The 68,099-nt window shown below is 60.8% G+C and overlaps 3 protein-coding genes and 1 long non-coding RNA gene across 20 annotated transcripts; 1 reads left to right on the forward strand and 3 right to left on the reverse strand.

Moving 5' to 3' along the window:
- Nucleotides 1-13,959: 13,959 nt before the first annotated feature.
- LOC124098291 (uncharacterized) lies at nt 13,960-16,084 on the reverse strand. The gene is made up of 2 exons (XM_058582269.1): nt 15,671-16,084; nt 13,960-15,554 (listed from the first exon to the last, which is right to left on the reverse strand). Exon 2 carries the CDS (start codon nt 15,316-15,318, stop codon nt 14,131-14,133), a length of 1,188 nt encoding a protein of 395 aa, XP_058438252.1. The 5' UTR covers nt 15,319-15,554; nt 15,671-16,084; the 3' UTR covers nt 13,960-14,130.
- Nucleotides 16,085-16,126: 42 nt separating this feature from the next.
- Nucleotides 16,127-36,428, reverse strand: LOC124098294 (uncharacterized). 2 transcript variants are annotated; one of them, XR_006853538.2, is made up of 4 exons: nt 35,280-36,426; nt 31,772-31,918; nt 30,623-30,755; nt 16,127-16,847 (listed from the first exon to the last, which is right to left on the reverse strand). It is a non-coding gene; the product is annotated as an uncharacterized LOC124098294 (long non-coding RNA). The 2 variants fall into 2 exon arrangements; XR_009227585.1 differs by having other exon boundaries at nt 30,623-31,918; nt 35,280-36,428.
- Nucleotides 32,607-42,417, forward strand: CUNH14orf180 (chromosome unknown C14orf180 homolog). 16 transcript variants are annotated; one of them, XM_046453085.1, is made up of 6 exons: nt 32,729-32,745; nt 35,034-35,134; nt 38,763-38,886; nt 40,506-40,635; nt 40,992-41,027; nt 41,411-42,417. In XM_046453085.1, the coding sequence occupies exons 3-6, from the start codon at nt 38,779-38,781 to the stop codon at nt 41,698-41,700; spliced, it is 564 nt and encodes a 187-aa protein (XP_046309041.1). In that variant the 5' UTR covers nt 32,729-32,745; nt 35,034-35,134; nt 38,763-38,778; the 3' UTR covers nt 41,701-42,417. The 16 variants fall into 16 exon arrangements, with proteins under 16 accessions (XP_046309037.1, XP_046309044.1, XP_046309043.1 ...); XM_058582270.1 differs by having other exon boundaries at nt 32,731-32,745; nt 34,939-35,134; XM_046453081.2 differs by lacking the exon at nt 35,034-35,134 and having other exon boundaries at nt 32,607-32,745.
- Nucleotides 42,418-42,667: 250 nt separating this feature from the next.
- On the reverse strand, nt 42,668-53,350 carry Tmem179 (transmembrane protein 179). Its single transcript, XM_046453079.1, has 4 exons — nt 52,925-53,350; nt 46,085-46,222; nt 45,172-45,250; nt 42,668-44,284 (listed from the first exon to the last, which is right to left on the reverse strand). The coding sequence occupies exons 1-4, from the start codon at nt 53,227-53,229 to the stop codon at nt 44,105-44,107; spliced, it is 702 nt and encodes a 233-aa protein (XP_046309035.1). The 5' UTR covers nt 53,230-53,350; the 3' UTR covers nt 42,668-44,104.
- Between the last annotated feature and the right edge of the window lie 14,749 nt (nt 53,351-68,099).

The raw sequence follows: 68,099 nt of genomic DNA on the forward strand, positions 1-68,099 counted from the left end.
GTATTGCGTTTTCCATCAGGCCCGGGGCCTGGTGGACAGCTTCTGTGAAGGGTGAAGGCCTGGGTGCCATCTGCTGGGAAGAGCCCCACCCCAGCCCACCCTCCACCCTCCACCCCTCCACCCCTCCACCCTGGGCCTCTGTCAAGACCAGCTGCCTGAGTCTGTGTGAGTCTATTTCTGGGATCTTTACTCTTTTCCATTTATAAATTTTATACCTTGTTGAGTTTGATTAATGTTTTTCTAGAATCTTTGCATCTATGTTCTTGAGAGATTGGGGTCTGGTTTTCCGTCTGGGTGGGGATCTGGGCAGTGGGGCCACAGAGTGAGTCCGGGAGGCTCCTCTGCTTAGCTCTCTGGAGAGGGTGTAGGGACGGTACCACTCCTCCCTGAAGAGCTGGGAGCTGGCCAGCGGGACACCTGGCCCGGCAGGTCTTCCAGGGAGTTATCACTAGTGGGTGCCGCTCTTCAATACAGGAACCCCCTTGGCCACCGTCTCCCTTTCCACACTCAGCTACCCAGTCACCTGCAGTTTGAAAACAGTAAATGGAAAATTCCAGAAATAAACAACTTACAAGTTTAAAGTACGTGTCATTCTGAGCACTGTGAAAGCACCCTCACGCCCTCTGAGGACCCCCCCAGGGTGCAAAGCACCCCTTCGTCCCGCAAACCCACACCATAGACGCTGCCTGCCCATTGTGGCGCGGTGGCCAGGACCACCTGGAGTAGGTGCGTCCTCAGAGGGGCCATCACCTGAGCTAGGCCAGATCCCACCCTTCACCTCACTGCACCCCACACTAGCCAACGTCCCATGTCACCACAGGAAGGTGAGCGCAGAACAGCGCGACCCCAGGGAGGAGGCCGCGCACGTGGAGGAAGTACACAGGGGCTCCTTCCTGACCCTTGCCAGGACTGCCAGTGCCCTGGGGCTGGACCCAGTGACTGGACCCTCAGAGCACTTGGCCCACTGGGCCCCCCGGGTGCCCTGGGAAACCCCATGCTGTGCCTGTCCAGCCTGTGCTGTGCCAGGAGGCTGACCCGGCCCTGCCTCCTGCTAGGCCAGGGAGATGCTCTGGCAAGGAGCTGTGGTCACCTTGTCTAGTCCCTGAGCTGTTGCTGTCCCCCACCACCATGCGCTTCTGAAGGGCTACAGCCGCCTCTCCATCTGCTTCTCCCCCTCCCCGTGGCTGACCCTGGGCAGTGACCAGCCCGAGGTTCCATCTCTGCCACAGTTACGGGGTGCCACCTGGTTCTCACCTGGCACTGGTGGATGCTTCTGCGTGGGATGCAATGAGGCCCTGGCCATGGGGGTGGGGGGCGGGGGGCAGCTGAAATGACAGGACAAGGCCCCACCCTTGCCCCTCACTGTGAGCCGATGGCTGGCAGTCAGCTTGGGCACACAGAAAAGAGCAGCGTCCTGGGGTCGGGGACAGTGGAGGCAGCAAGAGCCTGGGCCTCTGAAACTCTAGACCCCGGCAGACGAGCCCAACGTTGGACAAGGAGACTCGGGGCCTGTCCTTGCAGCAGGACCCAGATTCCAGCCAGGCAGTGACCTCTTCCTCTCAAAAGCCCTGTCAAGGTCCCAGAATTGTCCCTCTGGGCTGGAGCCACCTTACCACTGTTGCCAGGGAAATGGACAGTCCTGAGTGAGCCCCAGGTCCTCCCAGGAGCTAGAGGCCACCCTGCAGCTAGGTGCTAGGGTGGGGCAGCACCTGGGAGGAGGGTCTGTGCAGGCTCTGCCAGGCAGCAGGCTCCTGGCACAGCTCTGGAGCTACGTTCTGTGACGCCCTCCAAGCCCTGGCACCTTCCGCCCTGCGGCCCTCCTCTCAGCCTTCTGTCCATGCCTCCTGCGGCTATGCAGGCCCGTGGGCCTGGCAGGGATGCCCCTGCGCGGGTTCCCATGCGGCTGTCATCTAGAGTGAACGGGCTAGGGTCGAGGAAGGCTCACTGGGCCAGCCTCCAAGATGGCGGCCATCACAGGCACCTGCCAGCTGGAGTTGGGCAGGCCAGCTGGGGACTAGCATGCCCACACGTGGCCTCTTCATGGGGTCTGGGCATCTGATAGAAAAAGGCTCCCTACGTAATCCCATTTCTCACATGACGGCTGCTTCGAAGAGCAGGAAGAGGAAGTTCTGCAGCCATGAAGGGCTGCGTCCAGAGCTGGCATGGCCTCTCTTCCACCATATCTTTGGACAAAGCAGTCTCAGGTTTCAAGGGTGGTCAGAAATAGGGTCCCGAGTACAGGGGCAGTGGCCAGCTACACGGCAGAGTGTGGAAGGCCCCTCTAAGTGTGCATGCTTGATTGCCTGTCAATCACACCTCAAAACACTGCTTAAAGTATGCTTTAAACTTAGAATTTGCCACCAGGAGGACGAACACGAGGACGCGGTCTTCTAGAACAGCAGGGAAACAAAAGTAAACAGCTCTCGAGCCAGAGAAGAAGGGAGGAAGCATAAATAACAGATGAGCCGCCAACACTCCTGCTGACAACAAACAGCGTCTAGAGCCCACGGTCCCCAGAAGCTCTCTGCCCAGAGTCCCCTCGAGCAGGGAAGGCAAAGACACCTTGGGCCAACCCAAACAGTGAAAAAAGAGCTGATAGAATCAACACCAGGTAGCTGGAAAGGACTAAGAGGGACCAAGGGTGATTGACATCGAGGAAAGACTGCAGACCCAGGATGACCTTGATCAACTCTTAAGCAGCAGATGCTTCCCCATCCAGATCTGTAAAGGTAAAGCTGTAAGAGATACACAGCAGATCCTGACGGAAACACAGACGCCGCCCCAAGACTCCAGTTACATAAATTCACATTGTTGAACTCTGTCAGGTCTATTTTATTTTTATTTTTAGCTGTAGACAGACACAATACCCTTATTTTATCTATTTATTTTATGTGGTGCTGGGGATCAACCCAGGGCCTTGCACATCTAGGCGAGCGCTCCGCCACTGAGCCCCAGCGCCCGACTCTCTCAATTCTTGACTTTGAACAGTAGGGTGGGTTTGAAGAGTGGGAACCGTGTATGTCCTCCAGCTGCGACTGTGGAGTGTCAGGTTGACCTTGGTGTGGACCCTCGTGGCCCCCCCACTGGGGTCCTTCACTGTCCCAGGCTCCGGCAGGGGCAGCAGAGCAGAGTCAGCCAGTGGCCCTGGAGTGAGGTGGGTGGCGTTGGAGCCCCCCTTTCCTCCCTGGAGCCCAGGTCTCTGGCGGAGACTGGGGTCCCCTGCGTCACCCAGGAGGGGCTGGTGGCCGTTTCCCTGCAGCTTCAGGCCCTGGTGATCAGAGCTCCCACATGCTGTGCAGCTCCAGGGCTTTGCCACCAACCCAGATGCCTGTGTGGAAGCAGCGGGGGCCAAACGCCCCGTCTGCACCCAGCCTGGTTACAGGGTGACTAGACCTGACAGGGAGGTGCCAGACGCCCACCGGGCCCCACACTTCTCCTCCCATATGTCAGCAGAGACATGAGTCATGGCCATGAGAAGACACCAGGTGCTCAGTCCCTACGCCCACCCCAGGGCACACCTCGAACCCACCGTGACCAGGGGCCTGCCTCGGCTCTCACCTGCCGTCTTCTCCAGAGCCCCAACCCAGACAGGAGCGCCGCCTTCCCCTTGCTCTGCCTAGCAGGGCCCCTCCCTCCACCCAGGTCTGCTGGGACCCTCCCTCCACCCAGGTCTGCCTGCACCCCTCCCTCCACCCAGACCTGCTGGGACCTTCCCTCCACCCAGACCTGCTCGGGCCCCTCCACCACACGATGCGCCTGGCACAGACCTAAAGTGACACCCTCCCACTCTGTCCCAGGCCTCAGCCTGCCCCCGCCCAAGCCTCCTGCTTCCCTGACCTGCGACTGAACCAAGGCTCAGTGTGGGGGGCACGAGTCCCCAGCCGCCACCCCTACCAAATGGGGAAACTGAGGCCGGAGAGGCTGAGGGGCTTGGCTGAGATCACAAAGGGAGCTGGAGCCAGCATTCAAAAGGGGTGTCCCTGGGACACCAATACCAAACGGGAGCCGGGGCTTAGAGGCGCAGATCCCTGGGTACCTCACACCAAGCCTGAGAATGCCCACCTGAGTCCTTCCTTCCAGTTTGAAGAAAAGCAAAGCTCCCGCCCTGAGGGGTTGTCTGCATGGTGTGTGCCTGTGCACGCGCATTCGTGGGTCCCTGTTGTAGGCGTCCATGTGGGCTGTGTGTCTGTCTGCCTGTCTGACCTGGGCCTCCAAGCCGAGCTCCGCCCTCCCCTGAGGCGGCCTAAGGGATAGATCCCCCCACTTTGTCCCTGGCTTGGCTGCCGTCCTGGGGGTGAGATCCCTCTCCTGCCCTTTCTCCGTCCCTCCTCGGCCCAGGGGAGAAGAGGGCCAGCAGGGGGGCAGCCCCAGCCGGACGCTGTGCTCGCTGTGCTCGGGTGCCAAGGCCTCTTGGAGGTTGTGGGAGGGAAGGAATCAATTTGAAACCTTAAGTATGGCTTTGGAACCAACTTGGCGCCTCAGTGACAGCCTGCCTTGTTCCAGATGGTTCCGTGCAGCTCGCGGTTGTTAGCATGCTAATTTATTCTGACTCATCCTGTGGCGCTCGCTGGGTGCCAGAGCAGGGCCCGGGGCTGACTCCCAGCTGAGCACGCCCTCCCAGGACTGTCACAGCCGGTGGGGGCTGGCGGGGTGGCCCGGGTGGCACTCCAGCAGCAGAGCTGACGCTCGCAGGGAGCTGTCGCCTGGGACAGAACTGTCACGCAAGGACAGGACACAGGGCTGGGGACATCCGAGCTGTAGAGTCCCTGGCAGATGCCTGTGCAGCATCAACCAGCCTCAGAACAGGAGCCTGTGTGAGCCACCGCTCTCCCCAGGTGTCCCAGGGCTGGTGGGGGCTCAGCACCACGTGGACAGCAGGAGGGGAAGGGGCAGCCAGCCCAGTGGGCACCCTGCCTATATCCCCTGTGTCAGCTCCCCGGGGCACACAGCCACATGGCTTCCCACAGCCAAGGCTGCAGCTCTCCCCAAGACATTTTCTGGCCACCAGAGTGGGCTTACCTCTGCCAGGGGGGCTGGCAGTGCCAGGGAAGGCTGCAGGAAAGCCAGCCTGGAGAGATGGTTGGATACAGGGATCTGAGCGGGCCTCCCCCCAGCAGACCAGGCTGGGCGTCCAGCCCACCCCCAGGACAGTGGGAGGTCTCTGCCCACTGAACAAACTCCTCTTCCCTATCCTGGACTGAGCTGGCAGACCCATCCCGCAGAGGGCAGGACACTGGCCCCTGACCTCAAGACCCCTCCTAGACTGGGATTGCAGTGGCTGCAGCTGGCCGCCAGGAACCCTGGGGAGTGTCTGTGACCTGGCAAGGTTCCCATCCGGTCCCCTCTGGCTGTCCCTCCAGCCTTCAGAACTGGCCTTGGCCTGCGCGCTCTCCCTCACCTCTGCCCCTCACTGCCCCTCACTGCCCCTCCCGTGCCTTGGGGTCCCTGAGCCAGACAGATGGCAACCTGACTGCAGCATCTGCAGCGCCGCGCTCACCTGCAAGGCCTCGCCAGCCCCGTGCAGGCAGCGGCCAAGTGTCGGTCAGCAGGGTGCAGGCCTGGACCGACCCAGAGTGCTCAGCACCTGTCTGCACCTCCAGGGCCACTGACATGAGTCTCTGTCCAGTCCTCGGAAGCCTCCGGGTGGGAGGAGGAAAGCAGGAGGAGGGGTGAAGGGACGGCCACTGTGCTGTGCATCCGCAGCACCTGGACAGAGCCGGCGCTCCCCTCCCCAGGTCAGGGCCTGCCTGGACAGAGCCGGCGCTCCCCTCCCTAGGACGAGGCCAGCTCAGGCCACCACCATGGGTCAGAGAAGGTGGCCTTCCATCCAGCTGGTCAGGAGGGGCTCGGGGTATGCCTATGGCTGGAAGCACCCTCTTTCTCTCCAGGTCCTGGTTGAATATGTTCCACGTGACAGAGAGAAGCTATGTCCCCTGATTCCAAGGACCTACAGGACAAGCCCGTGAAGTGGCAAGGAGACTAATGTGAAGAGTGAGCGTGGAGGGTCAGGTCGGAGAGCAGCCTTGCTGGGCAGCCTTAGCAGGGCCTCGGGGAGAGGCACCATGGGAGCCTCGCCTGCCAAGCTAAGGTGTGTGGGCCAGGGAGCCAGGGGAGGTCCTTGAGAAGTGGCACAAAAGCATCAGGGCATCTCTTGGTAAGATGCATCAGGCAGCCATGGGGGCCTCCTCCAGGAGGGGCTGCCTGTGGTGGGGTCACCTGTTTTGGTCCTGGCCACCTGCCCCCTACCTGTGTGGAGGGATCTCCCATTCGACCAGCTGGGTGAGAAGCGCGTGTGTGTGGGGGGGGGAGCCACGAAATCCCTGCACCAGCAGCAGCACCTCCAAACTGGTCTCCCCATAACTGGACGGTTCCCCTGGTCAGACTGAGAACTGTTCTGCCACCACAGAACTCCTAGGCTCCACGCATTTTCCAAGCCTGGTTCCCAAACTCCCCGTCCATTCTGTGAGCTGCCCGATCCCTTCTCTGCCTGAACAACCCACAGTGGAGTCTGTGGCTCGCAGCGAGGACCCTTGAAAGCTCAGGTCTCTCTTGGTGGCAGGCGTGGAGGGCAGTGGGCTAGGTGAGTTCCCTGCCCAGCAGCGAGCAGGGCATGGAAACCCTGGCACTCGGAGGGAGGCGCCCTGCCCACTGTGGTGCTGGGTGCCTAAATCACCCGGGGATGCCCAGGGAAGAGCCCTGAGGACATGCACCCTGGGGCGCTGACCAGGCAGGAAAGGGCCTGCAGGACGTGGGTGGCAGGGTGGCTGCAGCTGCCAGCAGGGGTCACGTGGGGCCAGAGGACACAGAGACCTACACCAAGCAGGGCGGACCCTGCAGGTTGCCACCTTGGTGCCAGCTCAGGACACTTCACATGTGCTACCCACCCAGTGACCCTAAGAACTGGGGGCATATGGGAGGTCCAGCTCAGGGACCTGGGGGTGAGTGGGGCTCTGCCCTGCGTCAGCTCAGGGTCAGCCTGAGGCCCCTGCCAGGCCTTGCTAATTCCTGAGGGCAAAGGAAAGTGCCTCCCCGGGACCCCCCACCGGCTTGACCCCAGCACTGAGCTGGCCCACGGGGGCCCAGGCCCCTGCCACCACTGCCCAGCGCCTCGGCACTGTCCTGGTGAGTGCACCCCAGCCCCAGCCCCGGCACGGCTTTGATGCGTCTCCAAGAGTGCAACCACAGCGAGCGGCACAGCTGCGCGGTCCAGATGGGGGTCCTCCTGGGAACACCAGGCCCACGGCTCGGCCGGCAGCCGCTTCCCTCCTCATGAGAACCGGAGCCTGAACCCCGGCTTCCGAGCGGCTGTGTGTCCCACCTCTCCTCTAGGGCTCACTGCAGCGCCCCTCCCAGTGCCACAGAGTTGGCGTCTGCCTCACAGTCGCCCAGGCCACGTGCTGTCCCACGGCGCTCAGGCTGCAGGACCAGAGAGCACGACGTGGGGGCTGCCTGCTGAGGTGGGGACGAGCCTACCAAGTCCCCTGGCCTCCCAGTGAGCGCTGGCAACGGGGCTCTCTAGGCGGCCCCCCAGGAAGAGCCCCACTGTGAACGGCACCCTGGCCACCGAGACAGAGGCACTGGCTCAGCTGGCCTTTGAGGGTGGGGGGCGGTGACTCCACCACAGAGGAGCTCACCAGGCCCCCCTTCCTGGGCAGACAACTCTGATGACCAGGGGCGTCACTGGTGCCCAAAAGGTGGGACAGATGGGAATTCTGTGCAAGGGTCCTGTGGGAGAGTCCAGCAGGTGTCCATCGAAGGTAGCATCTTCACCTGGCTTACGTGGGGCACAGGGGTCTGTGACACCTGACATGGGACACAAGTGACCCAGAGGTCCAGGTGGTCCCAGGTGGCCTGAGAGCCACCTGACCCAGGCCCGCTCACCCTCAGGTGGGCAGGAAGGGCCTCCAGAATCTCCCAGGCTGGCTCTGAGCCTGTGGAAGGGAGGGGCTGGCCCAGCTGTCCCCACCACCCCACCTAACCTCCCATGTGGGGTTGGCAACCAGGCCCCCAGCCCCTCAGAGGCCTGAACAGTGCCAAGAGAGACTGTCAAGCCTCAGGGTGACCCCTCCAGGGGCTTGCAGCGTCCCAGGAATTACCAGGCCATGCCCCTGCCGGGAAGGCACTCTCTATCCAGGAGGACAACCCTGGGCTTCCGGACGGAATGAGAATGTCCACTGCTCCAAGTCACCATGAGTACGCAGGGCAAGGGCTGAGTTCCATGCACCCGCTGATTGCCTGGAAGGCGCCCTTACTTAATCATAATGAAAGCAGCCAGCTACCCAGCTCTCCGCTGATAATCACCAGGGTGCCCAGGCAGAGCAGTGCCCCCACCAGCTCCAAGCCTCACTCATCTCTGCGTCTTTGGTTCATGGCAGGCCAGGGGGCAGGTGGATGGTGCCTGCAGCCGCCAGGAGGCCCCAGCTCTGTCCCCTCCCAGGTGCCGGCTGTGCCATCGGTGGCTGGTGACTCAGGGACAGGCTCATCACTTCCCACCCACACCAGGGCCATTCCATGGCCACAGGAACTTGCTGGGAGAATAGGCCAGGGGCAAACGCGGGCACCGGCCAAGCCCCAAATCCTGCCCTGTGGCCCCAAAAGTAAGGGGAGGAGGCAAGGGCCCAGGAGCACAGCTTTCAGGAGGAGCAAGGCTCCAGGCATGTCCAGCCAGACCTCCAGACTGGGCGCCACCCTGACTGGCAACCGGTCACCACGTGCTCAGCTGACCCGCGCAGCTGGGTGCGCGACTCCAGTGCATGCCTGCGGTGAGGCCTGCTCCGGGCTCTGCTGGGAAAGGAGGGAACAGGAAGGAATCGGAGGCAGGTCCTCCCCAGGGCAGAACGTGAGAACTGTGGGTGTCCTGACCAGAGCCACCTGGGGTCCACTCTGCCTTCTGAGGTCACGACCTGCAGCCCCTAATCTTGTTCCTGGCAGCAATGCAGCCTCCTAGGCACAAAGGATTCTCGGCACCCCTTGAAGCCAGAGATGGCCAAGCAGCACGGCGCTGGGCCAATAGGAGATAAGTAGAAGCACTGAGATGGAGCAGCCACCTTGCAACCATGAGGCAAAAGGAGAAGGACGAAACCCACTTTAAGGAGAGTGGAACAGAAGGAGCCGGAACCCCTGGGGCATGATGGAGACCCCACTTCCACCCTGAACTGTGACATCCTCCAGACTTCTTGTTACATAAGACATAGAAAACCATTTTGGTGAATCCATGTTAAATCAGGCCTCACAAAGCACAAAGTTGAATTTATTCCTGATCAATGCACCCAAGAATAACGGATGCTAAAAACAAAACCAAAAAGGTCTCTAGTGCCATTTTAATTGGGCTCATCTGTAAGGGGCAGATCCAGGACCTGGACCTGCGAGCTCCTGGACACGCAGAGGACGGCACCTGCCTGGCCCTGAGGTCAGGCCCAGCTGCCCGCTTGAGGGCAGGAGAGCTGTGTCCCTTCAGGGGGCGTGTCCCATCACCAGGGCTCAGCTCTCTCCTGCCCTCCTGCCCACAGGCACCCCTCCTTGCTGGCCTTCCCGGCTGTCCACTCTTGGGAATCCAGGTGTCCTGGCCAGCACCTGGTCTTCACTGTGCTTCCAATCCTCTTCCACACAAGGACCGGCCAGCAGCTGGGTCCAAGTAGCCCTCTGCTCATCCTCACCAACTGCATGGAGCCCTGCACTTCTGTGGCCCCCAGTGGCTACCCTGGGGAGTGGCCGAGGGGGTGACAGGAGTGAGTGACAAGTGTCAGTAAGGGTCACAGGGCAGGTCAGCTGAGGGAGGGCCAGGCCTGCCTTGAGCGGCCCCCAGGGTGACCTGCGGGCTGTGCTCCCTCCTCTTGCCGTCTGCACTCCCAGCCACCAGCTTCCCCTCTCACCAGGCCTCACCGCCTGCTCCACAGAAAGGTCCAGTCTCTGCTGGTGGCTTCTGTTGGTGACGGGGACAGAGGACAGGGTCCAGCAGGGGGCATCCTCCAAGCTGCTCTGAATGGCTCCTAATGACAGCCAGCTGTCCTCAGAAAAGCGGCCCTGCCCTCCAGGCCCGCGGGGTCTCCCTGTGCCTGTCCCGCCAGTGTGAACAGCAGCAGGGAAGAATCTTCCAGAAGAATCTGCGTGCCAGGGAGTGTCCAGAGCCCAGAGGGGCCGCAGACGTCCCTCCACCTCTGGCTCGCAGGCAGGGCTCCTTAGGACACCGCCACACAGGGTCCTGCCAGCCACAGGCCTGCCTCTGGCTGGGGATGACCTGACACATGCCGAGGGCACTCAGGCCACAAAGCACCACCTGAGCAGGCCCCCCACAGCCCTGCTGGCCACTGCCACTGGCCCTCCATCTGCTATTGCCCAGGCTTGAAATGTACCCCAAGCTGATGAGCTGACAGCCCTGTCACCAGCCAGGCACTCCTGGACAGCAGGGGCCCAGTGGGTGGTGCGGTCAGGGGAGGCAGAGGGCCCGCCCCTCCTGTCGCTCTCTGCTCCCCCCTGAGGTCAGCAGGCTCCCTGGGCACTCGTCCCTGCATGGTGTTCTGCCTCGCCACAGGCCCAGCAACAGGCCGGGCAGCCAGAAGCTCTGAAACCATGAGCCAGCACTGAGCCCCTCAGGGACACGGGGACGAGGACAGAAAGCTGACTGACCCACGACCAAGGTCAGACCTCTGGGCCCCTCCCCTGACGCCAAGGAAACCCTCCCTTCCATTGACAGCTGACCCCGGTTCCACCCTGGTCCCCGGCACGTCAGTCACGCTGCCGGCAGCTGACCCTCCGAGCCACCAACATGGGCTGGAGTGGGACGGCCCGTCTGCACCCTCCCATGCCCATCCGGGGGCTTCGAGGAGGCCACTGGACTTCATCACCGTGTCTAGCTCCCCCAGCGGAGCTGCCCAGGCCTTCCGACTGGCCCTGCTGCCCTCACAGAGTCACCAGGCCTGCCCCTGCCGCTGTCCACAGGATTGACAGCAGGGGCGGGCCAGCCTGACTGCAGGCCCATGCCCAGGGCTGCCTGCTCGGTCCCCTCCAGTGAGCAGGCCCCATGCTGGCACCCAGCAGCCTCAGCAAGTGGAGCCTGTGTGGCCAGCGATGGATCTGACTGTGGGTCACACCCTTGGCCCTACAACTGCTCCTGAGAGGTAGGCCTCTTAAAGGCCGGGCTCTGCAGGGACTCAGCGTCCACCTCCCTGGGCACCAGAGACGCGGGCTTCGCAGGGCCATGCCCTGCAGCTGGAAGGCTCGGTTGGGAGAAGAGGGGACCGCAGGGGCGTCTCCTGGCCCACAATGGACAGAGGGGAAGACTCACCACCACGCCCACCAGCCACGCTTGGCTCCTCTGGGACGGAAGCCGGGGCAATGGGACCCATGTCCTCCCTTCTCACAGGATCCTTGGGACGCCATGTCACACCCCTCAAAAGAGGAGACTCGGGAGCAGCTGGCCGCGGAGCGGCAGGGGTGACCATGGTGGAGAGGCTGGTCTGGCGTGAGCTCCTGTGTTGGAGGCTCACTTCAGAGGTCTGCACTTCAGGGGGATCTGAGGCCCCCTGCGTGGGGAGGAGCCCCAGCCGCAGCGGAACTTCCTGCAGCTCTCCGGGCCAGCAGCCCCTTGCTCTGCGCTGAGCCCTGGCTGGCCTCCCCGCCCACCCTGCCCAGCCCCACTGCAGGCCTGGAGCGAGCAAGCCCCTGGGGCTGCCAAGCCTCGGGAGCAGTCGCCTGCTGGCTGGTGGGAGACCACGGGGACTTCATCTCTCCACTCTCCTGGTCCCTGGGTCTCTCTTAAGTTGGGTCTGAAGGTGCTGAGACTGGAGGCCTGGTGGGGCCTCCCTGCGTGTGGCTGTGACGCCACGTTACGGTTGCAGATCTCGAGGAAGGGGCAGGGGAGCTCCGTGTCCACGGGGCTGCCACCCGGCAGAGCCCGTCCTCCTCTGGATTAAAGAAAGGCACCACTCAGTAGCGTCTGCAGAGTGGGGGCTGCAGGGGCTTCCTTCCACAGCTGGGCTTGGAAACCGAGCCACCCAGTGGTCCCTCAGGGCTCCACGGCCACCTCGACCCGCATGGCATGCGTGAGCTCCTCTCCAGGTCCCTTACCACACCCAGAGCTCTGGGGATGCCACTGGTGGTCCTTACAGGTTGTGTCAGGGGAGGACGACAGGAACAGAGCCTACGCCTTTTCTTCAAAAGTCTTGGATCCTGGATTGGTTGAATCCGCCTGGGCAAAGCCGGCGGCTGCCGAGGGCTGATTGTAACAGCAAACACAGGCCGAGGGTAAGAGGAGCTTCCAAGGCCAACGGCAGAATAAGGTAAGGGAGCTCACTGGTGTGGGCTGACGGATGACCGCCCAGGAAGGGCCCGGGGCCACGTGGCTCTACGCAGGGGACTGGCCCAGCAAGGGAGCCGCAAACATCTCAGATCCCAGGGCCCTGGCATGCGTGTGGCAGAGGAAATCAGTAACCAGTGGCCTCTGAGGACGCACTTTTCAGCTCCAGGGAAGGGCTGCCCGGGAGCTGGACAGGGCGACGAGGGAACCCCAGTTCTTGAGTCTGCCCGTGAGACGTGGGCCGAGCTTGCTGGGACTTTATCTCAACAGACACCTGAGCCAGGGCTTAGGTGTGAGGTGTCCCCACAGCTCGTGTGAGACAATCCAAGAATCGTCCAAGGTGAAATGACTAAATTGTGAGCGCTGAAGCCTGCTCAGTGGACTGATCCGCTGGGAGGTGACCGTAGGGGCAGGCAGGGGGTGGTCTGAGGAGCGTCACTGGGGCGTCCTGCCCACAGAGCTCTGCTTCCTGGTGCCGTGTCCTGAGCAGCTTTCCCCATCACGCCCCTCCGCCGTGATGCTCTGCCCCACCTGGCCCTGAGCTATGCAGCTGACCACGGACTGGACCCCTGAAACCACGCGCCAAAAGAAAGTTTTCCTCCTTCCAATTTGGTTCTTGTCACAACTTTTGGTCACAAGGATGACAAGGTGACTAAAACAACATTCCTCGGCTCTTCAGGAGGCACAATGGCCAACCCCGGCTCCGGCTTCTGAAACAGGTCCCCAGGATCTCGGGGAAGTGGTTGGCTCCGTAGGGGGTGCGACAGTGCCTGGGTGAGCCTGGAAGCTTCTGACACGGCAGACAGTGAGGGCGCTGCCAGAGACATCAGGTTCAAGCCACAGAGGAACAATGGCTTCAAAGAAGGGCCGTGGGACCGCGTGAGCTGCCCCCCACCGGGCTGGCATGTCTAGACCCACAGCAACCCCAAAACAAAAAACAGGCCGGAGGGTGCTGGGGTCCAGCTCTCAGACCCCATGAGTACGGGGAGAACCGAGCTCTGCCCACTTCCCTGGGTGAGCTGAGCCCTTTGGGTCCCGGAGCCTCTGGGGGGACTCAGCTCTGGCTAAAACCAGATGGACTGAGGGACCAAGGCAGGGGAAGCTGGAGGTCTCTGTGGGCAGCTCCAGGCAGGGAGCCCACAGCGCGAGGAGACAAGCAATGCTGTGGGACCCCTGAGCTGACCCCGGCACCGGCCCTGAGCCCGACCTGGAGACAAGCGGTGACAGGCACCGCCATGCGGCCAGCACAACTGGACGGAGTCTCTCCTGGACAGGCAGCTGCTTTTAAAGCTGGATCGTGCCATGGAGAAAAGGAGCCCAGGGACAACCCGAGCCGACGAGCACAAGGGCCCCGCGGCCCCTGCCACCCAGTGCTGCCCGCTGCCCTGGCCCTTCCATGTGGAGGGAAACTTCCCTCACCCAGGTCACAGCCAAGAGCAGGGCCCTGGACGCAGCCTGAGCTACCCAGGAGGACCCGTTAGCAGCAGAACGTGCTGGGCAGGAAGGCAGGCTCCTCAGAGTCCTGAGGATCAGGGTCTTACCCCTACGGGGCCCAGCAGCCCTGGGCATTTGGCCACATCCTTGCCCCACCCCTGGGGCTCTGGGGAGAGCTGTCCCCACTAACCAGCTGCAGCTGCCCACCCCGCTATAATTTACAAGGCAGCTGGAACACAGGATATTTTTAATAAAAATTAGGTACAAGCAGATACAGGGGATTAATAGTTGTATTATGATTTTATAGTTCTCCATATATGGCACCGTGGAAAAGACAATCAGAGAGTGCAGCCATTTCAGGCAGATAAAATGGGGCATTTATTTTTAATGGAAAGAGAATTTCAGAACTCACCCAGCCGTGGAGAAAGCGCTGCTATGGGCTTCGTGGGAGGGACAAAGAGGAGGCTGGGGGCTGATGGCCAGGCCTCCGAAGAGCCCCTGAGGGGAGAGGCACCTGGGGCTTCTGGGAACAGGGCAGGATGCACGGAGCTGGGGGCAGGAGGGGATGGGAGGGGACGGCAGCCCATCAGATGACATGAGGCCCCGCCTGCAGAGAGGCCAGGAGGGAGCCCCTCCCTCCCGCTTGGGGCCTGGCGCGTCTCAGCCTCGGTTTCCCCTCCTGGGCAGAGCTCTCGGGAAGGGTGGCGCCCACCAGCCCAGGGGAGGGTTGGCACCCGCCTGCACAGCCTCCGCTCCTCTCCTGGGCAGTAGGAGTGGACGGACAGGCTGCTGGAATCACCCTCCGCACGCAGAGGCCAGCTGCTAGCTCCCTTCTCAGGGAGCAGCACTCTCCAGGCCTGCCTTGGCCAGGGGCTCCGGCCATGCTCAGGCTCAGGGGTGCCCCCAGGTCGCTGCCACCTTCTCCCCTGGTGTTTGTCAGCAGAGGCCAGGTCCATCCGGGTCCTGCAGGGCTGGCTTTGGAGCCCGGAGCTTGAAAACCACACTATGTGACAGGAAGGAGCCCTCTGGGCGGCTTCAGAGCCAGGGGCTGTTACAGCTGGAGCCCTGCCTGGCCTGCTGGGACAGGGCCCACCCCCAGGCTCCCACCCCCTCAGGAAGCTCTGAAGGGAACAAGGGGCAGCAGCAGCAGCAGGTGGGTCCCCTGGAGATGGAGAAGCCACACCTTGGTCAGCTTGCAGCTCCAGTGCCAGGCAATCTCCTTGGACCCCAGAGCACCCTGTCCAGCCTCCTCCAACATGGAACTTGTCCTTGGCCTCTGAATCCTGCGCTGTGTGGGCTCTGGCAGAGGACGGGACGGGCCCCTCTCCCCAGGAGTGGAGACCGGAAGGCATTTCCCTCAGGGGCTCCCAGCCCCGCTGCTGAGAAACCCCAACCAGAACATGGCTAAAGGCCACAGGGAGCTGGAGACGGTGGTGGAGGAAGAGCAGGGGAAGGGCCTGCAGAAGCCCCCCTGTAGGGCAAGTGCCTCTCACCTTTCTCACCTGCCCAGGGGTGATGTCCTGAGCCACCACCAGGAGGCAGGCCCTGGGAGGCTGTGGTCTGTTATGTCCACCCCGCTGGCCACTCATCCTAGAGATGGGCTCTCTCAATTGACGCCCCCCAGCTCCCCCAGAATCTCCCAGAGTCAAAGAAAACCACAGGCTCCACTGTAGTTCCCAGGCCCAGAAACCTGGCCCAGAAGCTCCCGGGTGCTAGGAAACCCTCCCTAGCCCCAATCAGGGATGGGACTGGTCCTCCTCACCTCAGGTCCCATGTGACTCCTGGAGACAGCCCCAGGCAGCTCAGAGAGAAGCAGACACAGGAGCTGCAGAAGGCCAGGTGACAGCTGCTTCCTGAGGTGCCCTGGCCCCTCTTGGAGTCCAGCGGGCATGGAGGGGCAGCATGCACCAAGCCTTCCCCACCCCTCCTCCAGGGACACACCGGGGGCACTGCAGGCAAGAGTCCAAGAGTCCAGAGTCCCAAGCTTTTCAGGAGTGAGCCACCAAGAACACTGGAGACCACTCCCATAGCCAAATTTGGTGGAATCTGTTCAATTCTCTTGGCTTGGCATGTCGAAGTCACCAAACTGAAACGCCTCTTAGCAAACACTGGCTCCATAGGGTTGTGAGCTGGGGATCACCAGGGCCCCTTTCAGGAGGGTTGCCACGAAGCACATCAGGGGACGTGAACCCCGGCTCAGCACAGGAGGTGATGTCAGGCTCAGCACAGGAGGTGATGTCAGGCTCAGCACAGATGAACCCAGGCTCAGCACAGGAGGCGATCCCAGACTCAGCACAGGAGGTGATGTCAGGCTCAGCACAGATGAACCCAGGCTCAGCACAGGAGGCGATGTCAGGCTCACAGGGGTCCGACTCGCCAGGGTTCCAGCATGCACAGGAGGTAATCCTAGGTTCAGCACAGGAGGTGATCCCAGGCTCAGCACAGGAGGTGATCCCAGGCTCAGCACAGGAGGTAATCAGGCTCAGCACAGGAGGTGATCAGGCTCAGCACAGGAGGTGATCCCAGGCATAGCACAGGAGGTAATCCTAGGCTCAGCACAGGAGGTGATCCCAGGTTCAACACAGGAGGTGATACCAGGCTCAGAGCAGATGAACCTAGGCTCAGCAGAAGTGGACTCTTACGTCCCCCACTATCTTGCAGCCTCTGGCCTAATGGGATGGTGGCGTGGCCTTTGAAGACTCAGGTGCCAACCAGCTGGGCCAAAATGCTCCTAGGGGCTGGGCAGGGACAGCCAGCATGCAGCACCAGCTCCTCACCACTGGCCCCCAGCCAAGTTCATGGTCCTGACATCTGAGGAAACGGGTCGGCTCCTCCCATGGTTACCCATGTGACCCCTAAGTCATGACACCGTTAGGACCCTCGCTGCTTGGTCCTTAAAGTGCAGATGGGTCAGTCGACCTCAGAGCATGTCTGAGGGCTGTGCTCCCCCACGGGCTGGCCCCTGCAGGCCACCATGCAGGCTCACCCCTCCAGCCCAGGGGTGCTCAGCCAACATCAGCAGGAGGCAGCTGGGGAGGCCAGGCCACGCAGCCCCAGCACGGTGGGGTGGGGTGGCCGCAGCCAGGTGGAAGGCAAGGACGGAGCTCAGCAGGGGGCCCTGGAAATGAAGCATCCATCAGCCAATTAGTCAATCAACAAAAACAGAATATACCGGTGAGCCAGCGCCAGCAGAGGCCGCCCGACACCGTGGCCACCACAGAAGTGGAGGCTCCTACTTTCTAAATCACACAAATTAATTTAGAAATCAGAGCGGCTCCCGCAGCTAGACTGCAGATTTCAAAACAGCTTAACAAATTACCGAATCCCCTTTAAGAAGACAAATTATTCCGGCTCCTCCACCGCCTGGTTAATTATGCATGCGCTTTGTTAGGCCTCGTTAAATATTCACTAGCTGTGGCTTTGCACTTGTGACCTGAAGCCGCATCTCCTTGTGGGTCAGCAGTGCCCCTCGCTATCCTAGCAGCTGGGACGCTGGCCTTGGGACCTGGGGCAAGGGCCCCCTCCCCTCTCAGCAGGGGCGGCCTCCCTGGCGCAGCCCGCCCCCCGCAACCTCAGCCCCCAGGCCTTGCCCAGCACAGAGCAGACCCCTGCGCCTCTGCGCTGCTGGGTGATCCAGGGCAGGGACTGGAGGCCTCTCGACTCCCCCAGCCCATCTCCCCACCTTTGGCCTCCAGGTGTCCATGGGCAGTGGCCTCCCACCAGGCGGCCACAGTCTCTGTCCCTCTCCCTGCAAGACAGATGCCATGTCTTCCAGGCCCAAGTTGAGGCCATCCCTTCCTGGCCATGCCAGCCACCCCCGCCCCACAGTCAGTGCCGCCCAGAGAGACGGGGTCCCTGCCCAGCTCATGCCTTATTCAGAGGGTATGGGAGACCCCAAGGGGTCCAGGCCACCAAGTAGAGCCTTCTTCAGAGAGATTCTCAGGGCCCCTGCATGACCCTTGGGTGGCCGGGGACACCACTCCCCTTCCAGAGGGGCTGAGCCCTCATCTGTGCCCACTGCCTGGGAGTGTCATGGGAAGCTCTGCTCCCAGACATGGTGGCCTGGGGGCTCAGTGTGCCTGTACAGGGAGTCCCAGCTGTCCCTGGAGCCAGCCCTACTGCCCCAGGTGCCCCTTCCTCCTGGGCCTCCAGTGTTCTCCACTTGGACAGGTGAAGAGAGAGTCAGAGTCGGGCAGGAGGAACCCAGAGGCCCCAGCCACCAGGGCCACCCCCTCCTGGAGCCCCTGCTGTGCCCACGGGGCCCCCGGCTGTGGGGATGTCCCCGCTCTCCTGCTTCACAACAGGAACCCCTGACACTACACGGCTGGAGACCAGCTTCAGGTGTCTTCTCAACGTTCCACCTAATTAGGTCCACATTAAGAGGGCCAGAAAGGACGAGACAGTTGCTGCCAGCCAGGGCCACCCACACTGCCCCAGTAGGCCCCGGGAGACAGGACAGTGCCACCTCCACGCTCCAGGCACCCCCCACGGCGACCCACACTCTCAGCTCAGAGGAGCCAGTGGCTCCCCAGCACACTCACAAGTGCACGCACACACAAGGGCCACACCCTCGAGCATGCTCAACCACGTGGCGGACACAAGCTTGCACACCCCCACGTGCACCCACATGCCCATGCCACACGCAGCGCACACTGGCACCCCGCGGCATGCAAGCCTGTACGCCCGCGTGCACACGGCCACCTGGAGGCCCCAGCACGAAGCAGCACTTGAGCCCAGGAGGGAGGGGCTCATCCAGCCTCCCAGCAAGCGAAGATGGGCAGGCCAGCAGGCAGGGTGCAGGACGGCTCCCCGCCCCCCACCCCTCACAATGCCCCCAGCTGGAACCTGTGTCCACCACCTCCCAGGACCTCAGGCTGCCCTCGCCCCAGCCAGGCCCACCCTCCCCCTGTGGCCCAGCCAGCTGCCACACGTCTTCATGGGGCACCCACATCTTAAAGGTCAGACTCCATACTGGGGTCGCAATGTCCAGCCTCACTGGTAAAGCAGCCATGTCAGCGGCCCTCCCTGAGCGGGTCAGGGAGCCCGAGTGGCCATGGTCTGCAGCCCCTTCCCTGACGTCCCTCCGCAGCTTCCTGCCCGGCCTGTGGGCCAGTGGGAGAGGAGGGCATCCTCCTGGTTGCAGGGAGCAGCTCTGGGAGCTAGGCCTGAGGCTGGACCCAAGCTTCCCCCGCTGTCGAGGCATCCCACCCGGCCCCATGTCCTGGGCTGCACCCAGGAGCACATGAGGATGGCCACACACACTGCCTCTCTGGGCCACATGTTCCTGCTGTCACTGTCCTTCCCCAGGGGAAAGGAAAAAGGGACCCTGTCCCACAAGTCCCAACACAACCCCCCAGGCAGTGCCCTTGACCCACCCAGGTCTGCCACCCACTCTGGTGGCCTGTAGGTCCCCTGCTCTGAGTGCCAGGGCAGCCTGCAGTCCAGAGGACACCCTCAGCGTTCCCTGCAAAGCGCAGGCAGTTCAGCGGGCCGTGGGCCGGGCAGGGCGGCCAGTGTGCCTTTGCGCTGGCTTGGGAAACTGTGGTTTCAGCAGTGTTGCTGGCGACCGCTCACGGTGGCCTTAAAGCTGTCCCTGCTCATAAATCACCAGGGTTTGAATAAGCGTCTGTGGCAGGTAATTCTCCAGACTCCCCCACACTCAGGGATGAGGTGGAGTGCAAGGGAGAGGACCCCCGCCCTCGGCCCCGGGGGCTCCGCATCTGCAAGTGGGGGTCAGCGGCCTTCCTCACCCTGCAAGCCCATCTCACGCCCACCGCACAACTACTACCACCCGCCCCACCCCCAGCACAGAGCCTCTGCAGTCTAGACAGAGGGAGCCCGTATGGCTTCCCTCCCCCGGGCTTCCTTAAGGCAGACAAGGCTCCCCAGGGTGCAGGCACCAACAGTGGAGCCAGGAAACCCACCCAGAGCCTCAAGGTGCACTCCTCTGCCTGAAAAGGGCACAGTGTCAGCCCCAGAGCCACACCCCACGGAACTAGCCAAGGGAAGCAGTCAAATGCCTCCTCAGGACGTTAGCCAAGACTACCCTGCTCCATGCTAGGAGGTGTTGCCCCAAGTCTGCCCATCACTGGACAACCATCCATCCTCACAGGCCCTTAGAGACCTGCCTGCTCAGACCACAGGCTGAGAACGGTTAGGAGTACAAGTGGGCTGGGGTCACGGCTCAATGTGGGGCTGAGACCTAGGCTCAGTGGGCTGGGATCAGGGTTCAGTGTGGGGCTGAGACCCAGGCTCTGTGAGCAGGAACCAGGGCTCCAACAAGAACTGAGACCTAGGCTCTGTGTGATGTGATCAGGGCTCTGTGTGGGGTTGAGACCTAGGCTCTGTGAACTGGGATGAGGGCTCCACTTGGGCTGAGACCTAGGCTCTGTGAGCTGGGACCAGGGCTCCAACAAGAACTGAGACCTAGGCTCTGTGTGATTGATCAGAGCTCCATGTGGGGCTGAGACGGAGGCTCTGTGACCTGGGATCAAGTCTCCATGTGGGGCTGAAACCTAGTCTCTGGGAGTTGGAATCAGGACTCCATGTGGGGCTGAGACCTAGGCTCTGTGAGCAGGGACCAGGGCTTCACTTGGGCTGAGACCTAGGCTCTGTGAGCTGGGATCAGGGCTCCACTTGGGCTGAGACCTAGGCTGTGTGAGCTGGGATCAGGGCTCCACTTGGGCTGAGACCTAGACTCTGTGAGCTGGGATGAGGGCTCCACTTGGGCTGAGACCTAGGCTGTGTGAGCTGGGATCAGGGCTCCACTTGGGCTGAACCTAGGCTCTGTGTCTGGGACCAGGGCTCCACTTCGGCTGAGACCTAGACTCTGTGAGCTGTGATCAGGGCTCCACTTGGGCTGAACCTAGGCTCTGTGTCTGGGACCAGGGTTCCTTGTGGGGCTGAGATCTAGGCTCTGTGACCTGGGATCAGGACTCCATGTGGGGCAGAGATCTAGGCTGTGTGAGCTGGGACTAGGGTTCGGTGTTGGGCTGAGACCTTTGCTGAGACCCAGGGACCTGGGGAGATATTCCTGAGGCCATGGTGTCCACCAACGGAACTGTCTGCCTTTCCAGACAGCCCAGACCAGGAGGGCCTCCCTGCCAAGGCCAGGCTTTGTCCAAGATCACAGGAACCCTCTGGGGATGTGTCCCTGCAAGGTCTCAACCAGGTGCTGGTGGCTCACATGATCAGCCCGCAAGGCGGGCGTGTGGCTGTTTTCCAAATGGTCACTAAGGACCCTTCCTTTATACGACTGTAGAGCAAAGCCCTGGTCCTGGCCCCGCCAAGGGCCCTGCCTCTGCTCCTCCCCCAGCACCAGCAGCTGTTGCCCTCCCTGAGCCCCAGAGCAGCCCAGGGGATGCGAACCCCTCTCCCTGTCCCTTATTAAGATTCCCGGGAGGGGGACCCCTCCCAGTAGGGAGCAGGGTCACCACTGACCCACTTCCCTTGCAGTGCCAGCTCTCAGGAAGCAGACCCGCAACCACATGAGGCCTAGTGACGTCCCCAAGCGACCCCAGGGTGGTCTGTGACTGGGCTCTTTCGGGACCCACTCTGATAAAGAAAGATGAACGTGGAGGTGGTTTTGGCCGACAAAGTTTTCAGATGCACCAGGCATCAGGGCACCACAGCCAGCGGCCACTGCCCTTTAGGCTGGGGTCTTCCTCCCTTGTTGTCCCGAGGTCCCAGGAGTGTCCGCAGCCCCGGCCTGTGGATCCCTGACTTGCCGTCCTCCTCTCCAGGCCCCAGCTGGATGAAGTTGTTCAGGTGTGAGCAGGTTGGTCCCTGGTGCCTCCAGAGCAGAGCCAGCCCACGAGTCAGGGGTGCCTCTGAGGAGGCTGCGATTCCTCCACGCTGTCCCTAGGCCCCGCATCTGGTGCGTCCAGGCGACAGTGTGGTCCTCCCTGGCCCGACGTTCAGAGGGAGGCTCCTGGGCAGCAGGAGGGCCTCCAACAGCCCCACCAGCAGAGGCCAGCCTCCCCACCCTCCTCTGTGCTAGCCCACGTGGGGTGGGACGCGCCCTGGCCTCCCTGGCTGGTCCTCCATCGCCACCTGGTGGCCCATGGCACCCCTGCTGCCCTCCAGCACCAGCTGGGACCTCTCCATAGTCCTCCCCCAGGCCCCAGCGCCTTCCTGGACCTGAGCATGCCAGGTCGGCAGAGGCCAGTGTCCAGGAGGCCCCGCCCCCGCCCTGGGGGGGGGGGGAGGGCCCAATGGGGCAGTTGGCTCTTGAAAAAGAGTTTTGGTCATCAGAGGAGCTCTGTCCCCAGAGGGCAAAGGCGATCAACAGCACATAAATGCAGGCCATTCGGCTGGTCCAGGCAGAGGGGCCCAGCTACTAATCAGAGCCTCTTCCTAAAGCTCCTTAAAACCCTTCCTGAGCCACATTATTGTCTCGAAAGAGCTGTTATCACTCTTATTAAAAAAACTTGTAAAAATTCTCATCAGCAGTGGTCTTAAAACATGCAGTCTCGGGGCCCGGTAGGGAAGGGGCGGCTGGCGGGAGGGGGGAAGGAGGGGGAAGCCAGGAGGGGGGAAGCCAGGGGCTCCGCACCCCAAGGCCACCCTCAGCCTCACTGCCTCTGCCACCATCGAGCTGATGAAAACCGTGTTTGGGCTTGAAAGTTGCTGACTGAGCCCCGGTGTCCTCCACCCAGGTCCAGTCCACCAGGAGAGGCGGCCCCTGCAAGTGGCCCCCTGGGGTTGGCCTGCCCTGGGGCCCGCCTGGGCTACTGAAGCAGCCCCCCCCACTTCTCCCTCTCCGCCTCACCTGGAGAACTCCATAAGCCCAGCCGGGACCCGGTGGAGCCCAGAGTGGGGTCAGGTGTGGAAGCCCTGAGCAGACGGTTCCCCTCACGCACCGCCCAGGTCAGCCTTGCCGCCCTTGTCTAGCCTGGCACATGGAGTGACCCCTCAGGCTGGCAAGGTGCTCTTGAGTCAGCTCCCTGTGGGCCCCTAGGCCACCAGTCTGGAGCCTCAGTTTCCCCCTTGGGCACCCCGGAGCCCGGCCCTCCTCCCAGTCAGGCTGGGGTGGTGTGGAGCTTGGCTCCTCATCCACCGTGACCTGAGCCTCAGGGGCCCACAGGTGAGTCTGAGAGGGCCTGGCAGGGAGTAGCCTTGGGCTTGGGCAGGCCTTCCTGTGGGCAGCACCACGGCAGCTCCCCAGTGCTCCTGGAGCAGCATCCCCACTGCTCTGACCCCCTCACCAGGGCCACCCTGCCCTCCTGTCCTCCAACTCATCTTTGCCTCCCTGGCAGGGCCTGCCCTGGTGCAGCCAGGCTCACAGTGTGGCAGAGGCAGGCAAGATGGACAAGAAGATGCTGATGGGGGTCCTGCCCAGCCTGCAGCCCGAGGGCCACAGGGTCCTCACTCCACACAGAGGCAGTCTGAGGCACCCAGGAGGGAGAGTCAGGGGTGCAGTTGACACAGGATGTTGCCAGGTGCCCCCCCCCAGGCCTCCCAGCTTGTGCCAATCACTTGCCCAGTGGAGCTGCTTCCAGGAGGGAGGTGCCCGTGAGAACGGGGTGGCCCTGGGGGGTCGCAGGCCCCACCTACCTTCATCTCAGCCCCCTGCAGAATGAGCAGCTCCTTCATGGCCTGTGGGCCCACATCCCTCCCACCCCTGGGGACCACCCCAAAGAGGTTTCTTGCCCCTCATCAGGAGGATGCAAGGTGAGAACCCACAGTGCCAGGGTTCATGCCCCAGGGGAAGCGGGCAGCTGAGCACTGCCAGGTGCCTGGGCTGAGTAGCCGCTGAACAGGGAGGACACCCCATTCTCTTTCCCTAAGCCAGTTGGTTATGTGTGTGACCTGAGCTCCCAGACCACAAGAGAAGGGAACCTGCCAGGGACGCCCCAATCGGAGGAGGACTTGGAGGGGCCAATGTTGTGGAAGGACCAGCTGGGGGCTGGTTTTCACAGGGAGGGGCGTCTATAGGCTCAGGCCACTTCCACAACAGAAATCAGAGGACGGTCTGGGGATGACCGGGCCGCCTGACCTGGGGTCTTCATTTGGCTCCACTGAGACAGTCTGCACGGGAGGTGCTGGGAACGGGGCTGAAAGTGTGGGGGTGGGCCTGGAAAGCTGGGGGTGCCAGCGCTCCTGGCCTCCCCTCCTGTTTCTTGTTCTTCTCCAACTGAGACAGACGGGCTCCCACTCAAAGCACCTGCGCACAACTCTCCAGGGTTTCTCAGACTCCCAGAGCCTCCTCCAGCCAAGCCTGCCCCGCGCAGGGTGCAGTGGACGGGCCTTGCCCCCGGAGCCTCTGACCCGAGGAAGACATGCCCAAGAAGGAATCCAGGAAGAGAGACCTGTAGGAATGCTGGGGCACAAGGCCAGGAGGGTTCCCAGAGAGGAAGCTCCGGGCAGGCACACCCGGGCCGGGGAAGGGGAGTTGGGAGTCGTGCTGGGCAGGAGGGGTGCAAGGGGGGCATCAGAGACCCTCGCCCTGGCTGTGCCCAGAACTCCCCCAGAAGTGCCTGGGGTCCAAACTGCCCCCACAGCTGCTGGGAGATGGTGCCTGACCAAGGTGAGCACCCCTCCTTGAGGAGGCACTGGGACGAAGATAGGCCCAGAAAATCCATCCAGCTGGCCCTCTGGGGCCAGTGCCGAGATTAAAATGCATGATCCTGGATATGGGGCTAATAAAGTGAGCTGTCCCTCAGCTGCAGAAATAGAACCATAACTCAGTGAGGAAAGTATAGATACGCTCCCAGATAAATGCTGAGGAGCCCAAGGTGTGGGCCCTCAGGGCATCCCCCACTGCAGGGCGTCTGGGCTCCCAAGGCCTGCTTAGGAGGCTGGACCAAGAGCTGAGCAGGCCCCAGGCCAGTGCCCATGGTAGCTCAGGAAGCTCAGGCACGGTAGCCAGGCCAACAGGGTGCATCCCAGGGCCCTTACCAACCTGCATGCTTCCCTGGTCTACAGAAGGCAGGACAGGGCTTGCCAGACTTTCCCACATCCAGGTGTGGACAGAACCTGATGACCCAGCACCGCAGGCTGTGGCAGGGGCACCTGTGGTCAGTGGTCCTGAGGAAGGAGGAGCTGTGGTCATCCAGGTCCCACCTAACAGAGGTCAGCACCTCTGCCGGCAGACCTGGCCAGGACCTCCAGACCCAACTTCACTATTCAAAGCACCTCCTGTCTGACACGCAGCAGCACCAGCTTCCCCAGGAACATTCTAGTCACAAGACCCCTGGGCCCACCCAGACCTCCAGAACCCAGATGCTGTGAGCTCACAAGTGGGAGCCTCCTGCTCCGCGTCCAGGTGGCTCCCATTGCACATTGAAGCTAAGTCACCGAGGCCACCTGTGGCCCTGGAGCACCTCTGTCTCCCTGGTAAACTGCGAGGCCTGGCTTCTGGGGGGTGTGGCCTGCGAGGTGCTCGCAAGCCACACAGAGGAGACCGGGGATCGTGGGTGCTGCTGCCTGCCTGCGGGTGGGTCTCCGGGGCCCCTCCGCTCTCCTCCCCCATGACGGAGGTCCTGCTCCTGGGGGCCAAGCCAGGAGTCATGTCAGAAAGCCGTGGTACCACCAGCGGGGCTTTGGGGCGCGTTCTGTCCAGCACGAAAGGAGCCCACAGAGGAGCAGGAGGCTGCTTTACCACCAAGTCAGTCCACCTCTCATTTTAACGCTCTGAAAAGGTATTTTTCTTAACGACTCTGCTACTTTTTCATATGGTGAGCACTAAGCCCCCTCCTGCCCCCTCCGCGCTGCCTTGCCCTCTCTGCCCAGGCCCCGAGCATTACAGCAGCTCCTCACGTGCAGAGCAGAGCGCAACTCTGTTGAGTGGTGGTATAGAATCCTGGGTCCTATGAATGTCCCCAGCCTGTTTCCACACATGCAGAGAGCCCCTGGGGCCTGGACTCATCAGCAGAGGCCCTGAGCTAAGATCAACACACCCCAAACGCCAAGCTGAGCGGTTCTGGGGCGGCCTAGTCCTGGCCTGCTGGGTCCTGAGGCCCTCAGGGGACATGGGGAGCCAGAACTGCTGGGGACCATGAGGTCAGAGGGGCGAGGGTAAGCCGGGCTGGACACAGGTCTCCTGAGAGGGCTTGGCCCTGGACATCTCTCTGTGTCCTCCAGACAGGCTCTTCTGCTCCTTCCTCCGGTGGATCTAAGTTAGTTCCTTGTTGTGCCACCTGGACTCCTGGGTAGGCCTCTGTCCAAGGCTCCCCAGGCAAACTTCCCGCTTCCCCTGAGGGGGGTTAGGCGAGGCCCAACGTGGCCCTCTGTGCCTGGCCGTCCACACCCCTGCGACAGACACCGGACTTGCTCACTGCTCTCCCCCAGTCAAAGGATCAAAGGCTGTGGGTGGGGGAGTCAGCCTCAGGGACACCCTAAGTGCTGTGAACACAGGCGCAGGGTGGTGTGAGCCCGGCCCCCCTTGCCCTCAGCTGGACACTCAGCCTCTCGGTGGGAGGTGCCTCAGGCAGCCTCAGCATAGTGGCCATTTGCAGACCCGCTTGCCCACAGCCCCAGAGGAGTCACTGGGCTGTATGTAACAGGAGTCACACCCACTGCCCAGCTGGGCTTGCAGAGTGGACGTCCCAAAGCAACACCATGTGGCCCGTGGGTATGTGGCCTGTGGGGCATGTGCTGGGCAGTGCCCAATAACACCCATAACAGCCATAGTGACAACAGTGGCCCACTGTCACCTGCACCTGTCCTGTTCACTCAGAATGTCCCTAGAGGTGGGCACATCTCAGTCCCCACCTGCGAGTAAGGAGACCCATGGTCCTGTGTAGCTCTGGAGACGGGGCCCTCCTCAGAGCATCACCCACATCCATTGAAGGACGCTGGTGGTCACCATCCATGCAAGGCCGTGTGCCCATCAGAGCCCCTGGAGACTCTGCCTGGACACTCGGCTCTCAGTGCAGGTGTGAACTGGGGCTGTCTGCACTGAGGGTCAGGGCTTCCTGGGGCTCCTTTGGGGTGACAGGAAGGATGTGGGGTGTGCGCAGGACTGAGGGAGAGAGCGCAGGCTCCTTGGTCAGCCTTGGAAACCCTGGGGCTGACCTGACAGGGGCCAGCTTCTCTCAGGGACTCTCAGCTCAGGGTCAGAAAGGCCTGTCGCCAGGCTCTAGGTCCTCACATCCAGACCTGCTGGTTCCCCCTGACGAGGAACACAGCCAGCCGTCCCTGCCCAGCTGCCCTGGCCTGGCAGGCCTCCCCTCCTGGTCTGGACCCCAGCCTCCAGTGCTCAGCTGGGCCTGTCGGACCTCCTGCAGGCTCGGGGAATCAGTAGGGAAGGGCTGAGCCCCCAGCCCTGCCCCCGCCTGCCCTGCCCCCCAGCATGGGTGTGGGGGAGAGGGGAGGTGGGCTAGGGTCAGAGAGCCACTGTTCCCTCCTCATCTGTAGCCCAGGAACTTGGCCAGCCTGGTCACCCTCCCTCTTTCAGGCTGTGCCCTCTCCACTGTCCAGCAGGCAGGAGACAGAGCCACACGCTCTGCGCCCACCCTGCGTGTCCATCCTGGGGCCTCCTCGACCTCTCCTCCCAACCTGCTCCCCCAGACTCCCCCAGGCTGGTTGCTGCGGCCCAGGAGTTTGTGTCCCTCACCCCCTTGGGCTGTGGGGCTCACACCCTGCCACTGGAAGGTGCCCACCCTGGCCCTCAGGCCATGGCTGAGGGGCCCCTTGTGTGTGGTCACTGCCCTCTGCTGGGGCAGCCACCTGGGGCCAGAGCTTCTCCCCCTTAGCAGCGAGTCATGACTGTCCACGGGGTGGGTGGCCGAGGTTCCGGGCTGTGCAGGCCCAGTCCCCTGACAATTCCTGGCCTGTGAGGGGTGAATCCCGTGGCTTATCTAGCATCTCGTGACATTAGAACTTGGCAGCAGCAGGGAGATCCTGGTGGCAGGCCCTGTGCCAGGCCCTGAAGGCCCATGCCCTGGGTCTCCCTGGGGGGCCAATAGGGGGCGCCACACAGATGTGGTACCAGCCCTGATATCTCTAGCATTGACTGGGTCAAGCACCATGTCATGAAGACAGTTGGCCCCTGGGCCTTCTGGGAAACTGAGGCAGCGTGAAGACCCCCCATCCCTGATTGTTGAGACCAAGTCAGAAAGATTTCAGCCACGTCGCTCAGAGTAACAGGAATGAGTTTACTGAAGGAATAGGAAAGGGAAAGGGGACACTCCCAAGAGATACAGTGGGTCCTCAGAGAGGAGAGGAACATTGTGCCTCTCCTGCACTCCAGCTTTATTGGGGATCCCTGGGAAGAGTGTCCCACCCAGAGTGTCCCACCCAGGTCCCCCTCTTGACTTTGACAGATAGCAGGAAGACATCAGATTTTAAGTCCCCATTGCCATGACCATTGTAGGTCACCTGGCCCACACTGACTGGTTCTAATTGGATTCTTAACCATATATTCTTGCAGACTTTATGGTTAGGAGGAAGTACCCTTATCTCCCAGAGTTTCAGGATCTGGTCAGCTTCAGGGTGACTTGGGTTCCTCCCATCGACATTATTTTGGGCCTGCATTTCTCCTGCAGTTAACAGGTAGTTGGCTGAGGAATGTGACATAGCCTGTCACCAGACCAGGCTGGGCTGCAGGTAAATGGCTTCTTGGAAAAGAAAGCCCATGGGGGTCAGCACCGTGGACCATCTACAGAATCCCTCTCTCACCTCGTGTCCTGACCCTGCTCCTCTGTCTGGCCCCTAACAGTGCAAGGTCGTGCATGGGTACTGCTGGGCCCAGGGGTGTGGCTCCTGGCCATGCACTGAGGCCACTCAGGCCCTAGCTCCAACAGCTCTCAGATCTGGACACCTCTCCTTCCCAGTGGGCGGTTCCCATCAAGTCCAGAGACTTATCTGCCAAGAGCCCAGGAGGCTCCCGGCAGAGGGTAGAAAGGTCTGGGAAGCTGCAGGCCATACGTGGGTGCAGAGCCTCAAGATGCCCAGGCAAGGCCATACCACCTGGGCTGCAAGGCCACAGGGCACCCAGGCTGGGCTGTCCAGTCGCTGTCATGATAGCAATGAGGAGGACCAATCTCACTTGTCCCCCCTGCCTGCCCCGCCTGCCATCTCAACGTGAAGTCCCCCATCCCTCTACAACCTGCATGGATGGAGAGGGGTCACTATGCTCATCTGGAATCAACAGCCCAGGTCAGAGGCCAGCAGGGGGCCCTACCAGGCTCTCAGCTCTTCCTAATGAGTCTCCTGACCTGCGCCCAGCAGCCGTGTGCACAGGGGCGGGGCAAGGCCACACCCCCTGCCCTGGTCCTCATCAGGCTCAGCAGGAGCCTCCTCTGGCCAGGGGCAGGGTCCTGCCTCTAAGAGCCCTCGTCCTCTGCAGCCCACGAGGCCAAAACGCAGGCTTGGTGGGGCAGAGAGGAGCATGCAGGGGTGCCCACTGGGCACCCGCAAACACGCCCTGCTCTGCCCACCAAGGCGCCTGGGCCCTGCCTATACCTGAGCCCTGCACAGGGCACAACTCTGGTGTGAGAACTCAGGGTGTGTGCTGTGTGCAAGCTCAGCTGGGAGCAGCCAAAGCCAGGCCCCCTCAGTGGGTCCTCAGGCCCAGGGACCAAGGGCAGGGGGCAAGGGCACCCGCCACGGGGCCCAGGTCCACTGTCCCCCAGGCTGGACCCAGAACCCACCCTGTGATTGCCCCTATAGCCAAAAGGACCCCACACCGCCCCCTCTGCAGGTCAGGGGACAGACGGAGACCCCTGCCCTGGCATTCCCTGCCTGTTCCTGCGGCCCCCAAGGCCCAGCCGGAGAAACAGCTGTCGCGGCAGGTTTCGGGGCGTCTCGGTTATGGCTTATGTACAGCCCCCCAGGCAGCCAGCTCGAGGGAGGCACTGACTTCATAAATAAAATTTATCATTGTAATTATGGCCCCTGTAGAGAGCCGAGGACATTTACGGCCTCTTGGAGGTCATGAATAATTTAGCAGGAGCGAAAGGGGCCCTTTTGTTAGTTTCAACGGGGTCCAGTGCTTCCTGCTAGCCCGGGTTGAGCGGGACGTCGGGCTTCCCGCTCTGGCCAGGCGCTGCTGGCATCCTGGCCTCCTTAAGGGCTGGCTCTGCAGGGGTGGCCAGACACAGCCCTAACTGTCAAAGGTCCCTGCTTCAGTCAGAATGATGAGCTGCCCGCTCCACAGTAGAGGGAGTTGACCCCATGGCCAGTGGTGATCAAGCAGGACCCTTAGCTGAAGTTGAAAGCCAGAAAAGTGCCACAGCTCTGGCCGTGTGCCAGGCAAGCCACGGGGCAGCAGGGAGAGCAGCAGGCACATGCTCCCCGTCCTGCGTGCCCTCCCATACCGTGCACTGTCCCCGAGAGTCCTCAAGGCAGCCTTATCCTTTGCCTGCCCAGTGGCAGAGGACTCACTGCCCACTATCTGAGATCCTTCCCTTGGCCAGTTCTGGGGTGGATGCTCCCCACCCCTGCCCTACAGAGGGCTGTGGAGCCATGGGTCCCAACCCAGGTCCACCGCCTGCTGGGACGGTGCCTCTGCCTTCCAACCCAAAGCCTACGCTGTCCCACTTCCTCCCCCTCCTTCTCTCCTGGACCCCAACCCTCAGGCTACACTCCTCCCACCCACCAAGGTATGCTGGTGGGCCCACTTGTGACCAGGTGACCATGGCCGGTGGTGACTTTTGGCCCCTTGTCCCTTTGGGCCTGGTGACTGGCAGTGAGAGTCCTCTCCCTTCTCTTCCAGCCCCAGGGGCCCTAGGACCCCATCTACCAGCCCCAGCTCCATCCCTGTCCTCACACCAGAGGGTCCACTGCTCTGCAGAGACCTCCATGTCCTCTGGAGACCTCTGTGTGCTCTGTCCCTGGGGCTGGCTTGCTGCCCCCCAGGAGACTTGAACAGGAAACCCCTCCACTGAGGGGTGCAGGCTGGCATGGGACTCCAGTCATTCCCCCCACACAGGGGACAGCTTGGGTCACCTGGCTGGACAGTGGCAGAGTCAGGACCAAATCTGGGGCTCCTCATCCTTGATGGTGTGGCTGCCCAGGCATGGGAACCCTTCTCTGGCCGTGGGCAGGCCTGAGATGGCAGGGCCTGGCCCCTCACCCATCCCTGGCACAGAACAGGGGCATCTCTCAGTGTCTGTGTGCACCCTGAAGCTCAGACCCACCCCGAGGAGGCCCGGTGGCGTCCTGATCGAGCAGCCATCGGTGGAGGGCACAGGACAAGCCTTATCAGATGGGGCTGGGGATACGGCTGGCGGGGACCAGAGGGCTCAAGGGCATCAAGAGCTGCTGGGCCTTTGTGGGCATAACAAATCACCCGGAGCAAATGGCCACGGGACAGTGGTGGCATTCCCTTTCCAGAGAGAGCAGGCAGTAGGCAGCTCCCAAGGCCTGGGCCAGCCCTTCCTTCTCTGGTCAAAGGACAGGACCGGAAGGAGCTGCCCAGGGCTCCCCGCTCTGTGCCCAGTGGGAACAGCTCCGGCTTTGGTGGGTCAGAGCTGAGCCGGGATCTGGGCTTTGTTGGCGTCAAGACCTTGGTCCTCCTACATGTCCCTGCTGCATAGGACTCCCTCTGCCCCCACCCTCCTAGGCTCCTAGGCGGTCTCCCTGGAACAAGGGTCAGTAAGTCATCCTGGGCCAGCTGGACACCTGGTCTTTGTGAATAAAGCTTTATTGGGACACAGACACGCCAGATCCCCATGTCTGAGGGCAGAGTTCAGTGTGGCCCAGGGAGCAAGGAACTGACCACCTGCCCTTACAGGGGAAGTTGCACCTGCCCCAGGGTTAGCCAGGGAGTGCCCCCCCAGCACCCCTGCATGGGCATGGGTGGTACGTCCAGGCGTCTGTGGCCATTGTGGCCCCTGGTGGCCTGGACATCGTCCCTCCCCTCACCCTGCCCCTCCCATCCTGCACACCCAGGCTCAGGGATCCCATAGCTGTACCTAAGCAGGATATGCTTCCAGGGAACATTATGAGACAGGTGTCTCCACTGTCCTTCGACTGTCCCTCAAAACAGTTGAACCCCATAAGTCACCCAGAGGTCTGCCCACTTGCAGACCTCATGCCTGGGGCAGCCCACAAAGCCCCCCTCAGATCCAATTCCCCCGGGGATGCCATGCTCACCTGCAGATGGGGCTACTGAGCAGCAGCCACTGAGCCTGAGCCAGCACCTCCTCCTGGCTGTGTGACAGTAGGTGGGTTGCCTGGCCTCTCTGAGCTGCACTTTCCTCATATAGATGAGGAGCCAATCACACCTGCCAAGCAGGACAGCTGCAAGCAGCAGATATAAAGGAGAACCCTGTGTGCCCCACTGGGCAGACCCTGGACACTGGTCCCCTCACTCCCACTGTGCCTCCCTGGCCCAGATGCTGTTCCTCCTGCCAGGCACTACTGGGACTCCGACAGCACGCCCCAAACCCTCAGCTTGGGACTTGTCCTTTGCCCTTTTCCCCTGAAACCTCAGGGCTTGGGGCCATGTGGGGCAGAGGAAATGGGCCCAAGGGGGCCCCTCCCGAGCCCAGGGCTCCGCCCCGCAGCAGGGCCTCGTCAGGGCTGGGCTCCCTACAGCCCACACGACCCTCACTTATCCACTCATTCAAGCCCTGGGCTTTCTGTCAGCTACACAGCTCTGGAGCTAGCCTGGGAGGACACATTTGGGCCAAGGGGGAGGGAACAGTGGCCCTGACCCCTGGCCTTGTCTGCAGGCCTGGCCTGCTGTCCACCAGGGGCCTGGGGAACAGCCACCTCCCACCCAATCTGAGGCCAGAGGCCTATCCTCGGGTTGTTGCTATTCCTGCCAAAGGGGAGAGGTGACCGCAGCTCAGCCCTGGAGAGCTGGACAGACTCCACAACAGAGCAGAGGGGCCAGGCTCAGGGACGCAGCTCGCACCAACTGGGTCCTGTGGATAAGCCGGTGGCCCCTCCAGGCCAGAGCCAGAGGGAGGCAGCAGGCCCTTCACCTGTGTGCCCTGCGGGGCTGCCCTTGGCCCCCCTCCTCAGTGGGCAGGAGGGGCTCTGCCATCCCTGACACAGCGGACACTGCTGGCACCTGCAGAGCAGGGCTGATTCTGAGCTACGAGGACCCCGGAGGGAGCCAGGTGAGAGAGCCAGCTCCGGGAGCAGGCGGACGCAGCTTCCTGCTCAGGAACAGACGATGGTGCAGGCCAGGAACCCGCAGGGTGGACAGCAGTCAGAGGCAGGGGCTAGCAGGCCACCTCCCCTTGCTTTCCACCCAAGACTGAGGGGCTCCCTAAAGGGGACAGTTCAGGAAAACCAGGGCTGGTGGCCCCAGAAACACCCAGCTCCTCTGAACCCCATCTGCACAGGGAACCGGAGAGTGGACTCAGGGACATCCTAGCCCCTGGTGTTCTGAGACTCCTGGGCCGCCAGGACTGGCCCAAGGCTGTGCCCTTCACCCACACCCCCAGCCTGTGCCCTTCACCCACACCCCCAGCCTGTGCCCTTCACCCACACCCCCAGCCTGTGCCCTTCACCTACACCCCCAGCCTGTGCCCTTCACCCACACCCCCAGCCTGTGCCCTTCACCTACACCCCCAGCCTGTGCCCTTCACCCACACCCCCAGCCTGTGCCCTTCACCTACACCCCGCCTGAGGCTGTGCCCTTCACCCACACCCCCAACCTGTGCCCTTCACCCACACCCCCAGCCTGTGCCCTTCACCCACACCCCCAGCCTGTGCCCTTCACCCACACCCCCAGCCTGTGCCCTTCACCCACACCCCCAGCCTGTGCCCTTCACCCACACCCCCAGCCTGTGCCCTTCACCCACACCCCCAGCCTGTGCCCTTCACCCACACCCCCAGCCTGTGCCCTTCACCCACACCCCCAGCCTGTGCCCTTCACCCACACCCCCAGCCTGTGCCCTTCACCCACACCCCCAGCCTGTGCCCTTCACCCACACCCCCACCTGTGCCCTTCACCCACACCCCCAGCCTGTGCCCTTCACCTACACCCCCAGCCTGTGCCCTTCACCTACACCCCCAGCCTGTGCCCTTCACCCACACCCCGCCCGAGGCTGTGCCCTTCACCTACACCCCCAGCCTGTGCCCTTCACCCACACCCCCAGCCTGTGCCCTTCACCCACACCCCCAGCCTGTGCCCTTCACCTACACCCCCAGCCTGTGCCCTTCACCCACACCCCCAGCCTGTGCCCTTCACCCACACCCCCAGCCTGTGCCCTTCACCTACACCCCGCCCGAGGCTGTGCCCTTCACCCACACCCCCAACCTGTGCCCTTCACCCACACCCCCAGCCTGTGCCCTTCACCCACACCCCCAGCCTGTGCCCTTCACCCACACCCCCAGCCTGTGCCCTTCATCCACACCCCCAGCCTGTGCCCTTCACCTACACCCCCAGCCTGTGCCCTTCACCCACACCCCCAGCCTGTGCCCTTCACCCACACCCCCAGCCTGTGCCCTTCACCTACACCCCCAGCCTGTGCCCTTCACCTACACCCCCAGCCTGTGCCCTTCACCCACACCCCCAGCCTGTGCCCTTCACCTACACCCCCAGCCTGTGCCCTTCACCCACACCCCCAGCCTGTGCCCTTCACCTACACCCCGCCCGAGGCTGTGCCCTTCACCCACACCCCCAACCTGTGCCCTTCACCCACACCCCCAGCCTGTGCCCTTCACCCACACCCCCAGCCTGTGCCCTTCACCCACACCCCCAGCCTGTGCCCTTCATCCACACCCCCAGCCTGTGCCCTTCACCTACACCCCCAGCCTGTGCCCTTCACCCACACCCCCAGCCTGTGCCCTTCACCCACACCCCCAGCCTGTGCCCTTCACCTACACCCTGCCCGAGCCTCGGCCATCTTGGGGAGGCGGGAGCCAGCCCATTGGGGCAGAAGCTGGATAAGGGCCTCCCAGCCACACGGAGGCTCCAGCTCCCCTGGATGGTGGGAGCTGCTCCAGGCCAGCCCTGCTCCCTGCCCCCCGAGCCAGGGCCATTAGGTGTCTGAGTGAGCGCAGCCATGGACAGAGCAGCCAGGGGCTCCCCAGTTCTGCCTCCGGCTTAAGTTGGAAGCGTGTGTCTGGGGAGCTGCCTGCGGGTTCTGCCTGCCTGGGAGCCCTGTGCCCCGCACCCCAGCTTGGCCCCCCACCTACAGAGAGAAGGTCAGTGGGGCGTCCCTGGCTTCCTGTTTCTTCCCAGCGGGGAGAAGGCACAGCTTGGCTCTGCAGCTTCAGCTCCTCTAGCCAAACTGCTTAGGTGACTGGGACAGTGGGGGCCCAAGCCCCGGGGTGACAGCCTCCCACAATCCACTGCTCAGAGGCCCCCGGGCAGCCAGGCCCTCAGGGCTGCTGAGGCCACTGCCTGTGTTTCTGTAATGGAAACTTCTCCGCCCGCCTGTGAGCCGCCTCACAGCTCTGGTTCCCGCCCGGCCGAGGCTCTGATGATCAGCAGCGTGTGGGACGCAGCAGGTGGGCCAGCTCCCCTGGGCCAGGTGCAGCACTGCCGGAGCCCAGGTGGGGTGTGTGTGTGTGTGTGTGTGTGTGTGTGTGTGGCTCACGAGCCTCCTCACTCTCCCAGGAGGTCTCCAAGGAGCCTGGCCCGTCCCCAGCCCCCGTAGAGTGCCCTGGAGGTGGTACAGCTGGAAAGCCCGCTACTCACCGGGCTCCGAGCACCTGCCCTCCAGGACTGTGGGCCTGGGTCCTGCATGCCCACGGGCTCAACTTCGGAGTGGGGGTACACGAGGAGCAGCTGTGGGTGCCAAACAGGGTGTCCATCGGTGGTCAGAGCCGAGGAGGGGCCCGCTGGCAGCACCGGCTGGGCACTGGGGCCGGCACAGGCTAGCCACTGGACCTGGGCCCGGCCAGCGCCCTGGGCAAGGATGTAGATGCAGGTGACAGGCTGTGGGGGTAGGCGGGCGGCACGGAGGGAGCAGAGCAGCCAGTGAGCTCCTTCCTCCACAGGCCCTGGAGGCCGGGGAGGGGCCGGGGCTTAGAGGAGGGATGGCAGGTGGACAGACGGGGCATGGGGCTGTCACCAGCTCCCAACAGCTTCAAGATGAGGTGGGGCACTTGGACCAGCCCCAAGAATGCTCAGAGGGTCTTTGGGGCCCCATTTGGACCAGAGCGAGGGGCAGCACCCGTCAGACAGGCACCCTCCCCAGCACTGTGGCATGGCGGTGACACTCCCCAGGCCCAGGCCCCAGGAACTATGTTCTACCCTTTATCACCCATCTGTCACCAGCCAGCCCCAGAGCAAGTACACTCGAGTTACACCCTGTCCCTGCCACCAAGGCCTCTGCTGGGGGGCGGGGACAAGCAGGCCTCCCCTGCTACTGTGCATACCAGGGCCACCTCTCTGCTGCGTCACTTGGGGACATGAGCCCCCAGGAGCTCACTCACATGACCAAGGTCACAGAGACCAGAACCCCGCCAGGCCTGGGGACACCAAAAGCCCTGCTTCCTGAGGAAGCTTCCTCCCCTCCTGGAGGGGAGGTCTGGGCCCAGGCAGCACCTGCCTGTACAGGGGTGGGTGGCCTCCTGGGAGCAGGGGCGAGGGCAGCCAGGGGAAGTGCACAGCTCCAGAGGGGCCGTAGGCCATGGGGGAGGGGCTGTCCCCGTGCCTGGCATCCACTCTCCCAGGAGGGACGACGGGGCAGATGCACCAGCTGGGATCTGCTGTGACACAGCCCACCTACACCCGGCAGGGTCCAGGCGCAGCTGCCAAGGCTGCTGGCGTCAACCAGGGAGCAGGTCAAGGCCCAGGGAGGCTGAGTCTCACTCAAGGTCACGGGAGGCTGAGTCTCACTCAAGGTCACAGGTGGCCACATGAGGAGCTCCAGAGCCCTACCCCCAACCAGCAAGGTCACAGCCCAGCACCCGCAAAACACGCTGCACACACTCATCACGTGCTTACACACCACGTGTACACACCACACAGACACACCTACAGGCACACACAGTCACATCTGCATGCACAGACACACATGCACACACAAATAAGACACACACAATCACATCCGTGCACACATGCACACACAGTTGCAGATAGGAACAAGTGAGTGTGCATTCAATCCTGGCAGGTGTACGCTCTCCCACATCAACATACACCATCACATTCACTCACATGTACACACATGTGGGCACTCCCAGGGACACACAAGCTCTCCCACGTGTGGCTACTGTCATAATCACACATATGACACAGACATACTCACACGCACATGTCGTCCTGCAATCCCCCAAAGAGCCCTGTCCAAGGACAGTGCACCACAGATCTCCTGACCATGCGGCCAAGGGGCTGAGTCTGGTGTGGCCCAGCCTGGTGTGGCCCTGCCTGGGGTGGCCCTGGCCTACCCAGCCTGCTCTCCAAGGCAGTGCAGGGCATGACCTGGGCAGGCTGGCTGCAGGGTTGGGGTGCCCAGTCTGTGCAGCCACAGGAGAAGCCAAAGAGCCCATAGCTCCCCCTTCCGGGCCCAGGAGACTGACAAGGTTCCTGCCCACCCTTGACCCCAGCCTCTGACAACCTGGCAGGGCTTCATCAGTTCCAGGCCCTCCCTAGTGTGAACTGGGTCCAGCACCCTCTCTGCAGATGCTGCCCAGGCTGCCTGCCAGGCAGTGTCCCCAAACAGAACAGCCTGGTGCTCTGTGACAGCACTGGCCTGGAGGCTACGTGGGCCTGAATTCCGATGGCCTCAGCCCTGGGCACTGAGGCTGCACAGCCTCTTAGCAGAAGGCCCTCCCTGAGCGTGGGTAGACATGCTGGCTCCTGCACCCGGCTCCTTGCTCAGCCCTGTTTGCAGTAAAACCTGACGCCACCTTGGGAGAAAGCGCTCCCCGTCAGGTCACCGAGCCTGGCGGGCCTTGTGGTGTGGATGTCAGGGTGTGTCGGCTCCCCCCATGCTCAGGTCCGACAGGGCTCCAGGAGCCAGCTCTCTCCCAGAAGGAAGGCTGCAGGCGGCCCAGCCTCACCCCTCCAGGCAGCCGGGGACAGGGGAAGCCCCCAGCCTGTTCCCAGCCCTCAGGGACAGGGCCCGGGAGGGTCCACAGAAACCAGGATGCTTCTCATGAAATTCAAGTTTTGCCACCACCCGGAGGGCAATAATGCCCATCAAATGCCCCTCATCAGGGCCCTGGGAGAGCCTGGGCAGGGTGGAGGAGGGCAGACGGCCCCAAGCCACCCATCTAACTGGGAAGGAGCCGGGAGGACCAGCCCCCAGCAGCCCTGTGTCAGCCTGTGTGGCCAGGGACACTCCTGCCCTCTCTGACCTCACTTCCCCTGAGAAGGTAGGGAGGTGTGCTCGGCAGCCCCAGGCCTGGGAGGGCTGATGTCCAGCTGCCCCTGCTGGGATGCCCAGTGGCGTCCGCACCTGGAGCAGGACAGGAGACCTTAGAGGTCAAGGCCCAGCCAAGGCTATGGAAGAAGGAAATCTGTGCTGGGAAGCCACCCTGAGCAAGGCACAGGGGACATTGACAGCTCCTGGCAACTGGGGACACACTGGTGGAACAAGAGGTGCCTCTGTACCAGGAAGTGAGCAGCGTGACCCAGGGAGGGACAGGTCAGAGACAGACAGAGAGGCAAGGAGAGAGAGATGTGCTTAGAGACAAAGAACCAGAGACAAAGACAGAAGGACAGAGGGTAGAGGGACAGACAGCAGCAGGGACAAACCTGGCCAGTGCAGGGGTGGGCTCAGGAGCTCAGGGGCACAGCAGGACGGCTGCAGGACCCTCTGGAAGAGCCTTTCCCAGGGCCCGCTGAGCCCTGGCATTGCAAAGCTCCACCCTTCGTGGGAGCCAGAGCCACCCTGCTGAGAGAGGCGATGCAGAGAGACACACAGTGACAATGACAGAAGGCACACTGCCAGGTGGGTAGGTGCGAATCAGGGCAGTATTATGCCCTGAGGAGTATTATACAGCCAGAAAGACGAGGGTGATGGAGACCAGGCAGCAGCAGAGGAACTGCCTGCAGGAGCAGTTCTGAGCACACAGGGCACAGGCTTCGTCTGTGCTGGGCAGGAGGGCCGCGGACAGGCTGGGCGAGGCCGGCCGGAGCTGGAAGCCAGCCTGGCTTCCCAGGAATCGTCTCCTCATCCCTTTGTCTTTAACGGGGGGCGCTGCTCATGCAGTGAACCATCTCCTGTCCTAGGACCATGTTCCAGTAAATGAAGACCACGGTGCCAGCCTCGCACCCCGACCCCCAGCCAGGGCCCCGACGTCAGCCCAGAAGAAATGAGGCCACGTGGGGCTCACAGGTGCCCAGGGCGGAAAGGGTGAGGCGGGCTGCCAGAGACGTCCCGCTACACAGTGTCCCCTGGGGCGGGGGCAGTGGGGAAGGCAGGGTCCCCACTCTTGCTCTGAAGGTGTCCTCTGCCCCAGGAACAGCAGGAGGGGAACTCTGGGGCCTGGTGGGGTAGGGAGGCCACCTTGAAGCGCTTGGTCTGGGGAGGAGGCACCAGGTGGGCACACAGCCTCAGGCCAGGATCCCAGGCACGGAAGCAGCACGGGGGTGGGAGATGGCCAGACTGAAGAGGTCAGCGGCAGGGGGCTGGTCACTGCCCTGCCTGCTCAGCACTGACCGGTTCCATGTGAGAGCAACTGGCAGGGTGGGGGCCGGATGGAGGCAGGGGACGTGGGAGCCGTGGAAGGTGACAGAGCTGAGGAGCGCAGAAAGGCCAGTGCTGGAGCGAGGGAGCAGGTGAGACAGGACACCTGAGGCCGTCACCAAGCGTCCTCCAGGATGAACAGGGATGGGACCTGGAGGGGGTGGCAGCAAGGGAGTTCTCCACAGAGCAGGATCGGGGACGTCCAAGCAGGAGGGACCCAGACCTCAGGCCCTGAGGCCTAACGGAGGCTCTAAGCTCACTGCCAGGTCCAGTGCCCTGAAGGGCAGCCTCCCTCACCCCAGAGCAGCAGGCTGTGTGCGGTGGTGGTGCCCAGCTGGGAGAACCTGGGGATGGCCCGCAGCCTCTTGTCCCTGTGCGCAGACAAAGACACTGGGGCCCACAGAGGCCAGGAGCTCATCTTCCAACCTGGGGCTGGGCAGATGAGCTGGTAACGGAGCAGGTGGGCGGCAGCCCCGGGTGGGCACGTGGGTGCACAGCTGCCTTCCTGCTCACCCCGGAGCAGCCTGGGAACATGCTGACGCAGAAAGGGAGGCTGAGATCCTCGAGGGAGAGGCCCCAGTGGCCAGGCAAGGCCACAGCCAGCCCCGTGGAGCTGGGTGGAACTTACTATCTTGGCCCCCTAAGCAGGGCCCCTCCCCACGCCATCCCCATGTTCCATGTCCCCCGAGTCCCTACTGGGGCCAGAACAGCAGCCAGAGATAATGCGGAGGAAGGGGCCAGGGCTGGCATTTCCCCTCAGGGAAGAGGTGCCCCACGCCTTGCTGGTGGGTCCCCAAGCCCTGTCCAGGCCCTGCCCCTCATCTGTATGCGGGGGTTCTGGGCAGGGTGGAGCTCTGTACCCCCATCCCTCCCCGCCTGATCCCTGGTCATCAGCCTTTCCATGCCTGGTTTTTGGGGCCCCGCGACAGAGCCTGCAGGAACTCAGTGGGACTCAGGGCAGGCTCACAACCCTGGGGCGGAAAGTCCTCCATCAGTGGCCGGTTACCATGGGGTCACCTTAGGATGGGTTATTCCTCTTATTAACATGCAAACATTGCTGTGCCCCACTCGGACTGGGAGGCACGGAGTGTGGGCTGGACAGGGGCCTGCTGGCTACTGCCCTGCCTGCTCAGCACTGTCCGGGTTCCATGTAAGAGCAACTGGCAGGGTGGGGGGCCGAGGGCAGCTCTGGGGTCTCCACACCTGTCCCTCTGCCTAAAGCCCAGGGGACAGTGAGGACTCTGCTGAAATGTGCTCACTGCTGCCTGCTTCCCACTCTTGGCCAGGACAGTGACAGGAAGCAGCCCCGCTCCATCCTGAGACGCGGCCAGCCCAAGCAAGGGCCTCACGGGGCCGACCCACAGAGGATTTCCAGGCACGTACGGTTCCGAGAGCCCTTGGAGGCGGCCATTCATTGTAAGAGGGCATGTGGGCCAGCATCAGGGTCTGGGAGAGGGTGGTGCCCGCAGTGCCCACACAGCTCTGGCAGGACCCTGGACCACCAGAAGGGGCAACAGTCCCTGTTCTGTTTTCCCAGGTAGACCCCCAGTAAAGCCTGGGCAAGAGGTCACATGGACACAGGGTCGTGGTCAGTGGGGCAGCTGCTGATGGGCGAGGACTGTTCTCCATCCCACTGTGCTTGCAGGGTCAGGGCCCTGAGGAGTGGGCCCTGTCTGGGGCTGGGTGGCTGCTGGTCCTTTGGGCTGGGGTGGGGGAGAGACAAGCAGGGCTGGGCGCCCTGCAGGCTGAGGGATCTGTGCTCTCCCTCCTAGACATCGCCAGCAGGGACACCAGGGACACCGTCAAGGGTGAGTTCTAAGCCCAAGCCCCATCTGCCCAGCGCTCTGGGCCTCCACCCACAAAGAGTTCCTGCACGTCCCGGCCCCACATCTTGTCCCCATGCCCCCATCTCCCCTGTCTGCTCCAAAGCTGAGGCTCCACACTGGGGTCCTTGGTGCACACAGCTGGGGAGCAGTTTGCCTCTGGCCAGGAGTGGGGATCCCCATCCCATAGGGACTCTGGGAGTCACCCCCAACCCTCCCAAATGTCCATCCTGATGGGCACAGGACAGTGGCCCGGCAGCCTGGGTCTCCTTCCATCCCTTTCCCTCCAAGGGGAAGCCCCTGGCCAGTCCTCACCCAAGAGGGTCAGGGCACAGGCCACAACTGACCCGCCCCGCCTCGGCCCACAGTGTCGGGCCGGCGCCTGCCCCGCCGCAGATCCCTGCTCCAGCGCCTGCCGGGCGGCAGCTCCCTGCTCCTGCGGCTCTCCGTGTGCGTCCTGCTCGGGGCAGCTCTGGGCCTGTGCTGTGGCCGGGCCAAGTCCATTGCCACACCCCTGGAGGACCTCCGAGCCCGGCTCCTTGTCCTCCTCATGCGCCTGTGGCACGTGCTCCTGGCCTGCTGGCACTGCCTCCTGGGTGTCTGGCCAGTGGCCAGCCAGGACGTCCCCTCTGGACAGCCCTGGGTAGATGAGGGTTAGGGTAGAGCGTCAGGCAGTCCTCGGGCCCCAGGACCAGGATACAGCCCTGCCAGCTTGCTTGGCAAACCCAGGACTCCTGGCAGGGGGACCTAGGGACAGTGACCACCTTGACTGGAGGCCAGACGGGAGACGCACTGCCCCGCCCAGCGTCACCTCCCCGCCGTTTTATGTGTTGGGATCCACTGTGAGAGTCCGTCAGAGGACGGATCCAACTGCCAGCTGTTGGGCCTCACCTCCCTCGACCCAGTGGGGACCCTGGCCTGAATGGGGGGATACACTGAGGCAAGTCCTACCTGGACACCCAGCTCACTCTCTTCTACTGCTTAGGGGACAGATCCCCCAGGCCTCAGAGACCATGGGTAGGGGTCTCCAGGGTTTCCTGCAGCTTCAGGGTCAGGGGACCCCTGGTTACCACTTCCCTGCACCAGCCCAGCCGTCCCCAGACCCGTGCCACCTCACCCACCCTCGGAGGACAGGCAGGACCCCACCCCTACTGCAGATGAGAAGGAGGCTCTGAGAGGAGGCTCACGGCCCAGGCTCAGCCCTTGGGCAGGGGCTGCCTCTCAACCTGGTTCTGGGTCAGGGCTGGAAGGGGGCTGGGCCCCCTCCCCACAGCCAGCTGTCCACTGCAAAGATGGCAGAGAGAGGTGTCCAGCTCTCAGGCCCACAGAACTGCCATCCCAGCTGTTTTTGTAATAAATGTTGCTCAAACAAGGACTTAGAGGAATCCCTCAAATCTGTCCAAACACCCAAGGGGTCACCCAGGGGCCGTGAGACTCAGACCCCTGAAATGCAGGCGTGAGGCCCACTGTGCCCAGAAGGCCATTCCTGATAAGCCCCTGAAACTGACAGTACAAGCCCAGGATGCAGCGGTTCAAATCACAGACTGCAGGCAGTCAAAGCCACGGGAACAGGGAGGCTGGGGGAGGCTGGGGGAGGCAGCCAGGAGACATGACAAGCCCTCATCCGCAGTGGAGACAGGGTTTGCTTTTATTTTGACTTGGAGAAAGAGACATGTGGAGGTTCAAGATCTTCACTTTCAGTTTAGCCAGAAGGAAAATTAAAATAAGGTGCCCCCCTGAAAACAGCCAGGGAGGAGTCCAGGCATCTCAACAGCAGTCTGCAGTGGAGCCACTGTGGGGACCCACACCACAGCCCCCAGGGGCCCAGGGCCCACGGCAGGCCAGCACCCAGGTCAAAGGCCCCCTCCTGGAACCCCCAGGGCCTAGGTGTCTGGAGAGCCATGCAGTGCAGGCGGACGTAGGTCCACACAGCGCTGACAGCGGCTGCCCTTGGCCAGCTGCCCTGTCCCCTGCCCTGTCCCTCTCTCCTCCTTCCAGGGTCCCGGGGGCTGTACCCGGGGCAGAGTGAGGCAGGAGCCACTCCACTCTGTGTTGGGGAGACAGACCAGGACCCTTGGGGTTGGGAAGGGTCTTTGTGTCCAGTGGACTAGGGCTGATGTGAGGGGCCCAGGAGGAGAGCAGCGTTGGGAACCTCAGACTGTCACAATACTGTCCCCTGAGTACCTGCGGGAAACTCCCAGCTGAACCCTGGGCTGGCAGCAACCTGCCCCACCTGGCCTGGACTTCCCCTGGACTGGCACCTGCCTTCAGAGTGTCCTGACAAGTCCCTGCTGGCCTTGCTTCCCATTGCTCACCAAGCCTCCCCAGGTGGGTCTGAGCTACCCTCCGCCTGAAACACAGCAGTCACTGGTGGACAGCAGAGAGCTGGACACGGCTGGGCTCTCCCTTCCAGAAGGGCATGGCAGTGCAGAGGGAGCCCGTGGACTAGCTCAGGGCAACTGGCTCACGGAGGCCAGGGCGGGGGGGCTCTTCCACGTGGGGTCCCAGCCCCTGGAACAAGGTCACAGAGGAACATGCCCTCCAGGGAGGACCGGGCTCTCCTGCAGGGCTGCGCAGCCACCACCAGCGCTCACCACCGAGCGCAGCGTGGAGCCCGGGCTCCCTGCCTGCGTCCTGCTCCTGTGGGCCGGGCTGGCCAGGCTCTGAGGCCTGGGCTGCAATCTGCAGGAGGGGACAGCAGCACCCTCCTGGGCAGCTGCTCTGCACCTGCACCCCCCTGTCCACACGCCCACAGGCACGCACAGTCACACAGAGGCGGAGTGTGGACCAGCCGCCCCAGTGGCAAAGGGACCCGGGGACCTGGCCAGGAGGAGAGCCGAGTGCTGCGTGAAGCCTGGCAGCCCCTGGCCCTTTGCTGCCTAGCCAGCCGCTGCCAGGCTCTGGGTGGGAATCGGGGTGCTCACCTCACAGCAGGCAGGGCGGGGGGACACATGCAGGGCGGCGCTGGCAGGGGTGGGGGCCCGGGCAGGGATCCCAGCTGCTCCCCCAGGACAGGACGATGGGCAAGGATCCTGGGGTCGGCGCCCCTGCCAGCGGGGAGCCTAGATGACAGCACTCTTCTCCCCCTGGAAGGAGGCGCGGGGGCCCGGCCTGGCCAGCAGCAGCTCCTTCTCGTGGACCAGGCTGTCCAGCAGGTCCTCCTGGCGGCAGTTGTGGTAGACCTTCAGGAAGGCCAGGATGGTGATGGCCAGCCAGGCCAGCCAGGACGCCCAGAGGCCAAACTGCACAGAGAGCAGGGCAGCGTCAGGGCACAGCCCGCACCCACCCTGCCAAGTGTCCCACTCTGTGAGTGAGGACATGTGCTGAGAGGCCTGGGGACCTCAGGCTCCTCTCTGCAGCCCCCTCCAGAGCCAAGTTTGTGAAGGAGCCTGTGGATTCCATTCTCTCCCCCGGGAGGGGGTCCCTGGGGAGGAGCCAGGGCCACATCTCCCCAGCAGCTGGGGCTGCTCAGCTCCAAGGAGCTTGCACACCGCAGGACCCCCTCCAGCCACTGGAATAAACTGACCTTTATCTGCTGTTTCCAAACAGTTGAAAGAGAACAATTTAATCAGCTCCAGGCCGGCTCCACGTCTACCCGATTCCCCTTTGAGCACGTCTGTCCCCACACCATCTAACTGGCACAAATTAGGCCCGAAGCATCTTCTGCTGGATTTACATGTCACTGTCTGTGACCGTTTCAGGTCACCTCAGAAAGATCCTCACCTCCAGGCTCTGCCTGGGGCCCCACTGACCACCAATGTGTCCAGCCAACAGGATGCCCAGCATGGAGCCCAGTGAGGGCTGGCAGGGCAGACAGGCAGAGTAGGAGCCTCCCGTGCACAGGGACACCTGGGACACCACAATGGCCTCCTGTTCTGCTCCACGATGACCCTGGGCCTTGCACCACCCACCTGCACAGGGCGCTCTGAGGCCTGTCCAGAACACAGACCCCTCCCTTCAAACCCAGGACGTGACGCCCCTTTCCAGTCCCACCTCCCCACACCCCATCCAGCCACCAGGAACCTTGCCCTCCCCTCCAGGTGCACCTTCTGCTTCTGCAGGCTACCCTGGGCCTGCTCCTCCCTGGGGAGAGATCCACGAGTAACCGGCAGTGATGGCCCCACCCTACCTGGGCGATGGCGAACTGATCATAGAAGGCAGAATTGTCCACACTCAGCTCCAAGTCGATGTCCTGGAACTCCTCACAGCTAAAACGCAAGGCGTGGGTATGGAGGGTGATTTCTGTGGCAGACTGGCTGGCAGGGAGCAGGGAGCACCGCGCCCAAGTGCTGAGGGCCGTCCGCCCGGGGGAGGGGGAGCCTCTAGGTCCCCACCCCCATCAGCACAGCAGGACTGGCTCTGGGGAGAGGAACCCGCAGACCCACCCCAGCCTGGCCTGGGATAACCACTGGACACACAGAAGTCAGGCAGGCAATGTGCCCAGGTCTGCATCACCTAGTTAGACATCAGGTTCCAGAGTTGATTTTCTTAAAGAAAGAATGTGGAGCCTCCGGAAGAGGTGACCTGAGGTCCTGCTTCCCAGGTCTGGGCCTTCTTAGGGCTGGGCAGAAGTATCCCGGAGGGATATGGGCAGTCACATGCTCCACTTTGGGCACCCTGATAGTCAGAGGCTGCCCCAGGTCACAGCCAAGTGGCTGCCCTGATCACAGAGGTCCCTGACCCGCCAGGGAGCCACCTTTCCCCACCAGAGCCTTCTACTCTATTCTCCACCCCCTACCCTGCCAGACCTCCAACCCCACCAGGACCCAAGCCTCTGTCCCCCACAGGCAGCTCAGGGCAAGACCCCAGGGTCTCGGACTGCATGGCCACCTTGAGCTTTCCAGGGTCCTCCAACCCCTGGTGGCTCTCCTAGCCAGGAAGGAGGGGGTGGGCTCCCAGAAGGGGCGACCAGTTGTGCACAGGTGGGGGCATGGGGGGGGAGGGCCAAGCTGCAGACCAGGACAGGATTCAGAGGGAAGATCCCTGGGGCACAGGCAAGGCTGGGGAAAGGTCTTCCAGGGACACAGCAGGGGGCAGCATACCTGTGGGGCACAGTGCCCTTCTCAGTGACAGTGTCACACCACATGGTGAAGCCCACGCTCACAATGGTGCTGGCAATGAAGACCAGGAAGACCACGAAGGCGCTGACCAGGAGGTTCACGAAGGCATAGAAGAAGGAGCTGCAGCCAAGAACAGGAGATGGACGCAGGGGGCACTCAGCACCCCCAACATGGGCCCAGCCCTCTGGACTTCCTGGTTGGCATCTGGGACCCAGATGGGTCCCAGCAGGGCTCAGGGGCTGCTCTCCTTCTACAGCCATCCCTCGGCCCTAGTCCACATGCAGCCCCGAGCTGCCCATCTCACCTTCCCAAAGACCCAGAGCTGGAACCACGGGACGGTCACTGCACAGGGGAGGCAGGGCCAGCAGGAGGCCAGCACAGGGACGAGACGGCTGTTCCAAGGCATCAGAGACAGTGTGCACTGGCACTCAAGGCGCCCTCCTGAGGCTGTGCAGCACAAGGCCACGGCCCAGGCCACCCCCACGGTCACCCACTACTGTGGGCCGAATGCCCACCCCAAAGTTCACCTGTGGAAATCCCAACCCATGGGGATGGCACGAGGGATGGGCCATGGAGTGGAGCCCCAGGAACTGGGTTACTGCCTCGTAAAAGGGACTCATCATGTGTCCACCACATGAGGACACGGCAAGAAGGTGCCGTGCACGAACGAGGAAACAGGCCTCCCCAGACCCAACCTGAGAGCACCCTGGCCGCGGACATGCAGCTTCCAGGACTGCAGCAGGACACCCAGGTCAGGGTACTTTGCTTTAGCATCTCAAACAGCCTAAGACACTAAGGAGGGTCTTCTACCTTCACGGTCTCCAAAGCACTGGGGACTGGCTGCACTAGGGACTTGCCGAAGGTGCTGACTGACCTATTTAAAGCTAAAAGGACGAGCTGTAAGGGGAACTGGCACAGGCCAGGCCAACCAGGGCCAAGCTGGGAGCCCGGGTCAGGGGGCCATCAGGGGGGCTGGCTCAGGCCTGGGCCCACTGCCCCGGGGGCCCCAGGGCCTCCGCCAGGTGCACACAGCCACGGCACCCAGGGTGCCACTGTTTCCTTGTCTGCCCACACAGGGGACCTGTGTGGGGTCACCCACGCCACCAGACCTGTGCCCAGAACATCCACCATCCAGAAGCCCCTGAGATTCAAAGTCCCTTAGGCGAGCCTCAGGTCAGCTGCCCACTAAGGTGCCAGGGGGTGGAGGACAGGGACCGTCCCCAGTGGGGCCCTCACAGGCAATACCCTCATGTAGGACAGCAGCAAGGAGCAGGGTGGCCAGAAAGGGCCTGTCCACCTCCAAACTGCCACAGGCTTACAGCCCACTGGTGCTGTCCATGTGTAGACTCTAAGCAACCTGGCTTTGGGACCACCAGGAATCCACGTGGCATCCCAGCCAGGAAGTCGGGCTGTGGCCCCCAGCGTGGCAGGTGCTACCCAGGCAAGCAGATGGGCAATGCCCCTGGGAGCCTGCTTTGTGCCCTCCCTCCCCGCGCCCTCCTCTTGCCTCTGCCAGGCCCTGTGCTGGAACAGGAGCCTGAGGTTCTTCTGCCCAGGAGGTGACACACCAGTGACAAACCCAGTCCCTGTACCCAGCTCAAGGCAGGTGTCACCAGGCTTATGAAGTCTCGGCAACGATCCCACAGCACTGCTACCAGGGGCCACCCGCATCAGTGGCTACTGGGCCAGCAGCCGAGCCCCAGGATGGGAGGCTTGGACCCCAGCCCTGAGGAGACAGGTGCCCGAGGACGCAGTGCTCTTAAAGCCATGGGCTGTGACCCAGCAGTCACAGCAGCAAGAGCAGGGCAAGCAGGACCGGCAGGCACCCAGATGGGAGACCAGGCCTCCACCCAGGCTTCCGACCAAGGGCCCAGCGAGTCGAGTCCCATCCCACCTGCAGGTGCACAACGGACACTGGCAGCAGACAGACCCCACCCTGGGTGGACGCTGCCCTGTGGCCCGGCCTGCTCGCCCCACAATGGCTCTTCACTCGCCTTCCCACCCCTGCTGGGAGGCAGGTGCTGTCCACCAGGTAACCCAGGGCCCCACTCCCAGGGACACTCACTCCCTGCCCACGCCTCCCAAGACAGATCCCCTGTTGTGAATGGCCCACTGCCCTCCCAGCCCTCAGTGCTCATCTGGAGCTATGTCCAGGGCTAAAGTCAGCGCTGCCACCAAGAAACTGGGCTGCAGGAAGTGCAGTCACCCATGGGCACCAGGTGCCTGGAGACTGGGGCTCAGAACTGCTGCACCCTGTGCAGAGCAGCCTGGGACTGAGCAAGCTGGGGGAGCAGGGGCCTGGCCCGCTGGAGGACGGCTCATGGAGGACAGCAGGACGGTCACCCGGGGCTCACCCCCATGCAGACTTGCACTGGCTATTCTGCTCCAGCCAAGGAGGCCAGGGTGGCCAGGGGCAGGCAGGGACTTGGCCTCCACAGACAGAGCCAAGCAAGAGCCCTGCCTTTGGCACAAAAATCCAGCTCAGTGGACAGCAGGAGGGTGAGGACTCAGCCTGTGCCAGGACACACTCGTCCCTCCACCTGCTGGACAGCACTCTGCGGTCCTCCCAAGGACCACCAAGGTACCTGGCATTCCCAACTCCCAGACAGGTCATCCCAGCTGCTGCTGCCCCCTGCTGGTCTCTGCAGGGCTGGGCTGGCCACAGTGCAGACAGTAGGCCAGACAAACTGACAGACCAGCACCACATCTGTGCCTCCCCAGTGGGGATGGGACAGCAGCCCCTGAGCTGTGCAGTGAATTCCAGGCGGGGTGGGAGGTGGGCCTGGGGAGCACTTCCCACGGGCTGGAGCTCCTGTGCAGGGTCTTCCTGAGCCCGTCCCCGAATCCCTTGGTACAACACATCTGGGATGCACAGGGGCCCTGCAGTCCCTGCCCCTGTCCCTGGCCAACACTGAGGATGCTCACACACAGGCTCCAACAGCCAGAGACTCTGATGATCTGCAGACGCCAGACACTTCAGCATCATGGTTTTCTCCTGCCATGGCCGGACTCAGAGCCCCCAGGAGGCAAGGAAGGCCCAGTCAGAGCCACTGCTGACAGCCTCCTCCGCTATCTTGCCACTCCTGGTGGGTTCCCACGGAGCCTGCTGGGCTTTCCAGATTTTTGAAGATTTGGATATATGTGGAGCCTCATCTGGATGGAGGGTCACAATGTCACCCCACCCTGTCCCCCAACACACAAACCCAGGACAGGACACCGTGGAAGGAGGAGTGTAGCACACACAGGGTTAACATATCTTCTCCCCCTGCCTCTCAGGGTGCCTAGCCTAGGATGTGCCGTCTCCATGGTGACGGCTTCCCTGGGAAGCCGGGAGCAATTTGAAGGCTGAGCGACAGGTGTGGGCAGGCAGATGGGTTGTCTTAACCCCCTGCTCCCCAGCCAGTCACAGGCTGCTGCCAAGCCTGGCGCAAAGGGTTCCTCTCGGCAGAGCTGCCCCAGCCCAGGCCCACAGCCCACATCAGCCCTGCCATTTGCCCTGCAGGCAAGACCCCCAAAGATACAGGTGCCACCGACTCAGCCCAGAGCTCTGGGGTGATGCTCCAGACCCACAGCTCAGGACCAGCCCAGGGCCCCTCAACAGGCCCCAGGCTCTGCCTCGGTGCTGGCAGAGGGAAGCCAGGGCCTCAAGGTGGCTGCCTCGCCTTGGGAGAAGCAGTGCGTGTGCTGACCTCAGAAACCAGAGACTGACAGAGTACTGATGGCCCTGAGAGCCTTGCCCACCACACGAGCTCATTGTAGATGCCTGCCCTAGCCCCTTAGCTGTCCCAAGTCCCTTTGCTGACCCAGCACTTGTGCTCGCCTGCATTGGAGGTGCTGCTCTGGGTTGACCACCTCGTCCATTGCTGGCCTCTGCAGACCCAAGCTGTTCAGGAGGCCAGAACTTACTGACACAGCAGGTCTGAAGGGCTGACCCCTAGGCTAGCTAAGTCATGAATCTACAAGGACTACAGGACCAGCTGTGTGCCCCCAGGGCAGGACACCTCAGGACCCAAGCGTCTTGCTGATACCTCTCAGCAAACATCATTTGATGACTCCCACACACCAGGCCCTGCACCCAGCCCTGAGGACACAGAAACAAATAAGATGCCTGCCCTGAGTTCACCCCACCAGGGTCCCCTCAGACTGATGCCCTCAGCCTGGAATGGCTTGCAAAAGCTTTACTCAAGTCCTACAGAACTCAGATGAGTACTGACATCACAGCTGACCACCATCTAGACTGTGCACTAGGCCAAGAGGAGGGCAGGCAGCCAAAAGCCCTGTGGCCTTAGCCAATAGCTCCTGATGGGACATTATGTGCTGGAGGAAAGAAGGCTGGACCAACCATGGCTGCCCACACAAAAACTGGAGAGGGGTCACTCCAGGCAGGACACGAATCCAACCACTAGAGCAGAGAGGCCCCAAGATTCTACCAGCAAAAGCAGCCTGGGTCTGCCCCTGGTGCATGCAAGCCATGTGGCCCTCCTCGGAGTGCCCTGACCACCCAGCCATCTGTTTCCTAAATCCCACTGTGGGCTGGTCAGCTTGCCTTTCAGCCAGTGATGCTACTCAGGACCTCAGGAATGACTCCATGCAAGAGCCCGGGAGAACCTGGAAACTCATGCCTCAGTTTCCACATTTAAAGTGGGCGATGCTGGCCATTCCACAGGGCAGGTGGACATCTTCTACAAGATGACAAGACAGAAGCCGGGGCTCCCGGGGTCTGCTGCCTAAGTCATGCAGAATGAGCTTCCCTGTGTGACAGATCCCTGCCCTGCAAGCTCTGGGTCTCTTCACTCCCTCGCCTGTCCCTCAGCCTCAGAAGGTCGCCCCGCCTCTCTGAAATCACCCATTGCTGTGGCCACAAAGCAGAGTCCTGTCTAGAGACCTGCTCTCCTGTCAGCCCTGGCCAGCCCATGAGCACCCTGGGGCCAATTCTCCTGCAGAGGCCCAAAAGGCTGGAAGGATGTGCTTGAGCAGTGGCTGACCCCCCATGGCCTGTACCCTCTACCTCCAGAGGCCCAGGCAGGAGGGACCCCAGGACCTGGGGCATCCCCTCCTCTGACTATTCCCATGTCCCCTCCTCAGCCCCAGCTCCTGTCCAGAGACGTTTCTACCCCCTGGACCTGCAGAAGGCTGACAGGGTAAGGCTTGGTTTGGTGATGTGGGTGAAGGTGACATCTCAAACATCTCCTCGGGACCCTAGCCATTGAGGAATTGAGAGAGAAGGAGACCTGCCAGGCTCACCCTGGGCAGACCCCAGCCTCACAGCCCAGAGTTTGGGGCCCCAAACCCTCAGCACTTGGAGGCCTCCCCAGCTGACATCTGGCTTCCTGCAGGCCCTGTGTGCAGAATCTTAGTGGAGTGAACTGTGTCTCCAGAAAGCTATGTCCAAGTCCTAGCCCCAGGTACCTGTGACTACTTGGAAATAGGGTCTTTAAAAGTGTCATTAAGTTGAGGATTGAGAATGAGATCATCCTGGGTACTAAATCCAGTGACCATGTCCTCATGAGAAGAAGGGAAGACCAAGAAACGGAGAGAAAGCCATGTGAAGACAGACGCAGAAAGCAGTGACAGCCCCAAGCCAAGGAACAAGGAGGGTTGCTGAGCAGCCGAAGCTGGAAGGCACTTAGGAAGGGCCCTCCTAAGGAAAGGGGCCCTGCAGACACCTTGATTCTGCACATCCAGCCTCCAGACCCGGGAGAGAAGAGGGGCCTGAAGCCCCCAGTTGGTGGTACTTGGTTACAGCAGCTGCAGGACACTCCCACACCTGGGGTCCTAGGACTTGCACCCCTCCTCCAGGTCCTGCAGCCCCACCCAGGCACAGCCTGCTGGCCCCACTCTCTGCCCCAGGAGCCCCCTTCATCCTCTCTCTCTGCCTCTCTGTGTGACAGCCACACTGACAGCTCTCAGGGTGGGCAGCAGGAGTCCTGCTGGCCCCACTCCTGCCCACCCCCACATCCCCAGAGTCCTTGCCCATCTCCCACCTCCCTGCAGAGGGAGAAGCCACTAAAACCTGCCAACAAGTGACAGATGGGGGCGGGGCAAAGTTTGAAGGCCTGGATCTCACTGTCCCTCACACACAGGCACCCTGGCTCCTCCCAGGCCCAGCAGGCCTCAAGTGGGTGGGGGTTAATAAGATGCCACTGGTTGAGGAACCCACCCAGCCCCAGTGAACCTCCTCCCCCAGCTCCAGGGTAGTGCCAGGGCAGGACAGGGTGAGGAGGACAATGGTAGCAGAGGAAGGGAGGTAGTGGAACCAGGAAGCAGGGCCTTCCCTCATTGCCCTGCCCCCAGCCAAGGGTGTGCCTGCCCAGGATCCCCCCAGCACGCTTCTGTCCCAGGATGATGGGGAGTGCTGGAGGGCACCCCCACTCTCCTGGCCACCAAGGCCTGGGCCCTTCCCCCATTCAGGAGAGAGCAGAGCAAAGCACAGGCACAGAATCTGGCTGGGAGCTGTCCCCAGTTCTGGAGAGTGGGAGCCTGGCTGCGCCAGCAGAGGAAGGCCTGAAAGGGCCTGGCCAGCTCGGCCATGACTGTGCAACATCTGCACCACAACATCTGCACCACAAGGGGGGTCGATGACCGGAAGCTTGTGGGGAGGGGAAGGAGGCACTGGCCTTGTACGGATGATCATCATGGCCCCTGTGTTTGCGTGCGTAGGTGGTGAGGGCCCAGTGTTGACACCTGCAGGTCTCTGGGCTGCGGGAACCCTGGAAGTGCTCGTGCTCCTGTGGATAGGAGGGCCTGGAACGCTGAGGGCACGGAAGGGGCACCTGCGCGGCCTGAGGGCTGCGTCTGTTGGGGCCGAGCGTCCCCACTTACCCCTCGTGTCCCTTGCACAGGAAGAAGAGCGTGCGCCAGGCGTGCGCGGCGGCCAGCAGCAGCGAGAGGAGGCTGGCGAGCAGGCTGAAGCGGCAGGCGGCCGGCGGGCCCCACTCCTGCACCGTGAAGCGCTCGCGCTCCTGCACCGTCAGGTTGGCGCTCAGCCACATGCCTTCGGTGAAGAGCAGGCAGCGGCCGCGGAAGTCGTGGCCATTCTCGGACAGCGGCACCACCACCACGAAGCTGAACAGGAAGGCCAGGAAGTAGCAGACGCACTGCGCGAAGAGGAAATTGTTGAGCGCCATGGCCGGGCGCGGGCGAGAGGTGGTGGGAGGAGGCCGCAGGCCCGGGAGTCTGCGGGCGCTGGCCCGAGGGGCGCTCGGCGGGGCCGGGAGCCGGGCAGCGAGAGTCTCCGGGCGCAGCGCGCAGGCCGGACCGCGCGGGAGGCTGCGCAGTGGCGGCGCTGCCGAGTCCCGCGCGCCCCGCCCGGACGCGTGCGCATCGGCCAAACGCCGGGCGCGCCCGCGGTCAGCACCGCGGACAGCTCCAGGCGCGCGCACAGGGGAAGGAGCAGGAGGTTAGGTGGGTTAGGTGAGGGCCACGCTGGACCAGGCCAAGCTACATTGATGGAGATGCTGCACGGAAACCGGGGAAGGGAGCGGGAGTACAGCCAGTCGGCTTATGGAGACCAGACTCTGCCAGTAGCTGTGCCACGAGCAACATTTGTGAGCGCTAAGGAAAGGAGGTGGGGGGTGAGTTTGAAGTCTGAGCTAGAGTGAGGATCCACTTGCCAGGATCCTGGAGCGCACGAAGCCCGGGGTGGGGGAGGGGCGCCAAGCGGAGGAGCTGGGTTAATGAGAATGGGACGGAGGTCACCCCCGGGGAGAGGGGAGGGCCCTGCTGCCAGCCAGGAGTGTGTGCTGTTTGTGATCTCAGCACCCAGCCCTCAGCCTGACACAGCAGGGCCTGGAGCTGTTTATAAGATAAATAATGGATGCCCCAGGCACCTCATTAAGACATCTTTGCTGAGGTGGATTCCACTGATGCATTAATTAATAGAATTAATGCCTTTTCTAGTTTCCCTGAAGACTAAGTCACATTTAGTCCGATTCCCAGAGTGAAGAAGCCACACACTTTTGTTGCAAGCACTAAAACTCTTTTATTTTATTGCCAAAGTAATATATGCTTGTTTCTAAATCCCAGCTGTATAGATATGTATCACAGAAAAGGTGAAATTCTCCTCTCCCCACCCCCCACAACAGGGTGACCACCTTAACAATCTGGCATCCACACTTGCAGACATCTTGCACTTTACCACACATGCCTTCCACAGCAACCTTCATGCTGTACCTGGGTTCTGCAAGTCCTTTCACTCAGCAATATGGACAGTTTCCTGCCTGCAAGCACAGGTCTATTTTATTCTTTTTAATAACAGCATAACACTCCACAATAATGATGATCCAACAATGTGCATAACTATTCCTCTTTGGGTGGACACTTGCCCTTGAATCAGAGACCATCCTCAGTCCCCTGGCATCCCGGGCACCCAGCATCTGTCATCCAGTCCAGTCCGTGCTCCTGCACTTCCTGCTCTGCCCCCGCCCCTCAGGCTCCTGAGGTGAGTGCCACCTAGGGCACTTCCTTCCCTTGACATGGTACTCAGGTTCCCCAAGGGAGGGGCAATCATTCTGTGCCAACCACCAGCAAGGTGGCCCTGATACTTACCTGCCCTGGTCCAGTCCCTAGTCTCCTGCCCAGTGTCTTGAAGCCCAGTGTGTGTCTCCCAGAAAACCTGACCTGGGCTGGACGAATGTGGGGGTCCTCTGGGAACAACACCTAGGAGCCACCAAGAGCAGCAGGACTGGCCAGGGAGAAGTGCCCAGTGACTCAGGCAGGTAAGGACAGTCCCACAGGAATGGCCCTTCAGAATCACCCCACACTGGGTAGGGGCTAGACTTCTGCACCCCCAAATCGACCAGGGGCTGGATGGGGGCTGCTCGCACTGCTTCACTCCGGCACCAGTTCACAGCTCATGGCCCAGCAACGGTGTCACAGTGTGGATCTGCAAGTCTCCCAGAGGCTCCTGTGTTGAAAGCCTGGCCCCCAGTGCAGCAGTGTCCAGAGAAGGAGCTTTTGGGAAATGGATCGTGAGGCTCCAAGCTCATGCATGGGTTAATCCTTTGTGGCTGAATGGATTATGGGGAGGGAAGGAAACTAGAGCGCAGGACATGGTTGGAAGAAGTGGGTCACTGGGAGTGAGTCTGGAAGGGTTTTCCTGTCCCTGACCCTCTCTCCCTCTTCCTCCGTCTCTCTCTCAGCTTCCCCCCCCCACCCTCTCCCTCCCACCAGGATGTCCTGCCTCACTTCAGCCCCAGAGCAATGCAGCCAACCAACCATGGACTGAATCCTCTGAAGCTGTGAGCCACAGTAAATCTTTCCTCTTCTAAGTGGTTCTTGTCGGATGTTTTACCCACAGCATCAAAAGCTGACGAACACAAACAGCCTCACAGGCACACACAGAATAACGTTAGATGAAAACCGGCCCCGGCAGGTGGGCACACACTCAGGCCCAAGGCAGAGCAAACCCGCTGTGTTCCCACAGCCAGAACCGAGAGTGAAAGACGACAACAATTGAGGAAGAAAACCTAAGACTATTTTTTCACAATCAGAGGTGAGGGAACCACTTCTCAGCAGGACAGAAAATCCCGTGACAATAGAGACAAGACAGGGCTGGGGATGTGGCTCAAGCGGTAGCGCACTCACCTGGCATGCGTGCGGCCCGGGTTCGATCCTCAGCACCACGTACAAACAAAGATGTTGTGTCCGCCGATAACCAAAAAATAAACATTAAAATTCTCTCTCTTTAAAAAAAAAATATAAAGACAGAAAGTCGAAACCATGTAAAATTTCAAATCCTTTGTGGCAAAATAAAGTGTATTATCATCAAAGTCAAGAGGGAAACAGAAGAGTGAAAGAGAACATGGGCAGTCACGTCACCAGGCCGGCGAGGTTTCACTGCACACCCCCAACCCACGGGCAGGTTGGTAAGATAAAGGACAGGTCAGTCACAGAAGTGGGACTGAGCACGATTGTAACCCCGTCCTGCTCTGGGAAGACGCAAACAGACAGAAACAAGCCCACGGCCATAACCGGCTGACTCTGCGAGGCTGAGCCTTGGCCTGGCCAGGGGGCTGTGCTGCTCCAGGAGAGACCCTGACAGCACTTGTGGGAGCCACAGCCAGCACCTCTCCTTGGCCCTGGCTCTGCCACCTCTACAAAGCCACAGCTCCAAGGAGAAGGTCTGTTCATAAGGACACGCGCACATGCATGTTGGTTCCGCCGCTTGTTCCAGCCAAGAGCAAAAACAGCTAGGACGCTGGCACACCAGGCAGAGGCGGGAACCTGGTCACTTTTACGATGCAGAGCCACGCGCCAGTGAGCAGGAGCCAGAACTGCTGGCTTGGCTGGAAGGAGTGTCTGCTCGGGCTGAGCCCTGTGCGTGCACTCGTGTTGGGGATGCTAGCTGCACTCCCACCCTGCCTGGCAAGGCACCAAGCCACCCGCACCCAGGTCAGTGTGGTCCACGGACCCAAAGGGGCTGGCACTTAAGAGACAAGCCTGGGAACTAGAGGTGGCAGTCACCTGTGTTTCTGTCACCTGCTTTGGGGGCCGGACTGTCCCTCCTCCTCTGGGTTGGTGGGGCAGAGGGGAGGCTGGGAGTTCCCTGTGGTCCGCAAAGTGGCTAGGCTTCCACTTGGGAGGCTCAGCTTGGGGCATGGCTATACCTGAGTGTCCCCATCCTTGCTTCTGGTGAGGACCTCTCCCAGGGAGCAACTGTGTGCCCTGTCCCGGAGGGCCAGGGGAAGAGGGAGCCCAGCCCTCTCCAAAGGCAGTGGGGGTCGGGGACAGGACCCAGAGCTGTTGTCCCCTATGAGTAAGGGCCTGGCAGCTCTTTGAAGAGGCACTGAGCAAAGCACCCGGGGAGTGGGGAAGGAGGGCAGGGCAGTGGAGGGACAGTGAAGGCTCAGCTGGGAAAGCCATGAGAACCTCCAGAGGCCAAGCAGCAACCCCAGAGCTGCCCAGAGGGGCTGAGGCCCAGACACCTCACAAGCTGACCCCTGCACTCCTCCCTGTGGCCCCGGCCTCCTGTGCCCAAGGGGCCTCTGCTTCCAGGGGGACCCACAGAGGGGCCGAGGGCAGACGGAATGTCGGAGGCCCTGAGCAGGTAATCTGAACTGTCGAGCTGATTGGATCACGAGGCTTCTGGGTGTGAGTGAGGGTGTGTCGAGGAATGCCTGGCGTGGGGGACAGCAACAGAAGAGGAGACCCTTCTAAGCGTGGGCAGCACCTGCCAGTAGGCCAGAGGCTTGGATGGAATGAAAGTTGAAGAGCAGGGAGCCGCAGCAGAGGCGGCTCGGTTCTCCTTGACAGGTTCTTGACTGCGGCTGCCACCGCCTGAGGATACTGGACTCTGACTTCTTCACTCTCCTGAAGTCACTCTGCAGTGATTCTCCAGGGAGTTCCCAGAGGCCTTGGGTCTCAGAGGAGGGTCACACTGTTGGTCCCTCTTGTTCTGAGGCTTCAGCCTCTTGGGCTGAGCAGCTGCTGTTCGTCCAGCTCCGCAGCCCCCAGATGATAACCTGGGCGCTGTCCAGCCTCTGGTCACCAAGCCAACCCAGGAAATCCCCTTTGATCATTGTGCTTCCTGTTGATGGGTTCCTGTAGAGAACGCTGACCCATACAGTCCCCTCAGTCCTCATTCTGCTGGATCCCAGAGCTCTGGGGGAGGACAGGCACCCCTCTGAGGCCCAGAGGCCCTGCCTCCGTCCTCTGCCCATCTGCCTTCTGTGGGGCTCCCTGGCCTCCTGTCTGCTGCGCCCCCACCTTTGCTGGCTCCTCTGGCTCCTGCCCATGCCCACTCCACAGCAGGGCCTGCCTGTCCTTCCCACACTGTGACCCTTGTCCCTTACCTGCAGGTGGCTGGCATCCCGTAATCCACTCTCCACCACAGTCTCTTCCCTCCTCCAGGCTCCCTCCAGGGCTAGAAACCAAATCAGGCCAGGCCACACACCTGCTAGTCCCCACTAACAAGGGCACAGCAATGAAGCCCAGGTGCCTGATGGGCACCTGCCAAGCAGCGGTAACTGTGCCCTGCTCACCACCCAGAGCTTGTGGGCAGGTCAGGGACCCTGCCTCATTCTCCCCTCCTCCCTCCATGGATAGAGGCCACCTGCTCTGCCACATGGGTCCAAGAAGACACAGCAGCACTCCTTCCAGGCACCATGCCCATGGATGGAGGACAGACACGCAGAGGCAACAGGTGGCAGGGGTGCCAGGGGGGAGGAAGCTGCCAACCTGATGGGTCCAGGAGGACCTGGAGAGCTGGAGCGGGCAGGGGACACTAGCAAAGGGACAGGGTGCCCTGAGGGACTTCAAGTAGGTGGGATAGAGAGAGAAGACTTGGGAAAGAGCCTCCTCCTGGGGCGCTCCCCAGCCCACCATGTCCCTGCATGGAACCGTGGCTGTGGCCGGCCACAGGGCTGTGCAGGGGGGTGCCACACAGACACGGGGGGGCAGACTTGGCCTGCGAGGCCTCCAGCCGAGGGAGGGGCTGGCAGGGAGGAATCCAGGCTGAGGGAGGCCAGCATGAGAAGTGGCCCAGGAACAAACAGAAGGTCCAGAGCCACCTCTTCACTCTGAGGGTGGACACAGGGAAGGTGACACAGAGAGAAGAGCCCTCTCTTCTCAACACAGCTTGAAGTCCACAGTTCCTTCTCCCTCTGCCAGCTGTGCTCCACCTGAGACCCACAGGGCAGTTCTCCCTGGACCCTGGGAGAGAGATGAGCACTCCCCAGAAGAATGGCCAGATGGGGACTGCCCAGAGGCATAAGGGGTAGAGGGCGGCAGGGCAGATGGGGAACGAGCGGGCGGATTAGTGGACTGGTGCATCATTGGGGGCGCTAAATGAATGAGGGTGAGTGGATGGGTGAGTGGATGGGTGGATGGGTGAGTGGGTGGATGAGCAGATGGGTGGGTGGATGATGGGTGGATGGGTGAGTGGGTGGGTGGGCAGATGGATGCGTTGGTGAGGGGGTGGGTGAGTGGATGGGTGGGCATGGGTGAGAGGGAGAGTAGATGGATGGATTGATGAATGGGAGGGGGATGAGGGTTAATAAACGCATTGACGGAGTGGCCAGGGTGGAGGGATGGGTGGATGTGTAAGAGGGTAGGTAGGTGGATCACTGGGTGGGGAGGGTAGGGATAGAGAATGGTTAGCAAGTCCTGGAGCCACACTTTGGAAAGCACCACAGGCTCACTCTCGTGGGATGTGATCGAGTTTACCATCTGGGGGTGAGGGCTTCAGTACAGCAGGCTCAGAACACAGGCTCATGGTTCCAAGAGGACACAGCAGCACTCCCTAAGCTGAGTCAGAGTCTGATAGAGAAATCTCAAGGGTCAGTGTACTGATTGACCCTGGGAGGTGACTGTCAGCAGGACCAGAACAGCCATCCATACCCCACCTGTGAGTGCATTTGCTTCTGGTCAGCAGTGCCCGGGGGAGGCACCATGGAGAGCAGAGCACGGAGCACAGATGAGAGGCTTACTGGAGAGCAGAGTCAGCAAAGGACGGAGGTCATCGCATGACGATGCAGCCTAAGTGGAGATGGCACCTGCATCTCCAACAGTGTCCACCTGCCCAGCCGACTGGGAGCACTTGAGATCCAAAAGGAGCTGGGGGACTCTGTCCCTGAGCCGTGCTGGGAAGGACATGGCCAATACTAGGTTCTGGGCCATGGACTGCTGTTTTGATTAATACACCATTTCTCTTGAGTGCGTTTTTCTAGCATTTCAAGACAATGGGTTCAATCCCCAACATCAAAAAGGAAAAAAATCTTAACCTACTATTTTTCAATTTTAATAAATAAAATATGGCTATATATTTTCCTCTTAGTAACACTTTGGCCATATCTGATAGGTTTATTTTGTTTGTCTTGTTTTTTGGTACTAGGGACTGAACACACAGACGCTTAACCACTGAGCCACATCCCCAGCCTTTTATATTTAATTTAGAGACAGGGTCTCACTGAGTTGCACAGGGCCTCACTAAGTTGCTGAGGCTGGCTTTGAACATGTGATCCTGCTTCAACCCTTCCAAGCCGCTGGGGTGACAGGCATGTGCCACTGTGCCTGTGTATCTGATAGGTTTTGATGTGAAATATTCTCATAGTCATCAGTTACGAATGGATTACAATTTCTATTTTTGTCTGTCTTCAATACCTGCTAAAATTAACAGTGCATTTCCAGATGCACACAATTTGAAGGACTTTTTTGTTGTTGTTGATTTCTATTTTATTGCATTATGATTGTTGAATTTAGCCTGCACAATATCATTTTTTAACTTGCTGAAATCTTGTCACCTAGTACAGTGTTTGAATGTTCTTTCTGTATATTCTGTTTCTTGGCCATGAATTCCTATATGTCTATCAGGTCAAGCTCTGGTTGCATTACTGAAATCTTGGGTAGACTTATTTATAGCCTTTTCAATTCTTCAGTGTCCAGGGAAGGTCTCCCACCATGATTGGCAATTCACAAATCACCCTTTGCCTTATATATTTTCATTGCACATCTCAGTTTATGACTCTCATGTATTCTTTGCGAGTTGCTCCATTTGTCTATATGAAATATTGCTCTTTTCTCCATTAAATATTTTGCCTCAGATTGCATTTTATATCATGTAAATATTGCTGGGACTGCTTGATTTTTGTTAGCCTTTTTAAAAACTGTTCATCTCTTTATATTCTAATCTCCTAGCTTACTTTTAGACATGTGTATATCTTTTGTAACATTTTATCTAGAATTTATTTGTCCTGATTAAATCCAAGAGTCTCCATCTTTTGACACATTTATTTAAACCATTGACATTTATTGTGGTTTCCAATAACATTAAATCTTACTATTTTCTGTTTTGCTTTTTCCCTTTTCTTGTCCTACTTTAGAGAAAAAGGTTGATTTCATTCTGTATTTTTTTTTTCTTAACCGGCTTTGACATGTTTACATTGTTTCCAATTTACTCTTCATTACATGTGGATTTTTGAGAATTAGGATCTGGATAATGTCCATACAAGACAAGGCCCTACACACAATTCTCCTTCGCTCTATTCCCCGCGTCTCCCTCCAACGCCCCATGCTCCTCCTATATGGACTTTCAGTTCTAGAGTGTTCACTCTTCTTTTAAGAATTAACACGTGGTTGAACTTACTAACACTCTTGTGCTTCACCTCCTCACCTGTGAAATGGGAACAGCTCCTGACCCACAGCGTTAATATGAAGATACCCTAGTCCGTCTTCTGCTGCTGTAACAGAACACCCCAAACTGGGTTATTTGTAAAGAAAAGAAATTTCTTCTCAGCATTCTGGAGCCTGGGGAGCATGGCTGAAGGGGCTGTGCCTGGTGAGGGCTGCATGGTGACATGGCCAAGGGCATCCCGTGTTGAGAGTGGCAAGATCAAGAGACAGAGACAGTAACTAACCCACTCCTGAACAACAGCGTTCATCCATCCATGAGGTGGAGCCCGTGACCTAATGACTCTTAAAGATCCTGCCTCCTGACCCCTGCACAGTGGCAGTTACACTTCAGCATGAGTGTTGGAGGGACAGTGGGACCCTAGCCGAGGACAACCCTAGATAGTCCATGAAGAACACTCAGCAGTGCCCAGAGGGTGACACCGTAACGGCCCCTGTCCCTCGTCTGTGTACCTCCAGGCTCCTGGAAGCCCTCCTGAGCCAGGCGCCTGTGTTCCCTATCTGCACACAAACAGTGGGTGTCAGGACGGCTCCTCAGCAAGGGGAAGCCCTGTGTCTCGCCTCTTCACTTCTGGTGACTGCTGAGAATCCAGGTGTCACCTACCCGCTCCTTCAGGACAAGCCGGGTCCCCACCCCTCCGCAGCCTTGGAGTCGATGCTCCACATCACATTTGGTCACCCAGGTCCAGTGCTGGGGCTTCTCACTCACGTGTGTGTGTCCTGCTCGGTGCTTGGTGGGCTTTTTCTGTGAAGCTGGTGCATGAATTTAGCTCTGGAAAAGTCCACCAGGAGCGGCATGGACAGCGGCCCCGTCCACCTTCGCCTTTCGCCCCTGGGAGTCCTGTTGGATGCACCTGGAGCTCCAGGCTCTGCCCTCCACGTCTCAGCGGGCCGCGGTTGCTTCCCAACTCTGTCCTTTGTGCTACCTCTACCTGAAGCCTGGCCACCTTGCCCGCCGGAGGTCCACTGCAGCTCTGCCCATCTGTGGAGGTCATCTGGTTTTGTCCTTGATTTTTTTTTAACTCCAAGACCTCTCTGAGGCACCCGAGGCCTGTGTCCCTCTGGGCCACCAGTCATGCTGGCTTTCCCTTCTTTGCAGGCTCCGTGGTGCTGCGCCTCTCGCACCCCTTCCACAGTGCGACTCTCCCTGGAAGCTGGGCTGCTCCCCTGTGCAGTCACCCTCACATGCAGAGTCCCCATTAGGTCACCTGCTGTAGTCTCTGCCACCCCCTCAGGGGGTGAAAACACTCTCCATTATCGGAAAGAACCCAGCAGGGCAGGCCACGTCTGCTGAGACGTTTGGCATACGCTGGGACAGCATGCTCCACATTTCTCCTAGGGACACCAGACGTGGACTGTCCTGACTCTTTGAATCAACAGCCCTCACTGCGGCCCCAGCCCAAAGTGGGGAGGAAGACAGTGTGCAGAGGTGGCCGTCATGTGAATACAGGTGAGAGGCCGGAAGACAGGTGCAGGTGCAGGGGGGACCCAGGGCGGAAGCTGGAGTGCAGCCAGAGAAGGGGCAGGCCCCATGTGTCCTGCCCTCAAGGCACCAGGCCACCACCCTCCTGCACCCCACATACGTCTGACTTAGCAGGAGCCACGCCCCAGCCTGGCCCTCTCTCCCACCGAGGACATGGCCCCACAGCCATCCTTAGACCTCTGGGGCAGCCGAGGGACGTGGGGTGGTCTCCAGAGGACAACTTCAGCTCTCCGAGGTGGAAGAGGGAAGCTTGTTGGGAAACCCCAAATCTGGAGAACTTGGGCTCATAGGGGCACTTCCTTTTTTAAAAGAATATCTCCAAGTCTCGGAATATCCAGATAGGAGCCAAAAATTTAAATAACTAACTAAACTGCCATGCCTTCCTACCAAAGGGTCCGTGGCAAGGCATGGGATCTGCACCTTGGCAAAGAAACCGTCCCTGGAAAAAAGTGCAAATTGCTGCTTCGCTGAATGTAAATGAACTGCTAATTGCTTTTTGCAAACAATATTTATGCAAGTGGTCCCCACAAGCCAAGTGCACATATCATGCGCTCTCTGGCAATTGTCACCGGCCGTCCCTTCATCTGCGGACCTGAAGAGCTGCAGAGGCCCCTGGCTACACACACAGCACTCCCTGGGCCTCGGCCCTCCCTGCAGCTCCTTCTCCCCATTGACTCTGCCCCGCAGGTCCAGGGAAGGGAGCTGAGTGCCCTCGGCCTGTCTCCCTCGGGAAGGCCCTGATCCCAGGTCCCTCTGCCCCGAGTGAAGGCCGACCCAACCACTGGCCCTGCAGCGGAAGCTAACAGCATGAGCTCCCTCAGCAAAGCGAGTAGAGAGCCGAGGAACTCAGAAGAACTGCTGCAAGGCCCATCGCCATCGGCACAGGGCACGTGAAGTCTTCACAGAAATGCATAAGCTAAGCCCATGGTCAGCAGAGGCAAAGCCCCGAGCAAGATGAAGTTACAGAAAACAAAACCCACTGATGTCACACACAAGAAGAGCCTTGAAATCATTCACGAGAAGAGACGTGCACATGGACCATGCGAAGAGCACCCGGGCATCCCGGGAGACAGGCGACAGCCTGGGCTCCCTCGCCCACGTCCACCGGGAACCAAGGCAGAACAGGATCCCAGACAGAGGCCATTCCCCCACAGAAGAAGGGAACACCCGCTGGGAAAGACCCACAAGAGGAAAGAAGAAACCCCAGCAAGCGATGTCACAGCCCGAGTGGGAGCGGAACAAGAATGGTCACGGGAAAGAGGAGATGGGACCTGGGGGGGGGGACATCGGACATCGCTCTGACCCCCAGGAACAGAAGGCCTGTGCTGCCTGTGAGAACGGTGGCCTGGCAGACCAGAGCGCCAAGGGCAGTGGGGGCGCCGCAGGGGACACCAAGGCACAATGGGAACACAGGTTGGTTCCCAGGTGGGAATGGAAGGGGAGGATCCAGTCCCCTCAGAAGAAATGAACCAGACACTCCAGAAGACACAGAGCCCTTCCCTCCCGAGGCCACCTCAGAGTGAAGACGAGATCCAGAGAAGACAGCCCCACACTGACTGGAGCAGGGTCCTGTGACCTCCCCCAGGGCATGAAGTGGACAGAGGAAAGTTGAGTCTCATCACCACAAGAACCAGGAGGTGATCATCACTCAGCTCTCCTGGTAAACTTCCCCTTCCCAGGAAAAAATGAACAGGGAAAACACAGGACGCCATCCCAAACCGAATCCTACGAACTCACAGAAGTACTAGGATCTGAAAGCCCCTCTCAACTCAGAAATCCCCCAGCTAAGAACACACGTGGACAGAGGCAGGAGGACACAAAGAGACGGACATCAGAAAAGAAATGAAGAAACAGACAGATCCATCCCAGAAATGAGGACTGAAGTATGAGATGCCCAGGAAGAGTGGACTTAGAGAGGCCTCGCGGAGGGGAGAGCATCCTCCATCAGGAGGGCGTAAGGGCCAGAGAGGACGTGGTACAAGAGGAAGCTTGCAAAGGAGGACTCACACCTGCACAAGTGGAGCCCGGGAAGATGGGGGCGGGGTCGACAACCACTGTCCAAGAAAAAGCTCCACAGACTCGGCTCTGCCTGGGGGGCTCCAGCCTGCGGAATTCTGGGTAATGATCTGGAAAGTCCCTAATGAAACTGTTTCACACACAAAGTAAAAGTAACTCCATGAGAGCAAAGTTCTACCTGAGGTCAGATGTCTCAAAAACAATAGCAAAGCAAGGCCACAGGGAAGGGCATCTTCAAAATGTCAGGGAGGTCAAGCCAGGCCAGATTTCATACCTGCAGAGAAAACGTCTCCCGTTTCTGCAAGGCCGTGGCTCTCTGAGCAATCACTGTAACCTGGGCTAAAGGACACCTGAAAGTCCAGGAAGCTGCAGATTTCAGACATGAGGAGCCCCGGAAAGGAACACAGGCTCACCTCCCTATGGCTGTGTGTTCAAATCTGCCCCTGGGGACGACAGAGTGAAAGACGCACGCACTAACGTTGCCTGGTGTGACAACCTACGAATAACACGACTTGGAAAAGTTGAGGAGAAAAGAGAAAAAACAGCGAGCTTCATCAGTTAGCTGTCTCGCAATCCATGGGAATGGGTGTCACCCCCAGGGACTGGCAGCAGAGAAAAGGGCAGAGGCAAAGGACACCATCTGAGGATGACATCAGAACCACTAGCACCCTGCTGTTATGAGGAGCTGTTCAGAAAACACCTAAGTCCAAATTCAAACAAAAGAGCTTATGTACCAGGCCAGGGACTGTCACCCACCCACGGAGACTGAAGCTCTATGGGAGAACAGCAATTTCCTGCCCAGTGTCTTTGGAATTTAAGGACAAAAACCACAGCGGAGGGACTTTCCTTAGCGTGGTGCAAGCAAGCCAGTCACAGGAGCTGAAACAGCAGGTGGCAGAGCCTCTCGGGTTTAAGCAGGGGTTAGATAACTATCCTGGGCTCCAGCGGGTGGTCAGTGGGGGCGAGAATGGACTTCAAAGTCATGTAGGTCACCAAGCCCACCGTATCCTGGGTTGAGTACTTTTAGTGGTCCTCAACCCACAAAGTGCAGAAGACAATATATTCTTTATAGTAAAACAGCTTTCATTTCGGTTCTCTGAGACAGCTCTTGCAGCAGTTTTTATGGAAGGCAGCAGAGCCGAGTCTCAGGCCGTGACAGTTCTTGCTTTATAATTGTCTCACCTCACTTGTCAAAATCTTATATCCACAATCTTTTGTTTACTAATCTGTAACCTATAACTTACAGTCTTACTGACGCTGTCGATCAGGTCAGTCCTCAACACCTACGTGGGCCTTGCTGCTGCCACAGAACACTCCAGCAGGGGCAGTGGCACGTGCCTGTAACCTCAGTGACTCCAGAGGCTGAGGCAGGAGGATCCCAAGTTCAAGGCCAGCCTGAGCTACATAATGAGATCCTGTCTCAAAATAAAAATGGGCTGGGGGCAGAGCGCAGTGGTAGAGCGCCCCTGGATCCTCAGGACCACACACACCTGAGACTGGGTCATTTATCAATAACAGCAAGTGACTGCTCAGCGTTCCAGAGGCTGGAATGGAGGTGCCGCCTCCCGGGTCCTCACACCAGAGAAAGGCTCCCCAGGGTCTCTTTACAAGGACATTAATCCCATTAGAGAGGGGGAGCCCTCAGGACCTAGCACCCCAAGGGCCCCTCCTACTGCTTTTGCTGTGGCGGCTGGGTTTCCGCATGTGAGTCTGGGGAGATGCAGACACTCAGAAAACAGCAGGCTCAGTACCTGCAGGTGGGCTTGACTCTCCCCGCGAGAGAAGAAAACTTCCATTTGGTCCATGAGCGCCAGGCACCTGCGTGCTGTGCAAGACATCCCTGCCGTGGCCCCAAACGCTCAAGTTGCAGGAACAGCCAGGGGCACCCCATGTGCACAGGCAAGAGAAGAAGAGGGCACTGGGCCAGCAGGGCTCAGGGCAGGAAGCTCTGAACACCACAAGGGACCGTTCAGTGGGAAAAGACAATTCACAACCAACACGAAACAGTCACCTGACTCCGCAACTAACACCATGAAGCAAACACACAGAAACACAGGAGAGCGGGGAGCACACGCGTGACCAGGACGTCGAGCCCCACGCTGGAACAGGCGGGTCAGGCTCAGAACACACTGAGGGGGTCGCTCGGGGCACCGGAGGCAGGCCAGCAACAAAGTCACCTCCCAGAGGTTGCTGAGGGGCACCTGTCAAGGCTCACCTGCCGGAGTCGCAGCAACCCACCGGGGCAAGGTCTGCACATCCGAGGAGTCCCGTGTGAACACAAGTGGCCCGGCCCCGATGGCCACGTGGCACAGCACTGCCTGCCACTGCCCAGGCAACAGCAGCCTTGGTCCCACAGAGCCACAGCACAGGCTGCCAGCTAACTGCCATCCTACAAGCCAGCAACACGTTCTTTCTGGAAAGACCTGAGTGACATAGCACCAGGCACCAGCCTCAGCAACTTAGCAAGAGCCTGTCTCAAAATAAAACTAAAAATGGCGGGAGATGGGGGCTGGGGCTGGGGCTCAGTGGTAGAGCACTTGCCTGTCCTGTGTGAGGCCCTGGGTTCAAATCTGCACACCACATATAAATAAATTAAATAAAGGTCCATCAACAACTTAAAAAAATCATTCTTTAAAAAATAAAAATGGCTGGAGATGAAGTTCAGTGGTAGAGCACCTCTGGGTTCAGTCCCTAGTACCAAAAAGTAATAATAATAAATAAATGATAAGAGTAAAAGACATAAATAAGAACCATCTGATTATCTCCACAGACACTAAAAAAGCTTTCAACAAAATTCAGCAGCCACTCCAGATTTTTAAAAAAGAACTCAAGAAAATAAGAATAGATACTTTAGTGACATGACCAGATGTACATGAAACACACCTACAGGAGGGTGCCTGGTGGCCACAGGCGGACTTGCCCAGCCCTAAATCCCCCACATGGGAGGGAGCACAATGGTCCTCCGCCATCAGGGAAAGTCGAGGCCCCCAGACCTTCACCAGCACCTCAGCAGGGCAGGGACAACAGGAGCCAAGCCGACGAGGACCCTTAGAAAGAAGCAAACTGCCTCCACTGGCAAAAGATGCTGGTGCCTCCACACCCTGCAGAGCCGCGATACCGTGCCAGCAGCTTCCACAAGCACCGAAAATCGTCAGCAAGCACCGGACAGAGCCCCGAGACACGGCAGCAAAGGCCGACGCTCAGGAGTAAATGTTTACAAAACTGCTCCTAGGACTTCAGCTAGAGGAGAGACATCCCGGCCCTTGGGTAAGAAACTCAGCGTCCTGAGAGTCGGTTCTCTTGAAGTTAACTTATGAATTTAGAGAAACCCTTGCCAGATACCAGCAAGGCTTTTTCTGGAGCTAGGAAATT

The sequence above is a fragment of the Marmota monax genome, unplaced genomic scaffold (genome assembly GCF_021218885.2).
Source record: "Marmota monax isolate L192 unplaced genomic scaffold, Marmota_monax_Labrador192_F-V1.1 WCK01_AAM20220418_F8-fsc00190, whole genome shotgun sequence".
NCBI lineage: Eukaryota > Metazoa > Chordata > Mammalia > Rodentia > Sciuridae > Marmota > Marmota monax.

What these genes read in the sequence shown, in the direction of transcription:
- LOC124098291 (XM_058582269.1), bottom strand. Translation starts at nt 15,318, where the DNA reads ATGAGTGGCCAGCGGGGTGGACATAACAGACCACAGCCTCCCAGGGCC.
- Tmem179 (XM_046453079.1), bottom strand. Translation starts at nt 53,229, where the DNA reads ATGGCGCTCAACAATTTCCTCTTCGCGCAGTGCGTCTGCTACTTCCTG. An exon ending in CTGTGCAAGGGACACGAGGG is followed by an intron (nt 46,223 to 52,924) that starts GTAAGTGGGGAC and finishes TCTTGGCTGCAG; the next exon opens with CTCCTTCTTCTATGCCTTCG. An exon ending in AAGGGCACTGTGCCCCACAG is followed by an intron (nt 45,251 to 46,084) that starts GTATGCTGCCCC and finishes CTTGCGTTTTAG; the next exon opens with CTGTGAGGAGTTCCAGGACA.
- CUNH14orf180 (XM_046453081.2), top strand. Translation starts at nt 38,779, where the DNA reads ATGAAGACCACGGTGCCAGCCTCGCACCCCGACCCCCAGCCAGGGCCC. An exon ending in AGGTGCCCAGGGCGGAAAGG is followed by an intron (nt 38,887 to 40,505) that starts GTGAGGCGGGCT and finishes ACTCTTGGCCAG; the next exon opens with GACAGTGACAGGAAGCAGCC. An exon ending in CTTGGAGGCGGCCATTCATT is followed by an intron (nt 40,636 to 40,991) that starts GTAAGAGGGCAT and finishes TCTCCCTCCTAG; the next exon opens with ACATCGCCAGCAGGGACACC.